The sequence below is a fragment of the Aquarana catesbeiana genome, linkage group LG13 (genome assembly GCF_042186555.1).
Source record: "Aquarana catesbeiana isolate 2022-GZ linkage group LG13, ASM4218655v1, whole genome shotgun sequence".
NCBI classification, from domain to species: Eukaryota; Metazoa; Chordata; class Amphibia; order Anura; family Ranidae; genus Aquarana; species Aquarana catesbeiana.
The window spans coordinates 181,163,212-181,235,300 of NC_133336.1; the positions used below are offsets into that span (position 1 = coordinate 181,163,212).

A 72,089-nucleotide genomic window follows, 5' to 3' on the forward strand; every position below is an offset into this window, starting at 1 on the left:
GGGAGATTTATTGAAATTGGTGCACACAGAATAATGGTTAGAATTGGTAACTATGCACAGCTGTACCAGATTCTGTGTCTGCCAGTTTTAGTAAATCCCCCCAATGTGTAAAGCGAAAATAAAGTTCCAAATAAAGCTATAGAAGAAGTATTTGAGTTCTAACTTCCCTTAAAAAGCTACAGTGAATGAGCCTAGTATTCACATTTACATGTACCTGACATTCCACAGCTTATCCAAGCCATTTCTTCAGTTCATGAAAATTGTTTTTTGGTATGGGGGCATGGTAAAAAATGTACATATGTAGGCGGTTGCAGTGTGGCATGGCTCTGCTTTGTTAAAGACCCACAGTGGAGCACAACTTATGTTCTTGCCCACATGCCCCCTGCATTGAGAAAATGCCCCTGTACAGAACCCTAAACCCAAAGTTGATCCAGAGGAAAGCAAAAAAAAAAACCACCTTAACCCTTACTTCTATCTGTACTGCTGTTAACAATATTTCTGCTCACTACCTGTCCTGGGGACAACCTTTTTACTAGGCAGCAAGTGAAGGAGTCTCTCCAAAGTGGCCTCCAACTGCAGTAAAACCTAACCTAGGTGCTAATCCTTCCCCACTCTAGATAAAACTAGAAAAAAATGTTGGCCATGGATACCCTTTAACAATGAACTTTTCATATTTGTTCTCTTTTGATCTGCTAAATATACCATTAAGTGTAATTTTATTGTTCTTGACTATCTCTTTGGACTAACAAATACCTCACTTGTGTTATGGGGACGAGGAGAATGGGAGATGTTCTGCATTCCTGCCCTAGGGTGATAATGCTACAGTATGGTGAGTGAGCGTAGTCACCCTAGGACAGGAAGTGTGTTACAACTTACCAGCAATGTCATCAGATTAAAATAAAGGAAAACAACCCTGAAAAAGAAAACAAATGCAGCCACCATATCTAAAGACTTGTAAACTGCAACAGAATACATTTAATTGTGTTTAAATATTCTTTAATTGCACACTTGAAAAAAACAAAAAAAATACACATATACATATAGGTATGCTGGAATACAAAGAAGAAAAAACTCTCACTGGTTCAGTAAAAGGGCCCAAATAATTTCTTCTACATACTGTGGTAGGTACAGTATATTATATAGAGCTCGCTTTAAAACACGAAAAGCATATCTGTGTTTTGAAACTTTGTAAATGAAAAAGTACTTAAATCTCTGCATAGAAAATATGTAGAGAATAAATTAATACTACTGAAAAAAATGGAACTGAATTGACTTATTTTACCCGATCTGTTCTCTGTTTCATGCAGGAACAGAATTATAATCTGAGTACTAGTTCAATGTTATTTAAAGGGTTAAGCTAACTGCCTGCAAACCACAGTCCCCTCCTGGGACCACACAAGACAGGACTATCATTTTAAGTAACTCTTAATACAGCGTGTGATGAAAACTGCCACTCACTGGTGACAGATACCAGAGAGACCGGAGACAGACAACATCACTCCGCTCTTCAGGTAAGGTGGCACTTATCTATATATTCCTAGATATAAAAGACTTTTCTTTTCATTTAATATTTGACATTACGGAATATCAGCTTAGGTGGTAATGGCAGGGACAACGGTCTTTTAAAAGTCTAAGGATATAGAATTTCTTAAATTATTTTATTTCATATATGTCTATATCATGAAGATGATGGTATATTAATTTTAAATTAATTTTCAAATAATATACCAAGGTATACCTAGACATATCAATAGGACCTTAGCTAGATGTATGGATGGATTTTGGCAAATATATATCGACAGATAAATAGAAAACACATAGATAGATAGATAGATAGATAGATAGATAGATAGATAGATAGATAGATCAGGGAAAGATACTTAAAGAAGCATTTATAAATAAGTGAATGTTATTTTAACCAAACATTCACTGGTGGCGAATCAATGACAGTCGTTTAAAACACATGCATCAGGAGAATTTACCTGCAGTGAATGTTCGGTAAATGTCAGTTTAATTGCATTATTGATATGCCCCTAAGTCTATGTAGATAGATAGATAAGATAGATAGATAGATAGATAGATAGATAGATAGATAGATAGATAGATAGATAGATAGATAGATAGATAGATAGATAGATAGATAGATAGATAGATAGATAGATAGAATAAGATAGGATAAGATAAGATTAGATAGATAGATAGATAGATAGATAGATAGATAGATAGATAGATAGATAGATAGATAGATAGATAGATAGAATAAGATAGGATAAGATAAGATAAGATAAGATTAGATAGATAGATAGATAGATAGATAGATAGATAGATAGATAGATAGATAGATAGATAGATAGATAGATGTTATAAGTTCTGCAGTAAATATACAAAGGTGCATAAGTTTTATTTTAAGTGTTCCATGCCTCGTAATTTTTGCACTGTATTTGTCCAGAAGTCTATCTACCAATCGACTAATGTATAACCAGCCTGGCAGATTTTTGCTGCTCGATCAGCGCAACCAGCTATAGCCTACAACGCTGATCAGTGTATTCGCAAGGCGGGGAAGTCTCCCCGCTGTCAGAACACAATGGCTCAGAAAGGAGAATTCCCCCCATCCACCTTGAATGTGTGGATAGGGAGTATTGAGTCGTTTTTTTTTTTTTCATTCAACCCGCTGGTTGAACGAAAAAAAAAAATTTACTTATTTATGGGCTGCCTAAATCTTATGGTGCCATGCATTGTGTGTTTGAGATCAATCCATGGATTTCCAATTATATTAATATCTGAGGGACTATAAAGGCCATTTCGAGACCTTAGTCCTTTTGTTTTAAAATGTGTACTGGATTATTGTCTTGTTGAAATATCCAACCTGTTTTCAGGTTATATATTACCTTACTCACAGTCTTCTAGGACTTCTTGATACTAAGTATTCTGTAATCTAGCTGTTTTCGATACCAAGATCTCAGCGCTGATTGTTCTGGCACCAAATAAGACTAATCATTTAAATTTAATTAAAGTGTAGTTTGAATAGAAAATACCCCTGTCTCACTATCAGGTTCTTGACTAATTGTCAAGATAGAGATTTTTTCCAAATTAAGATAAAGGACTTTATCACAAGCCAATGTGTTTTGGGTGTCAGAGCACACCCCCTTTTATCGGCGCTTGAAATGGAAGGTCCCTGACGAAAGGGGTACCGTCTGACCACCAAAATGCGTTGGCTTTGCGATACAGTCTTTTATCTTTCCTTACAATAAATCTATATCAGAACGATTAATGTTTAGTGTGGCACTTCAATTCTAGATTTACTCAATTACAAATCAAGCAGATAGTGAAAATCCTTTGGAATGGAGAAGCTGCCAACCCCAGGAATCCAGACATTCTAGTCAAATACCTTTATACCCCCTATCAGGGCCAGGACAAAGGGTGGGCAGGAGGGACGGCTGCCCTGGGCGCAATGGTTTATTGCAGGGATGTGGGTGTTCTGACCCTAACCCTAAGAGAAGGGGGGGAGCAGTTTAGCATCTTTCCCCTGGGTGCTGGATGGCCTTGTCCTGGCACTGCCCCCTATAGCAATAGGATAACTGTATAGTGCCAGTGCTACCCTTCCAAATTTCTTTCCTAGGGTTTTTTTTCTGTCTGTGTCCCAGTGGGAGATTTCCCTTTACTTCCTCTCCCCAGTAAAAAGGACAAAATAAGAGAAGATCTCTCCAAAGGGAGTGGATATCCCCCTCTTATTTGTCACTAAAACAGAAAGGATTTCTCAAAGCTCAGTTTCCTGTTACAACTCAAAATGTTTGGATTTCCGATCACTTTCTGTAACAAGGCCCTAAGGTCACCAAGACCAATAGCAAAAGTAAACATCCCCACTGGGGACAGATAAAGCAATAAAAACCTGACGTAGATTCAAACCCTTCCACATTCGATCTAAAATTAAAAATAATAATTTATATACACTTTAAAGAGTAATTCCACTTTTGTGGAAAAAATATAATATATACTATATATATATATATATATATATATATATATATATATATATATATATATATATATATATATATATATATCATATACAGTTACTACAGAAGCCATATTGTATTTTAATGTTGTTATAATGTTGTTATACTTTTCCTTTAAAATATGCAGATGCTGTAACGTTTTGTAAAACTCCGTGCAATATGGCAACCTGGAGGTTTCTCCAGGTTGCCTCCAAAAATTGAACTTTCTGCTTGCGTGATTGGCTCACTGATTTCTCAAAAGTCTCTGCTCAGTCAGATTTTAGGCACCTTCCGAAACTGAAATTTTATTTTTGGTGGGATACTCCCTAAGGACTTCTTTAGACATGCTTTGGCCTCTGAAAAGTGAATCGCGTTGGAGGCATAATTCTTCCCTGCCACCTGTTTTGATTTCTAAAAGCCTGCACTGCTGCACTGAATGTGGTTGCGGGGCAGGTGTGGAGCAACCCCATTCACTTGAACAGGTTGCACTCAACTAGCGGTACTGACCACCGAATGCGACATTGTGGATAATTGTTGCCATGCCGCAATGCCAAGTATCACAGCTGCGGCATGTGTGATCACACAGGGTAAAATCATCACAATATTTTACAAAAAAAAAAAAATAGATTTAAAAATATGATAAAATTAAGAAAATCTCTGACACAAATGGGTCTATTCATTCATGTTTTTTTTCTCAAGATTCACACAACTTTCATCCAAGTTCCACATATATATATATATATATATATATATATATATATATATATAGTGCCTTGAAAAAGTATTCACATCCCTCCAAATTTTCCACATTTTGTCATGTTTTATTGGGAGTTTATGTGATAGACCAACACAAAGTGACACATAATTGTGAAGTGGAAGGAAAATGATAAATGGTTTTCAAAATTTTTTACAAATAAGTATCAGAAAAGTGTGGCGTACATTTGTATTCAGCCCCTCTGAGTCAATACTTTGTAGAACCACCTTTCGCTGCGATTACAGCTGCAAGTCTTTTTGGGTATGTCTCTATCAGCTTTGCACATCTAGTGACCATTCTTTTGTGTAAAATAGCTCAAGCTCTGTCAGCTTGGTCTGTGAACAGCAATTTTCAAGTCTTGCCACAAATTCTCAACTGGATTTAGGTCTGGACTTTGACTGGGCCATTCTAACACATGAATATGCTTTGATCTAAACCATTTCATTGTAGCTCTGGTTGTATGTTTAGGGTTGTTGTCTTGCTGGAAGGTGAACCTCTGCCCCAGTCTCAAGTCTTTTGCAGACTCTCACAGGTTTTCTTCTAAAATTGCCCTGTATTTGGCTCCATACATCTTCCCATCAACTATGACCAGCTTTCCTGTCCCCGCTGAAGAAAAGCATCCCCACAACATGGTGAGGCCGCCACCATGTTTCACAGTGGGGATAGTGTGTTCAGGGTAATGTGCAGTGGTAGTTTTCCGCCACACATAGCGTTTTGCTTTTAGGCCAAAAAGTTCAATGTTGGTCTCATCTGAGCAGAGTACCTTCTTCCACGTGTTTGCTGTGTCCCCCTACATGGCTTCTCGCAAACTGCAAACAGGACATCCTTTGGCTTTCTTTCAACAATGGCTTTCCTCTTGCCACTCTTTTATAAAGGCCAGATTTGTGGAGTGCACGACTAATAGTTGTCCTGTGGTCAGATTCTCCCACCTGAGCTGTAGATCTCTGCAGCTCCTCCAGAGTTACCATGGGCCTCTTAGCTGCTTCTCTGATGAATGCTCTCCTTGCCCAGCCTGTCAGTTTAGGTGGACGGCCATGTCTTGGTAGGTTTGCAGTTGTGCCATACTCTTTCCATTTTCGGATGATGGCTTGAACAGTGCTCCATGATATGTTCAAAGTTTGGGATATGTTTTTATAACCTAACCCTGCTTTAAACCTCTCCACGACTTTGTCCCTGACCTGTCTGGTGTGTTTCTTGGCCTTCATGATGCTGTTTGTTCACTAAGGCTCTCTAACAAACCTCTGAGGGCTTCACAGAACAGCTGTATTTTTACTGAGATTACATTACACACAGGTGAACTCTGTTTACTAATTAGGTGACTTCTGAAGGCAATTGGTTCCTCTAGATTTTAGTTAGGGTATCAGAGTAAAGGGGGCTGAAAACAAATGCACGCCACACTTTTTAGATATTTTTTTGTAAAAAAAATTTGAAAACCTTTTTTCATTTTCCTTCCACTTTGTGTTGGTCTATCACATAAAATCCTAATAAAATACATTTACGTTTTTGGTTGTAACATGACAAAATGTGGACAGTTTCAAGGGGTATGAATACTTTTTCAAGGCACTGTATATTAGATTTACACAATTTTTAACCAATATTCACACTTTTTTTCATATTAGATTCAGTTTGAAAAATGTGTAAACATTTTTAAATCTTGGGTGAAAACGCTGATAAATTAACCCCAAAAATACCAATGCACAGTTAAAACATTTCTAGATGTTTTCAAATACACATTCATTAATAAATGTGGTATTCACTCTGCAGTCAGAAATAGTGTAAAAAAAAAAAAAAATATGTAAAATAATTTAGAAAAAGTAGTCAAAATTTGTTGCAGATATTAGTTGAAAGGTTCCTTTGCCTACCCAAGAGCTTGCAATTTACAGTAGGATTTACACAGCAGCCTGATAAAAGGTCTATATTTACTTTATTTTGTCATGTGTCCCCCCCCCCCCCACCACCACCACCGCTTCTCGGTCCTATTTCAAATGACCTGCGTTTTTCCCCTCTCGTTTAGGATTTCTTGTTTGACTGTAGTACAAAAGCCTTTTAAATCCCATTTCCCCTAGAGACACAAAGCAAGGAAATGCAGAGAGTCAGCGGTAGACTGCTGGGGAGTGCTGGGAGGGTGGAAATAGAGTCAAGAGAGAGCTATATTTTTAATTATTGGCGTTGATCATCTGCGGGAGAGCTGCCAGGAGCACAAAGACACGGATGCCTCGGTAGTTCCCAGAATAATGTAGGTGTTGAAAGTAAACACGGGTCAAGACTTAGGTTTATTTATATCGACATTACAGCATCGTCGGTCCGACGTAATGCAGCAAGAATAGATTTTCATTTTTATCTCAGGCTGTGACATCTCTGTTATCAGGGTCTGGGTCTTTTCCGAAAGTCATGAAATAAACACCGTCCGATCTAAAAATAGCAGAATGCTAATAATGACTAATAATACCTTGCACACATGGACCCATCGCCAAATGCATCATATAGCAAAGCAGCACCCGTTTAAATCCTAAATGTAAAAGCCATCTTACTTGGACGTCAGTTAAAAGGAGGAGGGCACGGGATAGTTTTTTTTTTCTCTACATTTTTTTTTTCTCTACATTTTTTTTTCTCTACATTCTTTAAATGTACCATAGGTACAGTTTTCCATCCAATTCAAGCAACTTTGAGTCATCTGCATGACTGTATAAAGTGCTTTAGAGAAATGACAGATGGGATCTGATTTCCAATGCCTCCTCTACTATTTGCACTGTTTTTAATTAACTAAGGCACTCTGTCTTCTGCATTGCACAACAGCATGTCCTTGTAAAGATAAACAATTAAATTGTGATAAACGATAATAACCTTTTTTTTATAATTTAAAACCGGGACAGTAGGTGCCAGCACTGAATCCTTTTTTACACTAGGGGGAAGCTTATTCCTGTCTTTTATTCTATTTTTCTATTATATCTCCAAAGCTAGCCATACATAATTGACAATTTTTTGTCAATTTGAATAAGTTTTAAGCCAACAGGAATCAAAAATTAGATCACAAGTAATCGTGAGATCGTATGCACTTGTTGAAGGCCATTTTTATTGCACCATAAGGCTCAAATGTCAGAAAGACATCGGTATTTTTCCTTGCATTTAGCAACATTCAGGGTCCATGGACTTTGGCTTAAAAAAAATGCTGCTCCTAGAGGCAGGGCCCGGACAAGGGGTGGGCAGGAGGGACGGCTGCCCTGGATGCAGTTGTTTATTGCAGGGACGTGGTCACCTGACCCTTAACCTAAGAGAAGGGGGGGCATCTTTGTCCTGGGTGCTGGATGGCCTTGTCTCAGCACCGCCTAGAGGAGTTCAGCATTTTGCATATAGAAGCAACTAATGCTATCCTATGTGTCCATGCACATTAGGTCATTTAGAGGCATATTTTAAGCTCAGCATTTAGAGGCAGAAAAAAGAACCTCTTCTGTTTTCTGTTTTTGAAAACAGTTTTCTGGCAAAAAAATGCTAAACGCTCCTAAACGCTAGTACAAAAACCTGCCTAAAACTAGCGCTTTTTTCTGCCAATTTTTTAAGCCATTGTGCATGGACTCTCATGGCAAATTTTAAGCTTTTGCCATTGTTAGGAAAGTATTCAGTGATTGTACTGAATGCTGCACCCACCCACCCAATTTCATTATTTCACTATTACAAAAACATCATGTTATAAAAATTTGTACAGTGTACCAAAATAAATATCCATACATCTGTGTACCCAACATTATTTAAAAATGTATCATAATTAGATCCTGTAAATTATATGCATAATAATCAGTGCAACTAAGTTTCAAAAAGTCAGTTGTCAAGTGTGCCCTCAAAGCTACCCGTAGATGGATCGAAATTCGTCAGGGACCTGCCAAACTTCTATCCATTTATGGCTGTTCCTGCTTAACAATCTAATAATCAACTTCTGTTGAACGGGACTGTTGGAAAACTTTAATTCGATCAGCGGCTGCAATATTGATCAGTGCATTTTGACAGCCGAGGAGTCCCCGCTGGCAGAATACAATAGCACAATGGGGAGGATTCCTCTATTGTGTGGATGGGGAAATCCATTTGTTCTTTTTGGGGTTTTTTTATTAGCCCTCTAACTGTTCAAAGAAAAATTAATCATCTATGACCAGCCTTTGTCTTCAATTTAAACATTGTTCTCAAAAGTGCTCCCACCTCTTCTTCCACCTCTGATCTAACAAGAACTCTTCTCTTTGCTGACCCTTCCCAAGAAAAAATAGACAAAGTATCCCAGCTATAAAACTTTAAAAACTCTACCCAAAATTGATATTCTTATATGTCTTTTTGAAATATCAGTAAGACCCTTCAATAGCCAAATTTCATCAAAGTGGTTTGCTGCTATAATCAGAGGAGGACAGGGAACCCTTGGTCTGTTGGAGAAGAACAACCGACTAGCACTTTTGTATGATGGGGACAGATTTCTGCTGAATTTGTCATTGGGAATTGGACTAAGCTTTAGCAAATAGATTGAGCATAATTCTAGAAATATAATTTAGTTCTTCCTTTGGGCAAGATCCCAGACCAGCAGTCTGCTGTCTGAAGGCCCTTGGGCTTCAACTCATAATCTAGAGCACTTGGCCCTCTTGCAGGTTATGTAGCTTGAAAAGAAGGCTAAGTACCTGGAGGAGCAAGCTGCGTTCCTTTGGGGAGAGGTCCCTGACCAGCAGTCTGTGAGCTTGGCTGGAAGCTTTTGGACTACAGATCTGTGCCTGGAGGGCTTAGTGCTCTTACAGGCTGTGTGCCTGGAGGAGCAGGCTAGTTACCTGGGGGTGCAGATTGTCTACCCGGTGAAATTTGGTTGTGTGCATGAGAAGCCATTATCTAAAAGCTGCAGTCAGAGGAATATAACCTGGAGTTTTGTTGAAAGTTAATTTAGTGGTAGCTATGTGCTCCTGAAGTTGAACCTGACCCAGAGACTGTCAGCAAGAGATGCTGTAGGAGCCTGTAATTTGGGTATTCCACTGTCTCATTTTCTTGCGAGTCCATCAATAAAACCCTTACAAAAACTTACAGACTGAACTGGTGCAAGAAGAAAGTAATTGAACAGCCTGGGCACAATGTGTTCTCAGAAGGGGGATCCCACATGCAAAGACCAAGGCCCTTCTAAGTGGAGGCACTATACAGAGAGAATTAAGGAAATTCTGCTATCTTACACTAATAGGGAGGCTCCGATAGTCTGCTTTACCCAGTGCTACAGAGAAAGTTGATGTAAACTGCCAGGGGATAGTCATCTCACATGACCCCCAAAACAGTGTTACATTTTTTTTGCCATGGTTTTATGGCATTTTGTATTTTAGTTCCACAATCCCCCCCAACATAGATTTTTTTTGGAACCTAATGTTTTTAAGGTACATCCATTTTCTTTTGTACCACAATGGCATAGGACTTTGAGCTAATGCTTTTACACCAATAAACAATTAATTGTTAAGGCATTAATTGTAAGGGATTACATATAGGTTACCATTACAGCTGGAGGTTGAAGGAAACCAGTTCTGGAGAAACATGGAGGCTACCATTGTTGAAATGGATCTTCTTTTGAAAATACTTTTTAATGGCTCTTATACTGGTCCACAAGCTTTAATACTTTTTACATAATACTTTTAGCACTACATAGAAGATGTCTGTATATCAGATCGGTCCTAATTAGTTCCCCAAATCCCAGGTGTTTTGGTATGCAAATATTACATAATTTTTCTCAGCAAGAGCCACGCTCAATCCCCAAGTTTCCTTAGCCTCATTATCGGCATTTGGCACATTACGTTTGCCATCATCACAGGCCAGAAGTGATCTTTAAGAGGTAAAATGGGGCAGAGCCAGGTAATTAGTTATTTTGTGTGAGATCCTACCTGAAAAATCCAATCAATTTATATCCAATCAAGTAGGCCATCTTACGAAATAGTTATCAGTAACTTTTACTGACCTGGGTCAGATCTATGGAAAATCTAAAAGTGAACACTACATGTCATTCTCCTTTTGGACCTGATTAGGAGATAATCCAATGTCTATGAGGCCCCAGGAGACATCTCTAGTCAAAGACTTATGGAGGTAGTGCCATACCAATAGATCTAGAAACACCCTCCCACCACAATATATACTATTTATTTTATTAGAATCAAATAATTACAAAAATCATAACACTTTAGGACCACTTTCACACTGAGGCAGTTTTCAGGTGTTTTAGCGCTAGAAATAGAGCCTGTAAAGCGCCTGAAACCTGCCTCCCATGCCGCCCGAGTGTGAAAGCCCGAGTGCTTTCCCACTGGGGCAGTGCGCTTGTGGGACATTAGAAAAAGTCCTGCAAAAGTCCTGCAAGCAGCATCTTTGGGGCAGTTTGGGAGCGCTGTATACAGTGCTCCCCAAACACCCTGCCCATTGAAATGAATGGGCAGTGCTTCCAAAGAGCCTGAAAAGCGATTCGCAAGTGCCGCAACACGGTATTTTTAACCCCTTCTTTGGGGTTAAAAGCGCCCCGCTAGCAGCCTAAAAGTGCCGCTTAAACAACACATGTGCAGTGTGAAAGGGGTCTTAAACATTTCAAATCAACCCCATCTGAATTCATAGGATGACCTCATGTCATATATAACTAAAACAACAGACACTCAAACAATGTGAATATCTGTGTTTAGGGAATTGGCAGTGGGAATTGGCACCTGAGGGTGCTTGAATCGTATCTGCATGTCCAAGCTCCCTCTATTGCCTATGACAGCCTTAAGAGTTGTGTGACCAGCTTTATGTCCTGGGTTGAACTTTGTTTTGGAATTTCAGATATGATTATGTGCACCCCAGACTTCGGTGGCAATTGTATATAGACAACAGCTTCATCCAATTTATCCCTGCTGAAATGTACAAAAAGGAATTGTACCAGTGGTACTGTTCCAGGAAACAATTATGCCATTTACCAGCTGCTGAAAATCATTGTACTGATTTCCATACAATAAATGAGCTTTATGATGAGAAAATCTCAGAGCAATATTCTGAGCTATTGGGGGGGATTTATAAATGGGGCCCAACCTGGCAATATTTGCAGTGTTTTATATAACATTTATATCTGAATATATTTTTCAACATGGCAGCAATTTCAATGTAAAGGTCCACGCTTCTCTATGTTTTATCCTATAAATATCTCTATACTAACAATGTTCACTGATCCTGTGTATTTATTGTCAGATGAGCATCCCAGAATCCTTTGTGCTCTGTCCATTTGTTCTTCCAGTGTACCATAATCTTCTTGGTATAATAGCATTAAACGGCTTTAAACAAACAAGGGTATTGACCTCAGGCCTGAGCTATATTAACCAGAGAAGACCCAATCGGCTGTGATGAGCCTGACAGCCCCCTGAGAGGGAATTAATGAGCTTGCTCTTGGAATTAGCAGGATGAACTCAAGCAGGTCTCAGGAATTACTCCTAACACTGGCTAGCCTGTTTGTTTGGAACTAAAAACCGTGAGATTCTCTCTCTTCCCAAGTCTTGAGGCTGTCCTTCGTCCAGTAATCTCCTTATTTTTGGTTTGTTTTGTCTAATAGCTCATTGAAATAAAATTGGAACAGCCAATAAAGTAAGGTGACCTGATCACTAATCTATTTCTAAGGCATTGATGTCAAATTTTACAATTTGATTCAGCCCTTGTTATTTACATACATGTAGTGCCAATGTGTAGGTATACGCTGTAGCTTGCGTACAGCAATAGCCTTCACAATAACCTTCTATAAATGTTACATATCTAATTTTCTGTTAAGTTTTGCAATCCTAATACATGTGAATGTTTTAAAAGATAATTCTTCTTTCGTTAAGCTGTTTTCTAAATGACCCCCCCCCTTCCCCAAAGGTCTTATACTCACCTGTCCACGATCCTAGCAGACCCAAGCTGTGTGCCATGAGCTAAAATCTCTGCCAGAAGGTCCTAAAGTCTTCCTGGGTTGTATGATAAGAGGGCAAATCTATTAGCATGAATGAGATGTTGTCTGTGCATGCTTGAAAGACCTCTGGGAGAGCCCTCTTAGAATTTCTAAAGCCGTCTTTCAGAGGCCATACAGCATGGATCTGCCAGGATCAAGAGCAGGTGAATATAAAAAAAAGTAGGTGTGAGGCAATTCATTACAAAATTTAAAATTACAAAAGATATTCTTTAAATTAAAACTCCATTCAAAAGTTTTCTTGGGGGTGGAATGGGAAAGGGTGAGAACTACTGAGAGATCCTATTGCACAGATTTTTACCACTTCCCTTCATAATGACTTGGTTCCTTTAAGGACAGGAAGGAATGGAAATCTTCAGTGCATTGGATAGCTTGACAAATATTTTTTGAAAGTAGTTTTTGTTTGCTTTTAACTTTTAATTTTGGAAAGAATGGACTCGACCAAATGAAAACCACATACACTGTTTGAAATGAGTGTGTTCCAGAGAAATATTCCCTCCTGTGACCTGTCCCTTTAATTTTTTTCATCATCAAGTTGCTTTGATCCCACTAATGATTAGAAAATCAAATGAACAGTCTTAAAATGAAAATATTCAAACAAAATTATACCCAGCTTCAATTTACCAGCAACAAACCTACAAAAAAGTAGCCCCTGATGACCCCCTAGTTATTGATAACTAACCCTATTCAACTCCTTTCTCCATGCTTAGTAGTCTTTTTTGTGCCATCATTTGTACACCCATTTTAACTTTTAATTTTTGAATTTGTAGCACAATATTGAAAAAATGTATTTGTTTTTGTATTTATTTACACCGAGAAAAATTATAAATGCAACACTTTTGTGTTTGCCCCTATTTATCATGAGCTGAACGCAAAGATCAACAACTTTTTCTATGTACACAAAAGGCCTATTTCTCTCAAACACTGTTCACAAATCTGTCTGAGGTTGGGTTCACACTATACTACACGACAGTAGTACGACTTTCATCCTACTTTGCTCTGCAACATCAGTCCTACATTGGTCCTACATTGATCCTACATTGGTCCTACATCCATCCAACTTTGATGAACAGGATACTAATTTGATCCGACTTTTCAGATAGTACACTTGTCCTTTGACCAATCAAAACTAACACACAATGGGAGGGGCTACAGCAGGGGGCAGGAAATAACACAATGTCAGATGCCAAAGTCAGATGGTTAGGACAAGGATCCGACTTTGATCCTACTTCAATGATAGTCAATGGGCTGAAGTAGATCAAAGTCGGACCAAAGTAGTACAGGGAGCATTTTCAAAGTCAGACCGACTTGTGCCGGACCAGTTAAGATGGCTCCCATAGGGAAACATTGATTTTCACACGTCATGCTCCCAATGTCGGACCATCTGTATTAGTGATCACTTCTCCTTTGCCAAGATAATCCATCCACCTCACAAGTGTGGCATATCAAGATGCAATGATTATTGCACAGGTGTGCCTTAGGCTGGCCACAATAAAAGGCCACTCTAGAATGTGCAGTTTTACTGTATTGGGGGGGTCGGGGGGGTCCGAAAACCAGTCAGTATCTGGTGTGACCACCATTTGCCTCACACAGTGCAGCACATCTACTTCTCATAGAGTTGATCAGGTTGTTGATTGTGGCCTGTGGAATGTTGGTCCATTACTCTTCAATGGCTGTGCGAAGTTGCTGGATAATGGCAGGAACTGGAACATGCTGTCGTATACGCCGACCCAGAGCATCCCAAACATGCTCAATGGGTGACATGCAAGTGAGTATGCTGGCCATGCAAGAACTGGGATGTTTTCAGCTTCCAGAAATTGTGTACAGATCCTTGCAACATGGGGTCGTGCATTATCATGTTGCAACATGAGGTGATGGTCGTGGATGAATGGCACAACAGTGGGCCTCAGGATCTCGTCACGGTATCTCTGTGCATTCAAAATGACATCAATAAAATGCACCTGTGTCCATTGTCCATAGCATATGCCTGCCCATACCATAACCCCACCTCCACCATGGGCCACTCGATCCACAACATTGACATCAAACAACTGCTCACTTACACAACGCCATACATGCTGTCTGCCATCTGCCCTGTACAGTGAAAACCAGGATTAATCCGTGAAGGGAACACCTCTCCAAAGTGCCAGACACCATCAAATGTGAGCATTTGCCCACTCAAGTTGGTTACGATGACGAACTGCAGTCAGGTCAAGACCTCGATGAGGAGGACGAGCATGCAGATGAGCATCCCTGAGACAGTTTCTGACAGTCTGTGCAGAAATTCTTTGGTTATGCAAACCAATTGTTGCAGCAGCTGTCCGGGTGGCTGGTCTTAGACGATCTTTGAAATAAAGATGCTGGATGTGGAGGTCCTGTGCTGCTGTGGTTACACATGGTCTGTTGTTGTGAGGCCGGTTGGATGTACTGGCAAATTCTCTGAAACGCCTTTGGAGACGGCTTATGGTAGAGAAATGAACATTCAATTCAAGGGCAACAGCAATGGTGGACATTCCTGCAGTCAGCATGCCAATTGCATGCTCCCTCAAAACTTGCGACAACTGTGGCATTGTGTTGTGTGATAAAACTGCACATTTTAGAGTGGCCCTTTATTATGGTCAGCCTAAGGCACACCTGTGCAATGATCATGCTGTCTAATCAGCATCTTGATATGCCACACATGTGAGGTGGATGGATTATCTTGGCAAAGGAGAAGTGCTCACTAACACAGATTTAGACAGATTTGTGAACAATATTTGAGAGAAATAGGCCTTTTGTGTACATAGAAATAGTCATAGATATTTGCATTCAGCTCATTATAAATAGAGGCAAACACAAAAGTGTTGCGTTTATAATTTTTTTCAGTGTATATATTTTACACTACCATGCATTTTGTCCTTTGTGTCACGATAAATATAACAAATTGCAAAAATAATTTGTACACAACACTACAGTAAGGCCAGCCATACATGGATCAAAATTCTACCGGTTGAGCAGGGACCAGACAAATATTGATCCAGGTATGGGCCATCAGTCTGTTGGGATTTTTTCCAAATGATGAATGCCACCAGCTATAGCCGGCAACACTGATCATTGAATTCTGCCAGCAGGGAAGGCTCCCTACCTGCAGAATGCAATAGTTCATCCGAAGTAATTCCCCATCCATCGAGGTGTGGATGGGGGAGTTGGTTCATTTTTTTTCGTTCAACCCCATGGTTGAACGAAAAAAAAAAAGAATCTTGTATGGCCTGCCAAACACTGGTTATTTTAAAATGAGTGTTCATTGGCTAAACTGGAAATGTTTTTTACTTCTTTACTGAATTCTAAATTCAATGTTAAAAAACGCAATATATCTATCACCTCAATCTCTTAATTGATGTAATTGCTGAGTAGGTCCATAGCTGAAATGTGCCATCAATCTAACTTCAGAGATAGCTGATAGGAGAAAGTGATAAGAGTGAGCAGAATGGTACAGTGAAGCTCCTTTAATGTCTAGTGACCTTTCTGGGGCAGTAAGGTGACCAAGCTGTATTGCTTAGCTGAAAATCCTGAAACCCTGTATATGTCCTTGAACAATGCCATTGCATGCTTACTGTTCCTTTAAATAGATATCATATTTGTTATCATAGAATTACATACAATGAGGAAAAAAAGTATTTGAACCCCTGCTGATTTTGTACGTTTGCCCACTGACAAAGAAATGAACAGTCTATAATTTTAATGGTATGTTTATTTTAACAGTGAGAGACAGAATAACAACAAAAATATCCAGAAAAACGCATTAAAAAAAATTATAAATTGATTTGCATTTTAATGAATGAAATAAGTATTTGATCTCCTATCAATCAGCAAGATTTCTGGCTGCCAGGTGTCTTCTATACAGGTAACGAGCTTGTTACCTGTATAAAAGACACCTGTCCACAGAAGCAATCAATCAAACAATCAGATTCCAATCTCTCCACCATGGCCAAGACCAAAGAGCTGTCCAAGGATGTCAGCGACAAGATTGTAGACCCACACAAGGCTACAAGACCATCACCAAGCAGCTTGGTGAGAGGATGACAACAGTTATTACGATTATTCTCAAATGGAAAAAACACAATATAACTGTCAATTTCCCTTGGTCTGGGGCTCCATGCAAGTTCTCACCTTGTGGAATTTCAATGATCAGGAGAATGGTGAGGAATTAGCCCAGAGCTACACAGGAGAATCTTCTCAATAATCTCAAGGCAGCTGGGACCATAGTCACCAAGAAAACAATTGGTAATACACCACAGCGTGAAAGACTGAAATCCTGCAGCACCCACAAGGTCCCCCTGCTCAAGAAATCACATCTACAGGCCCGTCTGAAGTTTGCTAATAATCATCTGAATGATTCAGAGGAGAACTAGGTGAAAGTGCTGTGGTTAGATGAGACCAAACATCGAGCTCTTTGGCATCAACTCAACTTGTTTGGAGAAGGAGGAATGCTGCCTATGACCCCAAGAACACCATCCCCACCGTCAAACATGTAGGTGTAAACATTATGCACTGGGGTTATTTTTCTGCTAAGGGGACAGGGCAACTTCACCGCATCAAAGGGACGATGGACGAGGCCATGCACAATGAAATCTTGGGTGAGAACCTCCTTCCCTCAGCCAGGGCATTGAAAATGGGTCGTGGATGGGTATTCCAGCATGACAATGACCCAAAACACATGGCCAAGGGAACAAAGGAGTGGCTCAAGAAGAAGCACATTAAGGTCCTGGAATGGCCTAGTCAGTCTCCAGACCTTAATCCCATAGATAATATGAAGAGGGAGTTGAAGGCTCGAGTTACCAAATGTCAGCCTTGAAACCTTAATGACTTGGTGAGGATCTGCAAAGAGGAGTGGGACAAAATCCCTCCTGAGATGTGTGCAAACCTGGTGGCCAACTAGAAACATCTGACCTCTTTTCGTTTTTTTATTGCGGTTTAACATTGTAAATTACAACAGTAGCATTGCATAGGATCTTAGGCAACAGTAGTATAGCTTATTTACAAATAGAACACCTTTGTGTGTTTCTTTCATTCAGAGGGTACGCGCATCCTACTACACAATGTGGATGCCACATACCCTTGCATAGGATAGTCACAGGTTAGCTGTAAAATGTTATCAAATATATATTATCGCCTGTGTTATACAGGCTACTATTAAAGTAACAGTGAGAAAGCATAATGTTAAAAGAAAAACAAATAGAAAATTAAACAAATAAGATTGTACCAGAACATGAGGATTGCTCATTAAGTAAATGTTTATAAGAATTTTATTAATAGAGTTAATCACTATCAGGGAATCTTGACGTCCATGGTGACCAAGAAACGTCTGACCTCTGTGATTGCCAACAAGCGTTTTGCCACCAAGTACTAAAAATAATGTTTTGCGAAGGCGTCAAATACTTATTTCACTCATTAAATTGCAAAACAATTTATAACTCATTAAATCGCAAATCAATTTATAACTGAAATGCGGTTTTCTGGATTTTTTTGTTGTTATTTTGTCTCTCACTGTTAAAATAAACCTACCATTAAAATTATAGAATGAACATTTCTTTGTCAGTGAGCAAAAGTACAAAATCAGCAGGGGATTAAATTCTTTTTTGCCTCACTGTATTACCTTCTATCAGTTGTACTATTACTCTATAATTATATAATACTCTGCAGCATATTATTTGGTTTTTAGGGTTTGTACTATATACACTCTTCCTTCATTGCAGGCAAAAAATGAAATCCAAGCAGAAGCAACATGCCATCATTCTTGACAAAGGAGGCGTTCAGACTGTCCAACATTCACAGAAGACTACAGAATATTTACGGAGAAGATACCATTAACAGGACTCACCAATGACAAGACATTGGTCTTGTCAATGGTGTCACCTCCGTAAACATTTAATGGTCTTCTGTGGATGTCAGACAGCCTGCACCCCTCCTTCATCTAGAACTCAATGACAGCACGTTGCTTCTGCTTGGAATCCATTATTTACCTGCAATGAAAAAGAAGAAAGAAAAGAGTTACTATAGAGGAAGTATATCTGTACTAATGTGTAATTTGGACAACCTATTTAAGTTTAGGTAAAAATACAAAGGTTATGCACACTTTTGCACTACTTTTGGTACATGCCTTATATTTCGTTGTTAGGTAACTAATTGTCAGCTCCTTGATTTTCCCTTTTCCTTTGCCTAATATTCTATAAAAAATATTACTCCACCTAATTCTAGCCATTTTGTGTTTTTTTTATGTACAGTTGGTGTTTTTTACATCTGTCTGTAACACCACTGGAGAGATTTTCCCTCACGTCCTGTCCCTGTGACACCTATATAAGAAATGTTAGGTGCAGTTGTCACCAGGAGAAGAAGTCGCAGGCAGCAATTAAAACATTTTTAGAAGTTTCAGCTCTTCCCCAAACTACTAAAAATGTGTTTTTGCTTTTTTTTGTTTGCATGTACATTGAAGATATTGCACATAACATTTTATCCTTATAGTAAGTTAGGAAAAAGCTCTTCAACATGGACACAGAGCCAAAAAAAAGGGGGAACTATTCAAAACAATATCGAAATTCTAGAGTGGAGTTTGGCTTTAAGCCTTGTTGCTAATTCTTTGTACTCTGTGCTTGGTACATTGTTATCCACAGATTAACCTTTGTCAACTCCTGCTCTAACAGAAAAAGCTTGGTGATAAGCAATGTAAAAAACTTCAGATATTCTCCCATAAGCACCTGGGACCTCAGGTCCTCAGGTAACTAATTAAAGGTTTACTCCATGAAAACAAATAATTTGGTTATGAGTGGACTATTGTTGAATTAATTACTTTAACATATCACTCAAAGCAGTAAATATTTCCATTTATCGGAATATTGTATTAGTCCTCCTCCCATGTTCCCTAAATTATAAAAAAGAAAAAAAATAGTTGTTGGACCTACATAATGGTTGCCACATTTGGATGGAGCTGGGAACTCAGGTGCTAAAACATGGGCAGACTGACCTGTCTCTGGACTGACCAAGTCTTTCATTTTTTGATGACACTGGTCCTCAAAGGTAAAAAAAAAAAATTATTGTGTTGCCCACTGGTTCTCAAAGATAAAAAAGATTTAAAAAATTGTGTTGCCCATAGAAACCCATAGTATTTCAGTGTTACCTTTTTTCTTACAAGAAAATAAATAATCTAAATGCTATAGGAAGTACAGATCTTTCTCTTCTCTACTTTTTTTTTTACTTCTTCCTGTTATGGTTCATAAATACGAACAAAGTTGTTGGGCAAAGTTTAACTAACCTTTAGCATTTGGTAAGACACTTGAACCTTTTCGTATAGTATAAACTATGCCAAATTGATTGAACCAGGTCATGGAACTCCTGGTAATCCCATACCCAATAATCAAATTATATATTTAAATGTTTTTGAAGAAAATGGGATTAAACTAATGATATAGTTTCTTTGGCCTGTGAAAATCCAAGGGAGGGGTATAAAATCCTTTTAGAACCAACTGCAGTAGGATAAATCTATGTTTAAGCCTTGGTGTAACTTACTACTTATTTCAGGGGAGTTAAGAAGATAAGGGTGAAAAGATCCCCCCTCTCCTTGATATCCTTTATATCTGACACACTTCATGGACATTCATCTTCTATCCTCTAGCCAGATTCTTTGTCAAGAATTTTTCTCTATGAATATATGTAAGTGTGGATCTTCATGCTATACTTATTATTATTTTTATTATATTTGTAATGTATTTGTCTACATTTTGTAATTATCGGTCACTTTATTCCTAATTATTCTGCTTTATTTTTAAAATAGCTGATTTATATCATTTAAACTATTTCAGTTCATCATAACTTTTGGCTATAAATGTATTTATTTTTTATGTCTCATGCTTTGTAAAAAAAAAAAAAAACGATATAAAACCATAATATAAATAAGTCTGAATCAAGATTTAATTTCCTTACTTTGAAAAAATGTTTTAAACAACATGCATATAATAGTTAAAACATTTTTGTTTTTAAAAAAAATATCAATCTATGCTAATTATCTATTGAAAATTAATGCAATTATCCTAAATTACACTTTTTTCTTAAAATCATGGTCCTGATTTTAATTAGACTATATTTTGATTTTGTATGCTGTATATTAATATTATGTAAATCCTTTGCAATATCTTAACAGTTTACTGATTGGGAAGATTAAAATCTATCTAGATATAATCAAGTAAATCAGAGTAAATAATTACAGTAAAAGGAATGTAGCTAAACATTTGAAGAATTTTTTTATTTTAGCAATCTGAAACACATTGCTTATGTGTCTGTTTTCTTCCATACATTGCCTTAAATTCTTTTTGGGGAGTTTGAAGAACAACCTGAAAACACTGAAACATGCATAAAATATATTTGAAAGATAATAATATTTTGTATTTACGAATGCATTTTAATACCTCACTATTGGGTTTGCTTGCCTTTGCTAGAATATTTTGTTTATACAAAACATTTACAATATTTCGCTGATTGATGTTGGGATTTTTTATTTTTTCATTGTTGTTCGACTAAATTCTTGTCAAATACAATAATTTAAATCCAAGGCTTTTTATGTAGAAAATATTAATACATATACAAAACTTTTTGAGCACAATTTAAAACTTTAAAATGCGTGTTGATATTTGTTTTTTGCATATATTAAATGTCATACTGTATTGTACAATAGGTTTTTGAAGTCAGAGCAATGCAGGTTTTTATGTTTAAAAGGATAACTTAATTTACTGAAATTCATTATTGCAGGAATTATAATGCACTGTGGTTGTGCACCCAGCTCATATTGGTTACCAGGTAAGGCATTGAGAAATTGCTCGTATTATTATTACAATTTTATTCTTCTCAAAATTGCTTTCAATAACATTAGGTATATTTCAAATATTTTTTTCATCGGCTACAATCTGATATACTGTAAGGCTGATGTATTAAAAGTTGAATTATGAAAAGTGTGTCATCAATAGTAACTAAACAGATTACAGCCCAACTGCCATTTTTCTAGTACAGTTTGAAAAATACAAGAATGAATTTAACTTGCTTTTACTGAAAGAATATTTGATTTACTATAGGAGTGGAGGCTCTTCACTTGGGAAAGTGAAAGTTCACTAAACTTGGTAAATAAAGCAAAGCTGTGATTATTTGAAATGCCCAGCGGGAGGTTTTTTAAGGGATTTGAGGTTGTGCACTTAGCTAGAAGTAGTTAGTCGCATTCAAATACTTTCTATGGTGATTGGATTAAGGTGACTATGAGGGAGATTTACTAAAACTGGAGCATGCAAGACCTGGTGCAGCTCTGCATTGAAACCAATCAGCTTCCAGGTTTAATTGTCAAAGCTTAACTGAACAAGCTGAAATTAGAAGCTGATTGGTTACTATGCACAGCTGCACCACATTCAGTGTGCACCAGTTTTAGTAAATCTACCCCTGAGTGTGGCTATCAGTGCTGGGGTATATGCCTGACAATAACTAGAACAGAAGAAGCAGATATGCAGCAAAATATTGTTAACATTACAGAACAGATTACAGACCAACTGCCATTTACTAGTACAGCTTGAAAAATACAAGCACGGGGGGCAGGAGGCGGAGCCTAGCGGAGCAGACATGCATTGTTAGAGCTCCACACCGCTGAGGAGAGAAGAGAAGGACAAAGCGGAGCCTGCAGGCTCAAAAGGTATCCATTTGAACCTTTTTGCCCCTGGGAACAAACTGTGAAAGTTTGGGCAGGAAATATGGTACTGGGAGGAAACCGTGGCAGAAATAAAAATCACCTCACAAAGAGCTCACAGGCACTCACTGCAGCTGAAGCAGCTCCAGTCACCTCACAATATACAGCATCAGGGCGCTCTCACAGACAGAAAATGTCACAGCAAGACTCTCCATTTGAGTCAGATACAGAACAAATCCTCTCACAAACTTCTCCACAAACCTCCTCAGCATCCCCAGTAATATTATTACAATTTGAAAAGATGCTTCATAAGGCTTTAAAACAAACCTCAGACCAAATAACAAAAAGCCTAACCAAAGAAATAAGAGAGCTGGGAAACCGCACCGCAGCCCTAGAAATAAAAATGGATGAAATTGAAATTACAACCCAAGAAAATATAACAGAATTGGAACAATTAAAAAAAGAGAATTTAATACTTCAAACTAAGCTCGAAGATTACGAAAATAGAGCCAGATGTTCAAACTTGCGCATAAGGGGAATACCTGAAACTGTGATAGACCTGCAATCTACTATTACTGCTCTATTACAAGAACTAAAGCCAGATATCCCTATTGAACGTTTAGAACTGGACAGAGTACACAGAGCCCTCACAGCCAAAAAGAAAGATGGACCCCCACGTGATATAATCACAAAATTTCATTATTACAGAACGAAAGAACAAATACTAATTGCTGCAAGAGAAAAAAAGGAACTTAATTTTCAAGGACACAATTATCAAATTTTTGCTGACCTATCCCAACTTACTATTACTAAAAGACGATCCATGAAACCCCAACTAATGGAACTGCAACGCCACAACATTATGTATCAATGGGGCTTCCCCTTTTCAGTCAGATTTAACTACCAAGGTACAATTTACAGAAGCAGATCAGCAGATGAACTACAACAAACCCTTTTAAAATTAAATCTGACAGAACCCACAAGCAGCAACACTCCCACACGCAGAAGAATGGCATCATCTTCACCTTCAGGCAGCACCCAGAAAATTTCAGAACAAAATGGGAATCATCATTCTCACAAAAGAGGCCGTTATGCCACATCATCCATGGACCAAGAAGATTCAATAGACTGACATCCTAATTCCTGATATCTCTTCATTTATTATACTAAGAGATGGTTCTCTATAAAAAACCTATATTTATAACTGAATGTAACTGCATTCTGATAGTCACACACTGTGTGGGATCATGTTACATTCCAGTTATATTTCTTATTACTTCTGATTCATATAGGCTTAGAATATATAAGTGAAATAAGGAAATTCTTGTTCAGTTATATATTATCAGGTAATAACAATAGATTTATTACTTTTTAGGACAAATATGTTCAATAATCCAGAAGTAATGGAAGCTTTTTCTTTCTTTTCTTAAAACAAATATATTATTACCTAACTAGTTCCTAGAATTATGTTTTTGTTTATTCTAATCTGAAGCAATACAACCTCAATTTTATGAGTTAACATATCTAAACAGTTGCATATGAATAAAATATGTAATTGTTTACTCTAAAAGGGTTAAAATCCCAAAATAATTCAAACTATCTTCATCAATACCAAAGTTATTAACAGTACCTTTCTAACTGAATTATTTAACCTAGGGCAAGACTAACCATATACAACCACCCTGGAATAAATAATTTCAACAAAAACTATATTCTGCACTCCAATTAATGAAACATCATTTTGATGTCTTTTGACATAGCACTTCTCTCCTGTAAGCGGAAGATCCGTGTACCCCCATTAGCCCTCCTCATTCTCCCAACCATATTATGTGGGAGTGTGACGAAGGCACTTATTCCCCTGAGAGAGATATTTATTCTCTTTCACGGGTAAATTGTGATTACTTGCAAAAAATAATTTATACAATGTATCATCTAATCTCATATGTTTTTTGTTTACTCTTTACTCCAGAATTCACTGGTTTCTTTTCTATCTATTCATCTCTTCAGTCCACACAGGTTGATCTGCGCAGTCAGCTCTGCATAACAAAAAGTAAGTCAAAACTATTTGATCTATTGCCATGGCACCACTGAATATACTTTCCCTGAATGTTCAGGGAATAAATGTCCCTCAAAAAAGGACCAAAGCCTTCCGTACTTTCCATAACAAGAAGGCTCACATAGTATGCCTCCAAGAAACACACTTCACCAAAGATTCTACTCCAAAATATATTTCTCCTTTTTATCAACAAATTTACACGGCTTCTGCCTGTACCAAGCAAAGGGGAACTCTAATTGCATTTCACCGATCCACACCATTCACCTTATCATCAGAAATTAAAGACCCAGAAGGTAGATACCTGATACTCATGGGTTATATAATGGATACAGCAATCACGGTGATTTCCTACTACGCTCCTAACAAACAACCTACACCATTCCTCTCACATATATTACAAGTGATTAATACACACAAAATAGGAACAGTGATAATGTGTGGGGATTCAAACCAGGTCCTCCTCCCATTTCTAGATAAATCACCTTTTACACCATCCAAAATAACCTCTAGATTACCTTTTTCTCAACTTCTTTCCAAATACAATCTGGTAGATTGGTGGAGAAAAAGTAACCCAATGAAAAAGAAATTCACTTATTTCTCGCACCCTCATCAAACCTTCACCAGAATAGATCATATTTTTCTAACAATAGGAATGATACCAGAAATTATTGCATCAGATATAATTCCGATTCCGTGGTCTGACCATAATGCAGTATACACTACTATAGCCTCAGCCATACCAAAAGCGCATGACCCAACGTGGTACTTACCGGACATAATGCTCAAACACCCACTACATCAGATGGCCATTGAACAAGCTTTAAAGGAATACATATCAATTAATAATACAACAGACATCTCCCCAATAACACTGTGGGAAGCTCATAAGCCTGTCTTGCGTGGTACAATACAAAGACAAATGGCACTATTTAAACGGGAACGCAAAAATCTAGCAAAAAAACTAGAACTCAATTTTAATGCAGCCTACATATCATTTCAAGATAATCCATCTCAGAGTACAAAATCTCATCTGGAAAAATCTAGATTGGAATACGATCTATTTCTCACTGAGTCAGTTGATAAATCCCTCAAACGCTCCAAACACAATTTCTACATGAATACAAAAAAACCAGGTACATATTTGGCTCGGGCATTAAATTCAACTAACAAATCTTTCAAACCAATACGTTTGAAATTATCAAAAAATGTTTACACTTGTAATCCAGTTAAAATAGTCCATAAATTTCATTCACATCTCGCAACTTTATATAAGACAAACAATGAATTTAATCCTACAGAGGCTGAATCCTTCTTCTCAAAAATAACCTTACCTGAGTTATCTCAGAATCAAAAAAGCAGTTTGGATGAGCCTATAACTATAGATGAAGTTGCTAACGCCATAAAAGACCTAAAACTTAACAAAAGACCAGGCCCAGACGGCTACTCGGCTTTATACTATAAAACATTCTCAGAAATACTCTCTCCCATTCTCACTGAAATGTTTAACAAACTTCTAGATGGACATTCTTTTCAGCAAGAAACACTAATGGCAATTGTTTGTATGATCCCAAAACCCCTTTCTGATGACACTTCCTGTGTGAATTATCGGCCTATCTCTCTGTTAAACCTCGATATTAAATTATTAGCAAAAATAATAGCAAAACGCCTTAATAGCATTATAGGAAAATTAATACATAGAGATCAAGTAGGCTTCATGCCAAATAGACAGGCAGGCGATAATATACGCAGGGCAGTGTTATTGGCACATATTGCTAAAAACCGGAAAATCCCTTTATGTTTTCTATCTCTCGATATTAAGAGGGCATTTGACACAGTATCCTGGCAATATATGCAATATTCATTACAAAAATAGGGTTTTGGACCCCACTTTTTAACATGGATCAAAGCATTATATAATAAACCCAAAGCCTATATAAAATATGCTGGATACAAATCTGAAGCCTTTAATATCGAAAGAGGTACCCGACAGGGTTGCCCATTATCTCCCTTATTATTTGCCCTTATACTCGAACCCATGGCCCAATACATCAGAACAAACCAAACTATAACTGGCATTGAAGAAGGAGGTATTACACACAAATTATGTATATTTGCAGACGATATATTACTTTTTCTATCATCACCACAGGTCTCTGGTCCTAACTTAATACCAGCTCTTGATGGATTTGCAGCCCTATCCGGCCTTATGATTAATCCTAAGAAATGCCTAATGCTTAATATTTCACTCACAAACATGGAATTGATCCCGGCTAGGGCTGCACTCCCATTCACATGGGCAGAAAAATCAATCCCATATCTTGGAATTCATTTAACAGCATCTCATTCTGACTTATTCTCAACCAATTATCCTCCTGCACTAAGACAGATCACAAATCTAATAAAACAATGGTCGCAACTTCCTTTATCCTGGATAGGGAAGATTAATGCAATCAAAATGACTATTCTACCCAAATTGCTTTATCTATTCAGAGTCCTCCCTATTCCAATTCCTTCCTATTTTTTGAGAATAGTACAAAAAAGAGCAACTTCGTTTATATGGGGCTCTTCTAAACCACGTATACCTATACACACACTACATCTTCCCAAAAATAAAGGAGGCCTGGGATACCCTAATTTTACTAACTACTACAGAGCAGCACATTTGGCCAGTCTGTCCAAATACCATGCAAAACAGGAAATCCCATTATGGGTATTTATAGAGGCTTCAGAAAATGACCCTCTATTAATATCAAATTTACTATGGCTTGATCCTAAAGAGCGCTTTAAAATTCATAATCCCATAACTAAACACTTCTTATCTCTCTGGGATAAACTAAAAACCAAATATCAATTACAATCTCCACACAATCCTCTCCTTTCTTTTATCAGAAATCCGGCCTTTTATCCGGCATGGATCTACCCAAATTCTTTTAAAGCTTGGACAACATCAGGCATTCAGACACTAAATGACTTCATAGCATCTAAATCATTCCTTTCATTCCCATCGCTTAGAGAAAAATATGATCTACCAAACTCTGAGATATTTAGATATCTCTAAATCAAAAATTTCTATACACCATTCCTAAAGGGGGATACACCATTATCCCAATTATCCATTTTTGAATCAATCTGTACAAAAGATCCATTTGCTAAAGGTACAATTTCATCACTTTATAATCAATTATATGGAGTAGCAAATCTTAATAGACCCTCTTACGTTCAGAGGTGGGGGGAGGACCTGGGACGAATTTTAGAAGACACGGACTGGTCTAACATATGGCTCACATCTAAGTCATCTTCACCCAACATCTTAGCACTGGAGACAAATTATAAAGTCCTAACTCACTGGTACCTTGTACCCGCTAGAGTGGCAAAATATTCACCTAATACCTCAGCTCTTTGTTTTCGAGGATGCCCAGAAATAGGCACATATTTACACATATGGTGGACATGCCCAGTAATCCAAACCTTCTGGAAGGAAGTCTTTGTGATTGCATCTAAAATATTTAAAAAAATAATACAACCAGATCCATATTTAACTCTACTTAATCTAAAACCGGAATGGTTAACACTCTCTCAATTCAAACTTATGATCCAACTAATAACGGCTGCAAAACAAACAGTGGCCAAGGCATGGGAATCTCCTACATTGGTACTAGCAGAAACAATTCACAGAATGAATAATACAATGTCCCATGCTAAGATGGTAGCCATCGATCAAAATCAAATTCCAAAATTTGAAAAACTTTGGCATCCTTGGATAAAACAACAGTTCCTGTCAAACTTCAATGACTCTGTCCTGTTGCCATGGTAACAGATTAAATGACTTACAGAGACACCCATTCTAAGGCTTCAAAGAGAACTAAAAAGAATAATAAACTGACGGGCGGGACAACCTTGTGGACCATACCTCTACCTTTCAACCCTTTTTCTTCTTTTTCTTTCCTTTTCTCCACCTTACGATTAAAGCTCATTATCAGAATTTATTTGACCTATATACACTCTACTTGTAAACAATATGTATAGTAGGTATAAATCGTTTAAATACCTACAAAAGTAACTAAGGAAATGATATATATCTTTAATTTAGGTTTACGTAAACCCAATGTTTAATATTTGAAATTTCATTATATTTACCTATAGAAACCCTACTGTAAAACAATGAGCTTACTTTATAGATCCTTGTAAACTTACTTTATGTATCTTTATAACATTGTATACTCAATAAACTTCTTTTGACAAGGAAAAATACAAGCACAAATTGAACTTGTTTTTACTGACAATGGGGTTGATTTACTGTAGGAGTCTGGACTCTATACTTGGGAAAGTGAAAGTTCAGTCAACTTAGTAAGTAAAATAAAGCTGTGATTATTTACAATACCCAGTAGTACACAGCGGGGATAATTTTCTAAGGGAATTGTTGTGCACTTAGCTTAGCTAGTAGTAGTTAGTCATATTCAGACACTTTCTATGGTAAATGAAGTTGCTTGGATATGCAGCGAAAAGTCTTCAACATTACAGAACAGATTGAAACCCAACTGCCATTTTTCTAGCACAGTAAGAAGTAAGAATTGAACTTGTTTTTCTGACATTGGGGTTGAATTACCATAGGAGCAGAGACTCTTAAGTTGGGAAAGTGAAAGTTTATTTAGCTTAGTAAATAAAGTAAAGCTGTTCTTCTTTTGAATATCAAGTAGAATTACACAGGGATGGTTTTACTAAGGGTACTGAGGATGTTTACTTAGCTTAGCTTATAGTACTTAACCGCTTGCCGACCAGCCGCCGTCATTATAATTCGCAGGTTGGCTCTCCTAGGCGAATCGTCTTGGGTGTACGTTGGCCGCTTTAAGAGCGATGGCCACTGAATGGTTTTTTTTCTACATCAGTGGCTTTTTTTTTCCCGTGAGGAACCGTTTTTTTTTTGTGGGGGTTCATCTTGGAGTATTTTCATGTTTTTCATTTATATATATCATATTTTTGTGTACAGTACAGGTTGGTTGACTAGTGATGTTCTTATGCCATTGTACCTATGGTAAATCAATCAATTAGAATAATTTCTTGGAATGTTAGGATATGAACAATGCTTTAAAAAGTCAATCTATATTTGACTATATTGCTTCTTTTCATCCTGCCCTTGTCTGTCTGCAGGAGACACAAGCCACATCCAACATGACCAGGTTTCTGAAGCGCTGATCAGTTAGAGAGGCTTATCACTCGTTATATACCTCTCACTCAAGGGGGGTTACAATCCTGGTCTATGCTGGTGTGGTATTCTCCTGCAGTAGGACTATGGTGGATGATAATGGCAAATATATTTTTTTACAATGCATACTGGATGATCTTGAGTTGATTCTTGCCGCTATATATATACCTCCCCCATATAATTCAGAAATAATTTGTCAGCTTATTTCCTTTGCAGGGGTCTCTCCTCAGATACCATTATTGGTACTTGGGGATTTCAATAGTGTTGTCGATATGAGGTGGGACAGATGCCCAGCTCCAAGGTCAAAGACCAATGGGCGCCTCTCCCCCTTTGGACGACTATGTCGGGAGGTAGGACTGTATGATATGTGGAGGAAGCTACACCCTGAAGTAAATGCCTATACATGCTATTCTAAAACACATAACACACTGTCAAGAATAGATTTGGCTCTGTGCTCGGCTGATTTTATACCATATGTGTCGGATGTGAGTATCGAACCTCGAGGTATCTCAGACCACTCTCCTCTGTTAGTTACTTTAACATCAGGGTGTCAGGCGTCTAATATGTCTTGGCGGCTGAATCCCTTTTGGTTGGAATTATTTCCTAAGGAGGATGTCATTCCTAACCGTATCCTTGATTTTTGGTCCCTCAACTTTGGCTCCACTTCCGTTCAAGTTGTATGGGATGCGCTAAAGGCCTATCTTCGGGCATTATTAATCCAGAATATAAGCATTATCAAAAGTGCTTCCCATAGAGAGCTCGAGCTGGCGAAGGCTGACATCTCTGCGGCGGAAGCCATATATATTCAAAATCCTTCTCCGGATATCCAACAGGAATGGCTTTCATCTCAAAATAGGCTAAATGAACTATTGGAATCTAGGGCCAGGAATAAACTTTTTTTTCAGAAGAGACTTAGCTGGGCTGAGGGAGAAGCGAACGGTAGATTATTGGCTCAGATAGTAAGGTCCCAATCTAACCCTACACATGTTTCAGCTTAATGAATGTAGAGGGGGAGGTTTGTAACCAGACTAGTTCAATTATATTTATCTTTAAGTCCTATTATCAAGATCTATATACTTCCAGGGCAGATTTTACCCTTGCAGAGTTATCTAGTTACATGCCCAGTATTGATCACCCGGCTATTTCAATAGAAGAGATAGAAATTCTCAATGCCCCACTCACTTTAATGGAAGTAGAAAATGCAGTGGCTAGTTTTCCTAATGCCAAGGCCCCACGGATGGCCTCCCTATTGAGACCTATAAAAAATATAATAAAGAATTGCTTCCCGCTCTTCTTAGCACACTAAATGAGGCTTTTCATACGGGCCAGCTCCCAGACTCTATGGGACAATCGTAATAGTAGTCATACCCAAAAAGGATAAAAATTTGCTACACCCTGAATCTTATAGATCAATTTCTCTATTATCTACAGACATTAAAATCTTGCGAAGATACTTGCAACTAGACTAAATAAGGTTATTAATAGTATTATTCATCCAGATCAGGTAGGATTTATGTCCAACAAATCAACTGCATTTAATATCAGAGGTGCATATTTAAATATGCAGGTTCCGGCCCCGGGCCGTTCAAACCGTGCTTTCTTAGCACTAAACGCAATCAAGGCCTTTGATTGTGTCGAATGGCCATATTTGTGGGCCATTCTTGATAAATTCGGGCTTGGCTCTGGTTTTTGTAAGTGGGTCCGGTTGTTATACACTGCTCTGGGGGCATCAGTTAGGATGAATGGCTTTCAATCTCCTAGTTTCAAACTTTTCCAGGGCACTAGGCAGGGGTGTCCGCTGTCTGGCCATACAGCCTTTGGCATGTCTTATACCCGCCTCTCCTGATGTTACTGGTCTGATTAGGGGAGACATGGAGGAAAAGATATCACTATATGCGGATGATCTTCTCTTTTTCATGTCTAATGTCTGTTCATCCCTGCCAGTAGTAATGGAACACGTTAAGGAGTTTGAAAGGTTTTCCGGTCTAGGTATAAACTGGGAGAAATCCATGTTGATGCCTTTAGACCCCCTTCTGGATTCACTACCACATATACTTTCTCATTTTAAGGTTGTATCATCTATAAAATACTTGGGTATAACTATGTCGGACTCCCCACAGTCATATATTGTAGATAATATATTTTCATTACTTATTAGATTTCAAAATCAGAGTAAAACCTGAACTAAGCTCCCTTTATCGCTAATAGGTCGTATCAATTTAATAAAAATTATATGGATGCCTCAGCTTCTCTATTTTTTACATAATGCCCCGATTTGGATACCTATCCAGATCTTTATTAAGATAAACACTATATTTAGGCGATTAATATGGCGGAACAAAACCCCTCGTATCAAACTGGAGACTTTACAGCATCCCACAAATGCCGGCAGCCTGGCAGTTCCTAATCCAAGGCTATATTTTCTCATCTCCCAATTACAGATTTTGCCAGATGGGAGTCTGAACAGATATCTTTTCCTGCTCGACGATTATTTTCTTTTGCATTTAAGGGTCGGTCTCCACTCTTTGTCCTTGATGGTGCAAGAGGGGGTGTCTCACTTGCTGATATGCCTACTTGTATGTTAATCTGTAAAGTATGGGATACAGTTACGAAAATGTTGGGTGTCTCATATCCCACTAGATACACTCCCATATGGGAAAATGATAGACTTTCTCAAATTTTGTCTCTTAGAGGCTTTCAGAGATGGGCAAAACTAGGAATAACCACTTTAGCTCATTTATATCAGAATGGTGTACTTAAATCCTTTGAAGATCCAAGGGGAGAGTTCTCTGTAGAATCCAACTGGTTTTACCAATTCCTTCAATTAAGACATGCTCTACATGCCCAGTTTTCTTCTGCTAAGAGTTTTTTCCCCTCTATTCCTGTCTTAGATAAAATAGTACGGGCAGGGTCAAAAAAGGGTCTTACCTCAGTTACTTATAGGGTACTGTCAGATGGGTTTCTATTGAACTTCCCCATCCGTTCTCGGGTTGGGTGGGAGAAAGATATTGGTCCCATCTCTGAGGAGATTTGGGACGACGTCCTCCGGTCCCCATCCAGGGTGTCTCTTTCTCCATCACACAGACTGACCCAGATTTTTATTCTCCATAGGGTCTATAGAACTCCGCAGTTTCTCTGTGCAATTGGACTGAAATCTGAACCAGCCTGTGCTAGATGCGATAACACAGGTACATTAATACGTCTTTTGTGGCGATGTCCAAAACTTCAAAGATACTGGTTGGAGGTGATTGGTACCTTCAGGGCCGGTTCACACGGGGGCGACTTGTCAGGCGACCTAGCCGCCTGACAAGTCGCCTCCCGTTCTGTACAATGGAACCGTTCTAATTTAGAAACCGTTCCGACTTAGAAGAAAGGTTCCTGTACTACTTTGGGGGCGACTTGCATAGACTTCTATACAGAAGTCGTCTTGCAAGTCGCCCCGGCAGTCGGGTGCAGGTCGCCTCGGTGAGGCGACCTGCAAGTCGTGCCGCGTCTAGTGTGAACCGGCACTAAATAGGGTATTGGATATTAATATCCCGGTTGAACTGCTTATATGTATATTGGGTTACTGTGACACCTCTATCTACACCTCTCCTAGTGGTAATACAGATTGCTCTTAAGTAGACCTCTCCACATCCACCGACTGTGTCCAATTGGATTGTAGATCTCAATAGGATCATTCTTTTTGAAAAGCATAAATATTCCCTAAGGAACTCTCTGAATAAGTTTGATGTTATCTGGTCTAGATGGCTTCAATCTATGACTTGGGTATCTTGTCAACCAATGTGTACTGTGTACTTTGTAATGCTGGATATTTTAATTCCTTTTTTTTTGTGTGTCATATGAACTCCTCAAGGGAAAGGGTTTGGGTTTGTTTTTTTTTCTGGGGGGTTTTGGTTTGGTGTGATTTATATTTTTGTGGTTTTGTCTGTATTGTGTCAATGTCGTTTTCATATAAAATAATAAAAAGGATTTGATTAAAAAAAGAGCGATAGGGGTGCACGGCATGATGCCAGAGCCGATGTGCGTGGCCGGCGGCCACAATGTACACTGGCCACCCACGATCACTCCTAAGAGAGCCAAAACGAGGATCTGTCAATGTAAACAAACAGATCCCCATTCTGACAGGGGAGTAGAGAGAGATCTGCTGTTCCTAGTAATCAGGAACAGCGATCTCTCTCCTCTTCCAGTTAGTACACACCCCCCACAGTTAGGAACACCTCCCAGGAAAAACGTAGCCCCTTGATCGCCCCCTAGTGTTAACCCCTTCCCTGCCAGTGACATTTATACAATAATCAGTGGCTATTTTTAGCTCTGATCGCTGTATAATATAATGTCACTGGTCCCAAAAAAGTGTCAAAAGTGTCCGATCTGTCCTCTGCAATGTCCTACTAAAAATTGCAAAACGTCGCCATTACTAGTAAAAAAACAATTACATATTAAAAATGCCATAAATATATCCCCTAATGCAGGCATGTCCAAAGTCCGGCCCGTGGGCCAATCGCGGCCCGCGTTCCGGTTTCCCCAACGATTCCCCGAGCGCCGGGGGGCCACAAAAAATAGATATGCTGGCTGCCTTGGAGGGGCGGGACGAGTGCCGTGCATACAGGAGGGGAGTATTTCCGGTTTACACGGCGTCCTGTGTAAAAGGAAGTCCCGTGTCCTGCGCTGCCATTGGACAATTGTTTTGTCCATCATAGGAGGAGGGACTTTCAATTAAAGAGGCCGCCGATAAAAACAAGAGTTTCTCCTGTATGTCTGTTGGCGCTCGTCCCGCTCCCTCCCTGACTCCTCCAAGGCTGCAGATGGACATGAATCAGGCTGCACTGACGACAATGGTGAGTCTGCATTCATGTCAATGTGGGTGCTGCATTCAATGGCTATAGCCGCTAGCAGTAATCATTTTGTTCTGCTGGGTGGGAACACAGTCTATATTCCCATCACACACGTTCCTGGAATGAGCTCTTATGCCCTGTACACACAGGCGGACTTTTCGGCAATAAAGGTCCGACAGTCTTTCCGACGGACTTTCAACGGACTTTTGACGGACTTCCAATGGACTTTCGAACGAACGGACTTGCCTAAACATGATCACACCAAAGTCCAACGGATTCATACGTAATGACGTACGACCAGACTAAAATAAGGAAATTCATAGCCAGTAGCCAATAGTTGCCCTAGCGTCGGTTTTCGTCCGTCGGACTAGCATACAGACGAGCGGATTTTTCAATAGGAACTGGGTCCGGCGGAGTTCCGACGTAAAGATTTGAAACATGTTCCAACTATAAAGTCCGTCAAATTTTCAACAGAAACAGTCCGCTGAAGGTCCGATGAAGCCCGCACACGGTCAGATTGCCCGCCGGATTCGGTCTGTCAGACCAGTCCGGTTGAAAAGTCCGCTCATGTGTACAGAGCATAAAAGTACTGGTTGCTGTGCGACCAGCAGCTGGATACTGGAACATGCACGATAATGTGAATATTCGCCAGCACATCAAGGATCTCCATTTTCGTCCAAAAGGTTTTTATTTAAAGAAAGATCACAGAACAGTGTAGTGCAATGTTTCCGAGTCGTGCAGGACCCCTCTGTCAGGCAGGACCCCTCTGTCTGGCATCCCATTGCTGGTGCCAGTGGAAGGAATAGTGTCCTATCTTTGGTATTAGGGGGAGGAAAAGTGCCACATCATTGGTGCCAGTGGGAGGCATTGTGTCATGGTTTGGAGACCACTGCCCTAGACCTAAATGAGCAGTTAACCCTTGCAGTGCAAGCTTGGCCCCAAAGTTGGGCTTTAAGAAAGCCATTAGATTAGGATTTCATAAAGGTAAGCAAATAATGTGTGTATGAATAACCTCCTATCTATGACATATGGGGAAGATAAAGAGTCGACTACTGAAATTTCAGCCTGCAGGCTCAAATGTTGGAGGAATGAATACAATCCTTCTTTTGAATGTGTGTGAAAGAGTTTTGTTATCTCCAATTTAGTCGGATTGTTTCCAGTGGGCCAGAAAATTTCATAGTTAGAGGGAACAGTAAAGCAAATTTTTGTTCAGCACTTCAAAGACGACGGAAGCAGAGTCCGCATATGTAATAGGCAAATTTGGCTGTCTCTACTGTATGTACATACTTATTTAGAAACTATACAATTAAACAGTAAACTTTAATACATTATCGAGCACTGATAATATTGTTTACATAAAGTTGATCATGCACATTCATATTTAAAAAGACATTTGATAAACTACAGTTTCCTTTAAGTGTATAAATCCTCAGCTTTTTTTATGCCTAATACATTGATACAATAAAATAACAAAACGATTTGCTAAAATGTTTTCCCAACACTTGCCCTTTACAACTTTCAATGCTGCTGGCTCCTGATGTCATAGTGCTGCTTCCCTGAAATTCCGGTGTTCATGGGAAAGAGTTACCAGTGCACAGTGCAGTCTCCAGCCAGTCTGTTAGTGTGGATAAGGGTGAAAGAGGGAAGAGCAGGGGAGTGCCTTAAAGCGGGGGTCCACCTATCTATCCTTTTTTTTTTTTTTTTGAGTTAATTCACAAACTTTTCTTCTCAGCATTACATACTCACATATTGTGTGTAATATGTCCGCCTGTGTCAGATTTCGTCGGAAAGAATAACTTATATTATTCACTGCAGGCGGTTTCCATCTTCATTGTGGGCATTTGAAGCCCACAAGCATTTATTTCCTGGATGTGGTGAATGCTGTGCTCTCAGCATTCACCGCTCGTTCCCGCACATGCTCAGTGGCATCCTGGGAAGCCTGAGACTAGCTCCCAGGAGTCTGGGAGAGGCTAGAAACACGCCTACTCCCACGGGAGGAGAACCAGGAAGTGCAAAGAAGAATAGAAAAATAAAAGGTAATTACGGCGATTTAAATTTTTTTAAACGGCATGTCAGCATCTAGGCAAGGAAGAGAATACATACAGATATTGTTCAAAATTTGGGTGGAACTCCGCTTTAACATCTTAGGGTATGGGAATGTACAGTGCAATCCGGAAAGTATTCACAGTGAAAGTATTCACTTTTTCCACATTGTGTTATGTTACAGCCTTATTCCAAAATGCATTGAATTATTTTTTTTCCTCAAAAATCTACAAACAATACCCCATAATGACAACGTGAAAGAAGTTTGTTTTTCAATCCTTGCAAATTTATAAAAAATAAAAATTGAAAAAAATCCCATGTACATAAGTATTCACAGCCTTTGCTCAATACTTTGTTGAAGCACCTTTGGCACCAATTACAGCCTCAAGTCTTTTTGAGTATGAGGCTACAAGCTTGGCACACCTATCTTTGGGCAGTTTCTCCCATTCTTCTTTGCAGGACCTCTCAAGCTCCATTAGGTTGGATGGGGAGCATCGGTGCACAGCCATATTCAGATTTCTCCAGAGATGTTCAAGTCGGGTTCAAGTCTGTGCTCTGGCTGGACCACCCAAGGACATTCACAGAGTTGTCTCGTAGCCATTCCTTTGTTATCTTGGCTGTGTGCTTAGGGTCATTGTCCTGTTAGAAGATGAACCTTTGTCCAAGTCTGAGGTCCAGAGCGCTCTGGAGCCAGTTTTTTAATCAAGGATGTCTCTGTACATTGCCACATTCATCTTTCCCTCAATCCTGACTAGTCTCCCAGTTCCTGCCACTGAAAAACATCCCCATAGCATGATGCTGGCACCATCATGCTTTACTATAGGGATAGTATTGGCCAGGTGATGAGTGGTGCCTGGTTTCCTCCAGACATGACGTTTGCCATTCAGGCCAAGAGTTCACTCTTTGTTTCATCAGATGAGAGAATTTTGTTTCTCTCGGTCTGAGAGTCCTCCAGGTGCCTTTTGGCAAACTCCAGTTGGGCTGTCATGTGCCTTTTACAGATGAGTGGCTTCCATTCTACCATACAGGCCTGATTTGTGGAGTGCAAAGAAGGTTATCCTTCTGGAAGGTTCTCCTCTCTCCACAGAGAAATGATGGAGCTATGTCAGAGTGACCATTGGGGTTCTTGGTCACCTCCCTGACTAAGACCCTTCTCCCCCGATCGCTCAGTTTGGCTGGGCAGCCCACTCTAGGAAGAGTCCTGGTGATTCTAAACTTCTCTACGGATGATGGAGGCCACTGTGCTCATTGGGACAGAAATTTTTCTGTACCCTTCCCCAGATCTTTGCCTCACTTCAATCCTGTCTCGAAGGTCTACAGACAATACCTTGTACTTTATGGCTTGGTTTGTGCTCTGACATGCACTGTTAACTGTGGGACCTTATATAGACAGGTGTGTCTTTGCAAATCATGTCCAATCAACTGAATTTACCACAGGTGGACTTCAATCAAGTTGTAGAAACATCTCAAGGATGATCAGTGGAAACAAGATGCACCTGAGCTCAATTTTGAGTGTCATGGCAAAGGCTGTGAATGCAGTATTTATTGGCGTCTAACACGCACTTTTTTCCCCTGAAAACAGAGGGTAAATCGTGCCTGCGTGTTATACGCCAATATTTTTTTTTTACCAATGGGGGGGCGGGGATCAGGTGGTCCACCTCTTTCTTTGGGAAGGTGTCAGGCCGGCCGCCCTGCCCTACCTGGCCCTGGGACAGCGCTGCCATTCTTCAAAAAGTTCAGGAAACAACACTGCTAGCCCTCTCCCACACACCGCCCCTTCCCCGCATCACCCCCAATGCAAATAGGAGCCTGTACCTTAAGCATCGCCGCTCATTCTGGCCACTCTCCTCCTCCCACTCCGCCTCCTCCTTGATTGTAGCTTCTGATTTGAGGCGGCTTCTGTGTGCCTCAATTGAGCTCTTTCATGGACCCAGTCATGTGACTATCCTCTGTTCATTGATGGTCACATGACTTCTCTCCTCCCGCTCCGCCTCCTCCTTGATTGTAGCTTTTGATTGGAGGAGGAGAGCGATCATGTGACCATCAATGAAACAGCAGAGGAGAGTCACATGATCAGATCCATGAGAGAGCGGCATCAATTGAGGCACACAGAAGCCCCCATCCACAATCAGCATGACACAGGAGGAGCAGCGCACGAGAAAGGGCTGTCAGCCACACCTTCTCAACCCCTAAAGGTATGATGGCAGTGCTGTCCCAGGAGGCTTTATAATGAAAGGAGTCCTTGTACTGTGAAGGGATGCTGTGCATGGGGGCTGTGTGCTGTGCAGGGGGTCGGTGTGTTGTGCAGGGGGTCGGTGTGCTGTGCAGGGGGCTGTGGAAAGTTTTTTTCCTGAAACTTCCCTCTTAAAATCAGGGTGCGTGTGATACGCCGGTGCGTGTTATGCACCGATAAATACGGTACTTATGTACATGGGATTTTTTTGTTTTTTTATTTTTAATAAATTTGCAAAGATTTCAAACAAACTTCTTTCATATTGTCATTATGGGGTATTGTTTGTAGAATTTTGAGGAATTTTGAAGAAAAAAAAAGGTCTAGGGCTGCAAGGGAATGGAGCCACCCTGAGTCAGGAAACCTGGGGCAGCGATCATGAACCCAGCTTAAACAGGAACATAGACAAGCAATTAAAAGATAAAGCAGCTGCATACTGCAGACGTGATTAAATCAGCTGCTAAAAGTGCTTAAAAATTGAGAGTTTAATATCACTTTTAATTATGACCCATTTTTCATTATGTTTGCTAGTTACAAGTCTGTGAACGCTCATAGACCTGTACTAAATCTATGGATGGTCATGCTAGTTACCCACTTTTCATGGTGACTCAAAAGCTTTGATAGTTTTGGAGTCAATGAGGTTGATCTACTAGTAGCACCCTCCTAGGTAGGTGCTAGAAGAGAGTATAGTTTTTGGTCTTTCTGCTTACCAGGAAAATGGCCAGGTAAAACTTAGAGTGCTCTCTGCCTACCAGGGAGCAGAATCTATTGGTTAGGTCTGCTCATTGTGCTCACATGCAGCTCAGCTTGTTTGACTCTCCCTCCCTGGTCCAATAGGGAGGCATATTGAACAGTGGGAGGGGACCTGACAAGTGAGTGCACAGGCATTGTTACAGCCCTGGCAATTGGCAGAGGAAAAGTGCTGCATTGCATGTTGGGATACTGTATATAAAGCCAGAGTACATGTGCTCAGAGTTAGTTGAGCTGGGGAACAGAGTCCAGGAGGGAGGGGACGGCTGCCCTCTCCTCCGCGGAGGTGGTTGCGTGGCCTTGGGTGGTCGACCCAGGGGCCTAGAGAGAGAGAGAGAGAGAGAAGCTGAACCCAGAGGTCCTGCAGGGCTGAATGGAAGGGAGACACCAGGAAGGATGTGATTCTGCCTACTGTGAGTACAGATCTGTGTCTTTGTGGCCTGTCGAGTGAGGGCCGCCCCCTTCAGCTAGAAGAGTCAGTGGAAGGGTGTCAGTAAAGGGGATGCTAGAGAGTGTCCTGAAGATAATGTAGTGCATCAAGTCTGCTGCGAGTGAGAGCAAGAAGACTTAATTCCTCCATACATGTGGCTGTATGGGTAGGCAGTGTGACTTCTTCTACTAATAACCCGGTGAGGTCAAGTGAGACTTGTCCTTATCCTTTGTGAATAGTTCCAGTTGGAGTATCCCACTCATTCCTTCTCCCATCCAAGTTCTAAAATAAAACACAAATACCCAAATAGCCTGGACTGGTCATTGAGTAACGAGTAAGCGGGAGAAGGGTGGGCCAAGTAGGAACACCTAGCAACCAAGTGGGAACCCTCAGCAACCAAGTGGGAATCCTCAGCAACAAAGTGGAGACTATTAGCAACCAGCTGTAGGTAAACAGAACGAGGCCTAAGAAGTCAACACTCAGCAAGCCCTACGGGGACAGTGCTACATACTAAAGGAGATTAGTTGTATTTTAAAGTGATATTAGACCCACAACAGTAAAATCAGTCTGTATATGCAGTAAAGCATGTTTGTTATACTCACCATGGAACCTAAGGGGTTAATCCTGCCCATTGTGTAAAAAGGCTGTTTGATCCTGTTTTCTCTGATCCTTCCCTTCGCCCACAGTCCCCAATATGTCTCCTGATAACACAGAGCTATTGGAGTAACTCTGTACATGCTCAGTTTGGTGTGTATTGCTAGAGAGCATTTTTTACCCTTGGGAGGGTGCATGTGATCGGCACAGGGCCAATCAGCACTGTCCAGACAGAGGGTCAGGGGTCCTGCAGCCTCATAGGACAGACAGAAGAAAGAAAAATCATTCTGCAAGCTTAAACCAGACGCTGATAGAAGTCACAAGACTGCTATATACTGCTGATCAGAAAAGGTATTTAGCAGTTTATATTTACTAAAATAATTGCATTTCCATGTTCTGTGTACTGTGGGAGACCAGATATGGTGAATGCAGACTCCTGGGTTTAGGAACATTTTAACTTTGCAAGGGAATTTTCACTTGTCTTAATGACTGGCATCCATCCTTCAATCATGTGCAAGCAAAAATAGTGGAGTTTTTTTGTTTGTTTTTTAATTCGTTGCCTGTGATTGGTTTTTCACAGCAAAGAAATTTTCACCACATTCAGTTAGTAAAAACTCCCTTCCATCATAAAGATTGATTTTGCAAGGAGAACAGTAAATCAACCCCAGTATCTTGAAACAAGTACAGTATGCGAGTAAAGTGTCCTGACTTTATTTTTTTTATTACATTTTTTAAATTGGTTTCCTTGTCATAGTACAAAAACAATAAAATGATAACAGATATGGAAACAATTAACATATTGACAATAGTAAAAGGCATTACATACCCAAGTATAAAACAAACAAAGATAAATTTCTCATCAATATGACAGAAGATAAGAAATATCCCTATAAAATGCATGGACACTACTATTATCGAAGAGACCAATGCAGACATATAAAAGTTATCAAAAATATATTAACAACTTTTATGCCTGCATGCTTTTTCTAGGCAAGTGACTGGGAATTTGAGGATCTGCAAGAGTAGAATGCATACTTCTCTTTGTACAAGTTTCTATTCATTAAAAACGCTTTCAATCATCAGGTCTGGCCTTCCCTGACTGGGCATACAAGGCAGAATCGAGCCCAGGCTCCCGTCAGATCCAGCTGTGGCACTTCATCTTGGAGCTGCTGCAGAAGGAAGAGTTCCGCCATGTCATCGCCTGGCAGCAGGGGGAGTATGGCGAGTTTGTCATCAAGGACCCTGATGAAGTGGCCAGGCTGTGGGGCCGGCGGAAATGTAAACCCCAGATGAACTATGACAAACTGAGCCGGGCACTCAGGTGAGAAGATATCCCTTAATAACATGCAAATTCAAGCCATAAAAGCACCATCAGTGTAGACAGGAAAGCTCTGGTTTGGTAGAATGACTTATAACATATTTGAATTAACTTCTTGCCAACCGCAATTTAAAACAATCAAAGAAAGTGGGAATTTTAAGATGCCAATGAAGAAAACACAAATCTTACCAAATGGAATTTTTATTTAACAAAACCCAAAACAAAAGAATGTGTTAGTTTAGAAAACAGTAGTTAGTCAATAAGAGCAGATTCAAGGTCCCATTAGTGAGTTTTGCTCTAATTGGTGGTTTTGACATGTTTCGCCCATAGCTTCATCAGGAAACATCAATGTTTAAAGACACCCATCCTCATAAACTCACAGGCTCACATACAACGCCCCGGACTGACCCCCCCCCCCCCCCAGGGAGATAGACCTTCAGCAGACACCCTAATCCAGCCAAGGAGAAGGAGCACAAAATGCAGGAGGAGGCAGGGAATAATAGAAGTAGTTTATAATAATAATAAAAACAATTATATATTATATCATAGGTGTTTGTAGAACACCTATGTTATAGGTCATAAGAGGGAGGTCCTACTATACAGAAAACAGAGGCACCCTACCAGTCCAAATTTTATTAAATAAACGATAAAAAATAAATACAACGCGTTTCAGGGGTTAAGAAAACTTCATCAGGGCTTGTGTGTTGTTTAATCATATATATGGCTGAACTCTGAACATTTTACAACTGAAGTTATATAATTTGGAATTACTACTGCCACTGACTGTTTGTGCAGTGTAGAGCTCGAAAAGTACTATGACAGTGTACTCGCCACATCATCACCATATAGAACATAGACAACAACATACTGTTACATAGTTGCATAGCTAGTCAGGTTGAAAAAAGACACAAGTCCATCTAGTTCAACCAATTTAAAAAAAAAAAAAAATCATACAATCCCATATACAATGTTAGTAGTGCGAGGAAGGGTTAGAACTTCCAACAATGTTTTATTGCTCCTGTTCCTTTCTATTCTGGTGACAACCCCATTCATTTGTTTATACGTGTGTCACCTGAATAGGGAGTGTGAGAAAATCTCCCCAATGGTGTCACAGCAGAAATAAAAGGCTAACAAAATTTGACCATATTCCCACTCTATCAAGAAAAAAGTTATTTTTTCAATAAAGGGTTCGAGAGGCTTTAATAAAGGGTGCACCAATATGGTCATTTTAATTTCCCATGATTGGAGGTGACTGGTTCAGCAGAGCTGCGTAATGTCCTAATAATAAATCAAGTTGTGAATGTGGAGCTAAAAAAATTAGGTCTGGTTGCAGTCAATCATTAAAAAAAAAAAATATATATATATATATATATTGCACAACTATAATCTGTTCTCTGGAGGTTTAAAAAGTATGACAAGCACTCCAAAGTAGGTGCTATGCAATAAATGTACATATATACTGTATTATATCCTAAAACATTTTTGTTTTTTTGTTTTTCATCATTAAATGTTATGCTTTCAGATATTACTACAATAAGAGAATACTGCACAAGACAAAAGGGAAAAGATTCACATACAAGTTTAACTTCAGCAAACTTATCTTTGTGAACTACCCATTATGGGACATGAGGTGCCACTCACAGTCCCTTCTTCTGGGGAACAATATGGGTCATACAGCTGTACTGCCATCTGGTGTTCAAAGAGAGGTAATGCAAAGACATTGCTCCAGTTCCTATTTAATACATTTGTACATATTTCAAGCTAGAAGAGAAACTACAATGACAATGATGACAATGTTAATAATAATAATAGTAACATATGATAATAATAATAATAATAATTATTATTATTATTATTATTACATAAACATTTCAGTTTGCCACTTTTTGTTTAATAAACTGGTGCTTATATACACTCATTCACTTAGGCAGTGCATGAACCAATGCTCATCTAAAATGAGTTGTAACCCACAGTAATAGTCAGAAATACGTTTTCACTAATCAGATTACAATGATGTGTAAAATGTAATGTAAACATAAAAATTACATTTGTGGTCAGTAGAAAAAAATGCTCCTTACATTGGTGGTCAGGAGAAAGAATGCTTCGTACATTGGTGGTCAGTGAGAAAAATGCGTCTTACATTGGTGGTCAATGAGAAGAATGATCCTTACATTAGTGGCCAGTGGGAACAATGCTCCTTACATTGGTGGTCAGTGGGAAGAATGATCCTTATATTGGTGGCTGGTGAGAGAATGCTCCTTACATTAGTGGCCAGTGGGAATAATGCTCCTTACATTGGTGGTCAGTAGGAAGAATGCTCCTTATATTGGTGGTCGGTAAGAGAATGCTCCTTACATTGGTGGTCAGTGGGAAGAATGCTCCTTATATTGGTGGCCGGTGAGAGAATGCTCCTTACATTGGTGGTCAGTGGGAGATTGCCTCTTACAATGGTGGTCAGTGGGAAGAATGCCCCTTACGTTGGTGGACAGTGGGAGATTGCCTCTTACAATGGTGGTCAGTGGGAAGAATGCTCCTTACATTGGTGGTCAGTGGAAAGAAGACCCCTTACATGGGTGTTCAGTGGGAATAATGTCCTCTACATTGGTGGTCAGTGGGAAGAATGCTGCTTACATTGGTGGTCTGTGGGAATAATGTCCTTTACATTGGTGGTCAGTGGAAAGAATGCCCCACTTACAGTGGTGCTCAAAATGTCACCCTTGTAGACAGCTAAAAAAAAAATTGTTGTTATATAGCTGACTCTGCCAAGTGGCATTGGTCCCAAATCTATGAAGGCCCCATCAAAAGTTATGTCAACTAACCACAGCTCAAGGAGCTCTTAGCACCCTCTGAAGGGACCCTTGTTCAGAATGGCTGGTCTATCTTTTTATGTATAAAGCTTTTTTTACAATGATCCCATTACCCTCACTACAGGTGTTACAGAACACTCTCCTAGCGCATAAGCTCTTCGCAGACCAACTTACCTGCCGCAGAGTTCCCCAGAATCCGATGGAGTATGATAACAGCGCAGGGAAGAAAACGCTGGGAGCTGCAAGTAAGTCACATAGTAATCGGTTATTCTAAGCCTTCCAACAGCCATCGTCCCTCCAGCAGTGCCCAGCTGTCAGGACATGGATTTCTGGTACCCGGACCTTGGCACTCTATGAGGCTCCCAGCACTTAGGGGAGGAAAGAATGGTTCTCTAGTCCAAGGCAACACCATAGGCCAACTCCACACAATGTTTAACTCTAGATCAGTGGTTCTCAACCTCTCTAGTGCAGTGACCCCTTGATAAAATTTCCCAAGTTGTGGGGACCCCTGACAGTAAAATTATTTTCGTAGCATGGGTTATCAGCATCCAAGGCAAGACAAATAATTTGCGCCCCCAACCCACAGATATTTAGCGCTCCCTGAGTCCCTTCCACTTGTACAGTATTAAAACCCCTTATGGTACATTTTAGGATGTACCACTCTTTCTCTTTGTTCTCATTTCTTTTCCTTTTATCTCTCTCTCTATCCTAATTTATTGTTTTTTTCCCCATCCCTCTCTCTAGCCGTCTTCCTTGTTCTCTTATTCTTCCTCTCCCTTTTTCTTTGTTCCTCCCACTTTCCTCTCCCTTCTATGTATTCTCTATTTTTATTCCTTCTCTTACTCCTTGGTGGGGGGAACGGGATGAGTGGCAGTGCTGGCGGGTAGTTGGGATGAGTGGCAATGCTGGGGGGAGTTCTGATTAGCCAACTTAGGTGCTCTTGTTTAAGGTCATCTGCTGATCTGAGAACTGTAGTGGGGACTTTTAATGGCAACTATAATCACAGGTAGTGTTACTCACTGTGTCTCCGAGTTTGGGTCTCCTTCAACCCCTCCCATTTCACATTCCTCACCAGTCAGCTGACCTCTAGTTTATGCCCCTAAGCCATGCCGTGAACTGAATGGGCAGCTACGAAGAGGCTGAGTGGGCGGCCGCGGGCTCCAGGAACAGCCCAGCTGGGTGGCCGCAAAAAGGCTGGGAGAGTGGTGCGGGCTTCAGGAACAGCCCATGGCAAATCATCATTCGACCCCCCGAGGGGGTCCCGACCCCCAGGTTGAGAACCACTGCTCTAGATGAACACAGGATCCCCTTTGCATGGCAATCCTAAAGTGCCAAGGTCTTAGTGCCAGATCTGCCCTGCAAATTTTCTTTTAATAAAAATGCTCAAGGCATGTATATTTTTACAATTATAGTTGTATGAGCACATCTGTCAACTGACTTTGTTTAGCCATAAGTTTATGACCCATCTCCATAATATCAATATCTGTTTACTATTAGCTTTTCACGCCTTATTGGTGTGTTTCCATTCTATGTACATTTGAAAAAAAAATAGAGGATATGTAAACCCTAACAATGAACTTCTTTTATGTTCTACCGTTTGGCCTGTTAGATATACCATTGGAAGTGTTTTGTTATAATTGTTTGATAAGAGCAGACAATGACCGTTGATCCCGCCAGAAAGCTTGTGAGCTTCCATATAACCCACATGCTTAGATACAAGTATTTTTCCCCCACTATTTTTCTTTTACACTGTTTTTTCAAAATAATAAACTCAAAAGAAATAGTAAGCGGTAGGGAAAAGGAGAATGTTTATGCAGCTAGCAAGTAAGGTAAGGCGGTCTCCCATCCAATTACTGACCAGACCCAACCCTGCTTAGCTTCTAAAATCAAACAAGTACGATATTTAGTTGGTTAGTAAGGTAAGTATGTATGCCCCAAAAGGTTCTTTTTATAAGGTGTAAAAAGAAAAATAAGGTGTAAAAAGAAAAGTGCCTAAGAAAAGCACTTAAGTGATCAAGAATGGATATAACAATCTTATAATGTGTAGCACCCTCTAGTGTGCTAGCGTAGGTAATGTTAGGATTTTTGTTAGTATTGTTAAAATGTTTTGGCTTGGCTTGCAGCCAAGCCAGTGTTTGCATCTGGGTCAGGGTGAGTGATCCAGGGAGGCTGGTATGACTCAACAGGCAGTATCTCTGGTACCTCTCCCCTACTTCTGGAACTTTCTGGAAACTTCCAGAAGAATTGGAGGGAGGTTAGGAGAAGCTGCCTGGAGTATTCATGAGGGCCCTGACCAATCCCCAACAGATGGGTTGGCAGGGGGCAGGGCCCCTCAAATACTCAGGGTCAGCCCAGAAAGGCAGGAGAATTCAGGTGGTAGCTGGAGATGGAGTGCTAGGAGACTGTTGGTGGGCCCTTGAGAGTAACCCCCTAGTCTGGGGGGGTGACCTTGTGCCTGGGAGCTCAGGTGCAGGAGGAATCCTCTGATATCCCAAGGTGGAATCGTGTCCAGTGGCATGGGAGCAGGTGTGAGGACAGCAGGAGCCAGTGAGCACGTCCAGGAGATCTCCAGTGAGAAGACAGCCAGGTGGGCTGGTGAGTGAGACAGTCGGGGAGGACTGAGAGGCAGCCAGAGAGGACTGGGTAAGAGCAGTCTGAGGTGGATGTAGAGTCAGTCTGGGAGGACTGTGTAAGTTTAGCCAGGAGGGCTAGTGAAAGGGGCAGCTGCAGCCAGTTGGGCTGGCATGCCTGAAGAGATGGTGCTGAAGTCAGTAGCCATAGAAGGACAGCTGGGAATTAGGATTTGTTACACAACCAAGGGGCCCACAGTCCCTGCCTGTAATGGGCATTCACTTTATCTAACTGGGCATTTTTGTCAAATCACCTAACATGGTGCCAGCTGGTCCTGGGATTTTTGAGCTGCAAGCAAGTGATGTGCTAGAGGAAGCTGAGGCGTGTGTAAATAGACTGTACAGAAGAAGTTGTCCCTGAAGTCAAGTGGGCATCCCATATTAACCCTATTCCCCTCAATAAAACACACAAAAAACAAAGCACTGGACTGTTTCCTGACAACAGTGTAATTGTGAAGATGCAGTGTGCCTGGCTGTGCAGGGCGGGAGATCCCTTTCTACTTGCGGCTTCTTAGGGGGTGCTCTACAAATGCTCTACAAATGTGAAACCAAAGTGTAAACAATATACTATAGCAAATACAACCAAACAAAAGCATGACTTTAATAAAAAGTCCCACAAGCATATGACTCTTCTTAGTGATAAATAAATAACTCCAACGGTTATCCCTGTATAGTGTTCATCCAACAATTGAATATATCACCACATGTTGTTCCAAACTACCACCTTTGCACACTTACCAGCTATTAAGCTGCATCAGAAAGGCAACAGACAGCGTTTTTAGAAAAGACAAGGCATCACAGTATGGGAATCCACTTGCATTGTAATCCTCCAGTCGCACAGGGGACCGCCAGCACCGCCAATATATCAAGCCCTAGGAGGAACATTCACCACACCGGAGCCACAGAAAAGGTATATAGGGGGTTGTTTACTAAAGGAAAATCCACTTTGCACATAAAGTGCACTTGGAAGTAATGTCGCTGTAGATCCGAGGGGGACATGCAAGGAAAATAAAAAACAGCATTTTAGAAGAAGGCAGAAGGTTTTTAGCTTGCACATGATTGGATGATAAAATCAGCAGAGCTTCAACTAATTTCAGATCTACCCCTTAGATTTAGACCCCTTTCACACTGGGGCGGTTTGCAGGCGGTATTGCGCTAAAAATACCGCCTGCAAACCGCCCCTAAACAGCCTCCGCTGTTTGTTCAGTGTGAAAGCCCGAGGGCTTTCACACTGAAGCGGTGCGCTGGCAGGACGGTGAAAAAAGTCATGCAAACCGCTTCTTTGGAGCGGTGAAGGAGCGGTGTATTCACCGCTCCTAAACCGCTCCTGCCCATTGAAATCAATAGGACAGCACGGCTATACCGCGGCAATACCGCGGCTATAGCCGCGCTGTACGAGGGATTTTAACCCTTTTTCGGCCGCCAGCGGGGGTTAAAACCGCACCGCTAGCTGCCGAATACAGCTGCAAGAACGACGGTACAGCAGCGCTAAAAATAGCGCTGTTGTACCGCCGACGCCCCCACCGTCCCAGTGTGAAAGGGGCCTTAGAGCGACTGCACTTCCAAGTGCATTTTCAGTACACTGTCAAGTGCACTTGCAGTGCAAAGTGGATTTGCCTTTCGTAAATAACCCCCATAGTGTAGTCGTTTATTTGTAAATTCAGTTTCTATCCATCCATTAAAGGAGTTGTAAAGGCAGAAGGTTTTTTATCTTAATGCATTCTATGCATTAAGATAAAAAACCTTCTGTGTGTAGCTTCCCCAGCACCCCCTTATTACTTACCTGAGCCCCATCTCTCTCCAGCAATGTCAACGAGTGTCTTAGCCGTCCGGGACTCTCCTCCTGATTGGCTGAGAGACAGCAGTAGCGCCATTGGCTCCCTCGGCTGTCAATCAAAGTCAGTTAGTCAATTAGGGGATAGAAGAGGCTGAATGGACACACGGAGCTGTGACTCAGCTTGGGTGCCCCCATAGCAAGCTGCTGGTTGTGGGGGCACCCAACAGGAGGGAGGGGTCAGGAGCAGCGAAGAGGGACCTGAGAAGAGGAGGATCCAGGCTGCTCTGTGCAAATCCACTGCAACAGAGCAGGTAAGAATAACATGTTTGTTATTTATTTTTTATTTTTTAAACAAGACTTTACAATCACTTTAAATCCATACATCAAAGTTTACAGGTATAGCAGAGTGTAAATCTACCATGTGGGGACAATCACTTACTAAGGTGGCCATCGGTCCCAGATGTGGCGGCGCGGCGTCAGCACTTAGCTCTGCCCAACGCGTTGTGTGCGCATGCAGGTCTTCTGGGGATACTAGCTAGCTATTTATTTATCACTAAGAAGAGTCACATGCTTGTGGGACTTTTTATGCACTTCTTAAAGTCACCCTTTTGTTGTATTGTTTTTGTTATAAATATATTGTTTATACTTTGTTTTGTCATTCCAGAGATTGTTATATCTATTCTTGATCACCTAGGTGTTGCACTTTTGTTTTTACATCTTTTCAAAATAATAACTGAAATAATTTAGAGTTTGGATGAAAGGATTTATGGCAATATAACAGTTTTTGGTAGCTAAATTACATTTTTGCTTCTGGGTATACAGTAGGTATCCTTTAAATCACATATGTCAAACACAAGGATAAATCAGGCTTTGTCATGTGGCCCTCGCACCCATGTTTTGCGACAAAAACATGGTGGAACTCCATTCCACCACCTCTGGCTCTCACCCTCCGTTACTGCTCCCCGCTGTCATTTGTAAATACAGAAGCCTTCGTTGTATACAAGGGACAGCTTTGCTCTCAGCGGCTGTCATATATAAGAGATCCCTGCACGCACGCGGAGCTACGCCGGGAACAGGTCTCCAGAATCTGAGAGAGAGAACGATCTCCCTGCAAGGCGAGGCACAGCTGCCTACACAGTGAGGTACTAGAGCTGCCAACACAGGGAGGTACTAGAGCCAGGCCAGGTAGGAGAGAGTAGGGATGCAAGGAAGCTTTGGGGGGGGGGGTTGCTCACTGTGCACAGCACACCCCTAAACCCTGCACGCTAAACTGCGCACCCCTGAACTTTACACTCTGTATGTAGCATACTCCTAACCTCTGCACTCTGTACGTAGCGTACCACTGAACCCTGCACCCCGTACATAGCGTACTCTAAATTCTGCACTCTGTACGTAGCATACCACTGAATCCTGCACCCTGTATGTAACACACCCCTGAACTCTGTACTCTGTATGTAGAGCACTCCTGAAATCTGCACTCTGTACAAAATGCACTCCTGAACCCTGCACTCCATATGTAGTGCAATTGAGATACAATGGGGCCTTTAAGAGCAACCATACTCTAGATGTGGCCTGCAATGAAATTTCATTTGACACCCCTGCTTTAAATCAAGCCTATCTATGCAGGAAAAAGCCAAGGATGTGCTTTACTGCTCACCTTTCCTTTGCCCCAACTGCTCTGTTCACTCTTTAGGAGCGAAAAAATACCCGATGCTTCTGCCTCACTCCTCTTCCATTACATACTTACATAGTTAGATAGTAGGTGAGGTTTAAAAAAGGCACAAGTCCATCAAGTCCAACCTATGTGTGTGATTATATGTCAGTATTACATTGCATATACCTGAATGTTGCGGTCGTTCAGGTGCTTATCTAATAGTTTCTTGAAACTATCGATGCCCCCCCCCCCCGCTGAGACCACTGACTGTGGAAGGGAATTCCACATCCTTGCCGCTCTAATGCCCCGTACACACGGTCGGATTTTCCGAAGGAAAATGTGTGATAGGACCTTGTTGTCGGAAATTCCTACCGTGTGTAGGCTCCATCACACATTTTCCATCGGATTTTCCGACACACAAAGTTTGAGAGCAGGATATAAAATTTTCCGACAACAAAATCCGTTGTCGGAAATTCAGATCGTGTGTACACAAATCCGACGAACAAAGTGCCACGCATGCTCAGAATAAATAAAGAGATGAAAGCTATTGGCCACTGCCCAGTTTATAGTCCCGACATACGTGTTTTACGTCAGCGCGTTCAGAACGATCGGATTTTCCGACAACTTTGTGTGACCGTGTGTATGCAAGACAAGTTTGAGCCAACATCCGTCTGAAAAAAACCTAGGATTTTGTTGTCGGAATGTCTGAACAAAGTCCGACCGTGTGTACGGGGCATTACAGTAAAGAACCCTCTACATAGTTTAAGGTTAAACTTCTTTTCTTCTAATTTTAATGAGTGGCCACAAGTCTTATTAAACTCTCTTCTGCAAAAAAAGTTTTATCCCTATTGTGGGGTCACCAGTACGGTATTTGTATATTGAAATCATATCCCCTCTCAAGCGTCTTTTCTCCAGAGAGAATAATTTCAGTGCTCACAACCTTTCCTCATAACTAATATCCTCCAGACCCTTTATTAGCTTTGTTGCCCTTCTTTGTACTCGCTCCATTTTCAGTACATCCTTCCTGAGGACTGGTGCCCAGAAATGGACAGCATACTCTAGGTGCGGCTGCACCAGAGTCTTGTAGAGCGGGAGAATTATCGTTTTTTCTCTGGAATTAATCCCCTTTTTAATGCATACCAATATTCTGTTTGCTTTGTTAGCAACAGCTTGGCATTGCATGCCATTGCTGAGCCTATCATCTACTAGGACCCCAGGTCCTTTTCCATCCTAGATTCCCCTGAGGTTCTCCCCCCAGTGTATAGATTGCATTCATATTTTTGCCACCCAAATGCATTATTTTACATTTTTCTACAGTGAACCTCATTTGCCATGTAGTTGCCCATCCCATTAATTTGTTCAGATCTTTTTGCAAGGTTTCCACATCCTGCGGAGAAGTTATTGCCCTGCTTAGCTTAGTGATGTCTGCAAATACAGAGATTGAACTGTTTACCCCATCCTCCAGGTCGTTTATGAACAAATTAAACAGGATTGGTCCTAGCACAGAACCCTGGGGGACCCCACTACCCACCCCTGACCATTCTGAGTACTCCCCATTTATCACCACCCTCTGAACGCACCCTTGTAGCCAGTTTTCAATCCATGTACTCACCCTATGGTCCATGCCAATGGACCTTATTTTGTACAGTAAACGTTTATGTGGAAATGTGTCAAATGCTTTTGCAAAATCCAGATACACCACATCTACGGGCCTTCCTTTATCTAGATGGCAACTCACCTCCTCATAGAAGGTTAATAGATTGGTTTGAAAAGAACGATTCTTCATGAATCCATGCTGATTACTGCTAATGATACCGTTCTCATTACTAAAATCTTGTATATAGTCCCTTATCATCCCCTCCAAGAGTTTACATGCTATTGATGTTAGGCTAACTGGTCTGTAATTATAGTAGTAAAGGTCTTGCGAGCTACCAAATCAAAGATCCCCTATCTTATAATAGTATGATGACAGCTGCTAGCACTAATCATGTCCCATACTAATGTGTGAGAATCACGGATAAATAAATTAATATTATAATTTATTTAACTGGTCTGTAATTCCCAGGGATGTATTTTGGGCCCTTTTTAAATATTGGTGCTACATTGGCTTTTCTCCAATCAGCTGGTACCATTCCAGTCAATAGTAGTACCATGTGAAAGTGCTGGTGATTGATAGCGTGGTGTTGAATGAGGAAAATATATGTAATGCTTGAGAGGACTGTCAGGAACAGCAGACCTAATAGAGGAAATGAAGGTCAGAGAGTGTGGACATGCTACATTTTTGGATGGGGATATGCTGCAGAAGACAATTTGAGACTGGGAACATGTTACATGAGGCTAGTATAGATTAATGCTATTACCTTAATCAATGTTCCCACTACAGCCCTGGCCCTAGGGCCACAAGTTGGGCACAAGGGCTGTAGAGCATCTACCTTGCTTCTGTGGCTGAACAGAGAGTGAGGGAGAGAAGTCAAGGTGAGTATGTGCTGCTGGAGAGGGAGGCATTAACGTGAGGATGTTGGTTTACCCTGCATGGGACAGGTCTGAGCTAAAAAATGTTAAAATGTCACATGATAATATTGATTGAGGAGCCACGTTATCATCTTTATAACACACCAGTGAACCAGTGGTCAGGCCATGAATATTCAAGTATTTACATATTCCTGACAAGCAATAAATAATCTTTATAACCCTACTCCAGGAAATCGCACACTGCAAGGCTTAACTGGTCATTTACTCTAGGGAAGAGTAAAAGCACTTTTACTTACCCGGTCCTCCACTCCTCCAGCAGACAAAGCTCCCCCAAGCTCCAGAGGTGGACTGTTCCAAGACATCATTACATGCAATGCGCCCTGCATTGGTCTAGATGACATTATGACCTTATAACACTGGAGCATAGGGGAGAGGATGCAGTGGGGACCAGTCAAGCAAAGCAGAGGATAGGGTTTTCTATGTCCCTTGTCCTAAATGAGCAGTTTATCTTTGCAGTCCGGGTAAAGCCACACTGCAAGGTAGAATTGTACAACAGTTGGGCTTCACAACAAATTCTTACTGACCTCCTTAGCGTCAGACACTGTGTAGCAATTCATCTTCTTCATCAAGGGGTTGTAAAGTCTCAAGGTTTTTCACCTTGATGCATGGTATGCATCAAGGTGAAAAACCTTTTGTGCTGCAGCAGCCCCCCAGAGCCCCCCTTTTACTTACCTGAACCCGTTCGTCCCAGCATCGAGGACGGGTCCAGCAGCTTCAGCCGCTGTCTCGGATCCTTATTGGGTAGAGTGACTCAGTGACTCTCCAATTCAGCTCTTCTGCTCCCACCTCCCAGAAATGATTCGGCAGCCTTCTAGTCTTCTAATCTCTAATGTAACACAGATCAGGGGTTCTGGGAAGGATGATCAGGGTGAGCTGAGCTGCCTGAATAAATTAATTTAATGACTTTAGTGCTTCTTCTATGAACATTGAGAAGGTATTTACTCCACAGGACCTGCAGCTATACAGGCCAATGAGAACTTGTATTAAAGCTCATTTTAAACCTGGTAAGCATGAATAAGTAAATGGGTGTCCATTGCCTGGCAAAAGGTTCACTTGAAACGTCAGCTGAGGTACGTTTTTAGTTATATACATTATAGACCTCTACTGAGAAAACTTTTTTTTTCTGTTCTTGTTTTTCCAGGATGCAATTTGGTTCCTACTCCATGTTTCTCAGGCTCCTGCTGCTACTTTGGCCTGCGCAGTGGGCGTTTCCATTCACCTGGCACATCCACAGAGCTTCACAATTCTGGGGTAGCCCTCCACCCTGGGCGACCTCTCTACTCTTCTACTCCAGCCACCCTACCAGGCTCAGTTGAGTGGCCACTGTGTGCCAGCCACACGTTCCACCACAGTTTAACGTTGATGTCCTTGGAGGAAAGATTTCAGAGCCTTGGCCATAGGGGGATACATGACAGGTTAATGGAAGGCAATCACTCAAACTCACTTTTAGGGCAACAGACCATGCCACCCATGGAGAACCAGCCTATCATATCACCTGTTTTGGAGGCCCAACAGGTGAAAAGCAACTACCAGCCAACTTCAACTGTGAAACCTGACCCAGAGAGCCAGTATAAGCCTTTAGAAGAGGACAGCAAGCTGAAAAACTTTAAAGAAACCATAAAGGTTTCTTTAAGTCCATCTGAAACGCACATTGTGCAAAGTAAGCTGCGCCCAGTGGAAGCGGGCCAACCATTTACCACCAAGAACTGGCTGCTGAAACCTGCCTAGGAGTATTTGGTATAAAAGATCTACAGACATTAATCTCTATGTAAAATGTATGTGTATACTCTTTAAGCCTCAGAATCATAGCTTGAGACATCAATAATCAGAAAGCTAAAGAAACTCATCAGTAGGGTTAAAATTCTCAAGTTAAGACAACACAGCGGGGTTGGTTTGTGGACGAAGTAGAGGCAGTTCACTTAGCAAAGTGCATGATAAACTATATGACCAAATGTTTGTAGACAACTGATCACCACACCTTTCAGAACTTGTACGATATCCCATTTCAAAACCACAGGCATTAATATAGTTTGCTCCCTCTTTTTTGGTATTACAACCTTTGTTGGTATTACAGCCTCTACTCATTTAGGAAGGCTTTCCACACAATTTTGGAGTGTGTCTTATGCCGCGTACACACGATCGGACTTTACGGCATACTTGGTCCAGCGTACCGGATTTCGTCGGACAATTCGATCGTGTGTGGGCTCCAGCGGACTTTGTTTTCTCAAAAGTTTGACGGACTTAGATTTGAAACATGTTTCAAATCTATCCGATGGACTCGAGTCCAGTCAAAACTACTTGAGCCAACACTACTACGTCATCACGTACGAATCCGTCGGACTTTGGTTGATCGTGTGTAGGCAAGTCCGTTCATTCGGAAAGTCCGTCGTAAAGTCCGTCGAAAAGTCCGCCGGGCAAAGTATGCCGTAAAGTCCGGTCGTGTGTACGCGGCATTAGGGAATTTGTGCCCCCTAAAGAACAATTGTGAAGTCAGGTTCTGATGTTGGATGAGAAGCCCTAGTTGGATGAGAAGCAACTGGCGTTCCCCATTCATCCCAAAGATTTTCAGTAGGGTTGAGGTCAAGGCACTGTGCCTGCCACTCTATTTCCTCCACGCAAAACTCATTAAACTGTGTTTAAATGGATCTGACTTTGTGCACAGGGTACAGTCATGCTGAAAAAGTTGACTGAACTAAACATAGCTTTATTTTTTTTGTTTCCTTATTTGCTCCGTAAACAATGACTGTGCTAGGTGAACAGCCTCTACTCCTTGAGTGATTCAATCCCAATCTCTTTCTTTCTGATTCCATCTAAGCTGTCTCTGAAAATATGTGCTTGTTGTCTGTTGACAATTCACTTGGGTGAAGTCTTCTTTAACTTTCTTTTTGGCAACTGGCTGTCACATTTCCCTGTCCCAGTTGCCCGACACCTGAATCAGTCAACTAATCATTAAGGATTGAATTTATGTAAATTGTTAAAACATTACTTTTTCCTATTTTAAAAGGCAGCAACAGTTAAAGAGCCCCAGGCTGATGTATTACAAAAAGGGTTTGTCCAGTTCTGTAAGTCTCTATATTATAAGACTGCACCAATGTGATGGTTGTATATAAATGTAAATTGCATATTTATTTAAAAAAAGGTCAATAAAGATGTGACAACCCGATTTTTTGTGTGTTTAAAGTTCAAAAAGAGACACATACGCTTTGACCATTCAGTAACAACATCAGTGTAAAAGCTGCCTTCTGCCTACCCCCCAGCCTACTAATAATTCTGTCTCCGGTGATTACAGTGACCATGTGCCCTTCTTGCCCTAACCCACTGATAATCACCTCTCCAGGGATCCCACGGCACTCATTTCTTTGTTGCAGTGGTCACCAAAATACCTAATGTCAGCAGGTGTCAGAGCCTAGAGCAGTCATTCTCAACCAGAGTTCTGTGAAACCAGGGGCGGACTGGGCCATGGGACAAGGGGGCAATTGCTCCCTGGGCCACTCTGATGCCCTGTAAAAAAGCCACACCACTTCTGGCGCAGACATGCCTAAAAGTTTTCTGGTGAAGAGGAGTAAGAAGTCTCCACTGGTGTCCTACTGAGTGCGGGATGAGGACGAGAAAAGAGCGCAGGATAGTGCACGCACATGTCAGAGCAGAGGCCAGCTCCGTGCCCCACTGGAGGATCTCCTCCACCTGGCCAGCCCCAACTGAGCCACCCCAGCTCCCCCCTGCAGCCCCCTGCCGGCCAGGTCAGGAACCCAGAGTCATTGTAGCAGGCGCTGCCCTGCCCATTGAGCCAAGAGTACCTGGAGCAGAGTTTCAGCCTGGGATGGGGTTGGAAGGAGGCAGGGAAGAGGGAGAGTGAGAGGGGGGCTGAGTCACTGCAACATAGGCCTCTGGGTTGTACTTGACCCTGGGCCAAAAGTTGCCAGTTAGCCCTAGGCTAACTCTAGGGTCCCTCCAAAAGTTGCTAGGGATTCCTTGATCTGTGGCTGATTGACCTCCAATTCAACAGTGCTTGCATAGTTTCTGAGCCAACACTACTTGGCAGAGCCAGCTGCATGACATCAATGATTGCTTTGGATGTAAAACTGGTATTCTGACCACCAATTTAAGGGGCATTGTTCCTACTGGCCACAATGTAGGGAAAATTCTTCCTACTGACCACCAATGTAAGGAACATTCTTCCTACTCGCCACCCTTGTAAGGAACATTCTTCCTACTCGCCACCAATGTAAGGATTGTTCTTCCTACTCGCCACCAATGTATTTTTCCCCATTGATCTAAATCAATTGGTTTTAGTAGGAGTTCCTGAAGACCTGATGATTATTTCTAAGGTTCCGCATGGGTAAAAAAGTTGAGAAAGGCCTAGAGTAAGCTGTGATCATCATATGACAGTACTCAGGCCTAGGGACTGGCCACTAGACCCAAGTGTTGCCACATGGGAGGTGGTCACATATCTAGAAGCACCTGGTATTTGTTTAGCAGTCGAAGTAGACAAAGGCGCAATGGAGTTTTGCTGAATAGGTGAGTATCAGTAGATTGGACCAATGATTGGATAATTGGCCTGAATAGGCCAATTGACAATCATCGTGAATGGGCAAATTGACAGGACCTCTTCTAATAAGAACCATTATTCCGGCCATATACAAGTATCATCATTATATAATGGTTAATGAAGTTAAAAACTTCAATTTTGACTGTAGTGACAAGAAAATTTGAAGGCACAGGATGGAAAATTCTTCTTGAATGAAAAAAAGTTCTAACAGTAAATGTGGTTTTCATTTGGAAAAAAAATCATATATATTGTAATAAAACCTGTTTATTGCATCTGGGATTCTATTCAAATAGAAGGTCTGGAAGAAATTTTAAGGTCTTTTGAACAAAATTAGTTGACTCGCTCCTGGCAAGATCGAATGTTCTGATGAACATTTTTCTACAAACTTTTGAATGAAAATCTAACCACGCATGGCCACCTTAGACTCTAACTATAATCATCATAATCTGACATAATGCTTATTATTTTCAGCAATGAGAGCTATAATTAACAATCACCTGGCTAAAAATAACAATCTGTATGGTACATAACATATGCATTATGGCTTGTTCAAGAAACCGGAGGTGTTGAAATCACTAAATATAACAGAACTGCCGAATTGGAGAAAGACATTAAGCCATTCTAGTAAGCTTGCAAACACATTCCTCCTTTAACAGAGGCGAGGTCAAGAGAGTAATCCCCTCACAGGACGTTGTATTCTGGCAGTGGCACTCACCTGCAGCTGCTGATCAACAAAGTTTTTCCAACTGGCACACCAGTCATATAACACTGTACTGCTCTGGTGACAGTATAAAAAAAATCAATATATAAAAATCAAATTTGATAAATTTTTTAATTTTCCCAAAAATTGTGACAAAAACTCACCATGGCTCTTATCCAATATCTTGGACTGTCTACTTTCCAAAAAGTCCTGGCATTTTAGGGGCTGAAGAAATAAGTACATCATAATTGATCAATTTTCTAATATATACAGTGGGGAAAATTATTATTTGATCCCCTGCAGATTTTGTAAGTTTGCCCACTTACAAAGAAATGAAGGACTTATAATTGTTATCATAGGTGTATTTTAAATGATAGAGACAGAATATCAAGAAAAAATCCAGAAAAAAACTTATGATACAAATGTTATAAATTGAGTTGCAGTTCAGTGAGTAAAATAAGTATTTGATCCCCTACCAACCAACAATAATTCTGGCTCCCACAGACAATTTAAGAAGGTAATGTTTACAACGACTCGTTATGTGTATAAAAGACACTTGTCCACAGAATCTCTTTCTTCCATTCAAATCTCACCATCATGGGCAAGAACAAAGAGCTGTCAAAGCTGTCAAAGAACATCGGTGACAAGATTGTAGACCTGCACAAGACTGGAATGGGCTACAAGACAGGGGCGGATCCAGAGTCTAGTCTCGGGAGGGGCACTGCCAGAAAATATATTTTTTTTGGGGTACATCTATCGGGGAAATGGCTGGTGTTGACGCTTCAATCATCACGGCACCATGGTTGTTATGGTGTCAGGATGATTGAAGCGCATTATTACTATTATTACATTGTTATAATAAATTAAATAGTTTAACTCACCATAATGCAGAATCAGTGGGAGCCCCGAGTGTGTCACTTGCCACGTCACCTGTCACCAGATGCAGATTGTCACTTGCCATGTCGCCTGCCACATGTTGCGGATTGTCTCTTGCCACGTCGCCTGTCACCAGATGAAGATTGTCACTTGCCACCTGCTAAGGTGGTCTCTTGTGTCCCAGAGACAGGCAGCAGAGAGATGTTGTAATCCCCATTAGTATAGAATCCCCCCTCAGTGCAGAGCCCCCATTAGTATAGAATCCCCCCTCAGTGCAGAGCCCCCATTAGCATAGAATCCCCCCTCAGTACAGAGCCCCCATTAGCATAGAATCCCCCTCAGTGCAGAGCCCCCCATTAGTATAGAACCGCCCCTCAGTGCAGAACCCCCATTAATATAGAATCCCCCCTCAGTGCAGAGCCCCCCGTTAGTATAGAATCCCCCCTCAGTGCAGAGCCCCCATTAGTATAGAATCCCCCTCAGTGCTGAACCCCCATTAATATAGAATCCCCCTCAGTGTAGAGCCCCCCATTGGTATAGAATCCCCCTCAGTGCAGACCCCCCATTAGTATAGAATCCCCCTCAGTGTAGAGCCCCCCATTGGTATAGAATCCCCCTCAGTGCAGAGCCCCCCATTGGTATAGAATCCTCCTCAGTGCAGAGCCCCCATTAGCATAGAATCCCCCCTCAGTGCAGAGCCCCCCATTGGTATAGAATCCCCCTGGCCTGCACATGTCAACCCACATATACATAAATTTTACAGACCTCAGAACAGCGCGGACGTGTGTGTCCCTCGGGCTCCTCCTCCTCCTGTGTGGATGTAAACAGAGAGGAGGGGGAGGCGGCTTCAGCCCGCTACGCTGAGGGATACAGCGCAAGACCTGAGGAGCAGATCAGGTCAGCGGGCAGTGTTAGCGGTGCGTGCCGCTACCTACGGGTGTCACCCCTCTGGCGGGTGTCACCCGGGTGCGGACCGCACCCCCCCCGCGCCCACCTAACAACACCACTGCCGCTGGCTCTCTCACTTATGGAGCCACCCGCCGGCTCACTCACCCGCATTTCTCACCCCCCCCCGGATCCGCCCCTGCTACAAGACCATCAGCAAGAAGCTTAGTGAGAAGGAGACAATTGTTGGAGTGATTATTCGCAAATGGAAGAAATACAAAATAACCATCAATCGCCCTCGGTCTGGAGCTCAATGCAAGATTTTGCCTCATGGGGTAAGGATGATCATGAGAAAGGAGAGAGATCAGCCCAGAACTACACGGGAGGAGCATGTGAATGATCTCAAGGCAGTTGGGACTACAGTCACCAAAAAAAATTGGTAAAACAATATGCTGCCATGGATTGAAATCCTGCAGCGCCCGCAAGGTCCTCCTCCTCAAGAGGGCACATGTACAGGCCTGTCTAAAGTTTGCACATGAACATCTAATGCCTCGTTTCCACTGAGCGGATCGGTTCGGTTTGGTACGGTAAGCTATTTTGGGTGTTTCCATTATGAAAGCGGCCCATATAGCCAAACCGTACCGCTCCATTCAGGGTCCTGCTTCAGATGTGGGGCCATAGAAAATGGAACGGTTCGGTTAGGGCGGAGCTACGATACATTCCACTGATTGGCTGGCAGAAAACCCTCTGCAGTGCTATGCTGAGCCATTTTTTGTAAACCCTGTATGGCCCCTTGTGGTCCCACTTGCAGTGGAAACGCTCACCAGAATAGACCGGACCATTCTAAGCCATTCAAACTGTACTGACCCGAACCAATCCGCTCAGTGGAAACGAGGCATAAATGATTCAGAGAAGGATTGGGAGAAAGTACTGTGGTCAGATGAGACCAAAATTTAGCTCTTTGGCATTAACTCAAATCACAGTGTTTGGAGGAAGAAAAATGCTGACTATGACCCTACGAACACCATCCCTACAGTCAAGCACGGAGGCGGAAACAATATGTTTTGGAGCTGTTTCTCTGCTAAAGGTACAGGCCGACTTTGCCGCATTAAGGGATCATTGGACAAGGCCATGTATTGTAAAATCTTGTATGAAAACCTTCTTCCCTCAGCCAGAACACTGAAGATGGGTTGTGGATGGATCTCCCTGCATGCCCATGACCCAAAACATACCGCCAAGGTAACAAAGAAGTGGCTCAAGAAGAAGCACATTAAAGTCATGGAGTGGCCTAGCCAGTCTCTAGACCTTAATCCTATGGAAAGTTTATAGAGGGGGCTGAAACTTCAAATTGCCAAGCGACAGCCAAGAAACCTGCAGGATTTAGAGAAGATCTGTAAAGAAGAGTGAACCAAAATCCCTCCTGAGATGTGTGCAAACCTGGTAACCAACTACAAGGAAAGTCTTACCCTCTGTCCTTGCCAACAAGGGTTTCTCCACCAAGTACTAAGTCATGTTTTGCTTGGGGATCAAATAGTTATTTTACTCACTGAACTGTAACTCAATTTATAACATTTGTATCATGTGTTTTTTTCTGGATTTTTGGTTGATATTCTGTCTTTATCATTTAAAATACACCTATGATAAAAATTAATGCGGCAAAGTCTCCGGCCTTGTCCAGTCTAATCTGGACCTCCAAAGCCAAAGATAGCTGACATTCTTCAATATGTAGTGGGTTGTGAGGCATAGTGGGTGCAAAGATGGTAAAAGTCATTGGGCGCCAGACACTTCTTGAATGTAAAAGAGGTTTTATTTCTTTTGACAGTCCTTTTTGTATTTTTGGGGGAAAGAGGGTTAGGGCCAGGACACCCTTAAGTAGTTATAGATCCAATTGTCAGACTCCGAGACTTCAATAGGAGGACAGCTGTGCAGGGAAAGGCCCCAGCAAGGTGCCACTTCTGCACATGCAGGAATGCTGTCTCCTCCTATGGTAACAGTCTTTACAGTTCCTAACTCAAACGTAACAGTCCTTTCAGCTCCACTACAACTGTCTCTTGTAGTTCTTCAACACTGAGCTCCCGGTCTCTCACTAGACCCTCTGATTCACTGACCCTGAATCTCTTGAGCTCCTCCAAGGTTGCAGTGGTATCTCCCTCAAGTGTTACCCCTGCTTCTCTGCTGGGTCGCTAGCTTGGCACTCCAGATACTTCTCAAGCTTCACCCCTACTAACCGGCGAGGTCCCTGGCTTGATTCACAAGGCTGCTCTCCCAGCAGGCCAAGGGATTCAAGAAAACCCCTGCCCATTGGCTGAGATACCCCATATACTCATAACCTGACCTTGGTTTGCCCTTCTCATATCTAGTACCACCAAGCACCCGACCACCTAGTGGTAGAAGAGAAAAGTGCAACAAGGCCAAACTTAGGGAGAAATCAATAGATTTCTATCAATCGACCAAGATAAATGCTCTTGGCAAGTAAATTTGTGAGGAGCTCCCTGACTAAACCCCAAGGTGCTACATCAAAGACCTTTCATTTGTTTGTAAGTTGGCTAGGCTCTGGTGGGGGGCAGGTCCGTTTGGCTGGCGGGGGGGGGTGGTTCAACCAGCTTCATTGGGGAGACGGGCCTGCCGACCGGCCGGGTCAATTCGGGCAGGGGGCGGGTCCACTCGCTCGGCTACAGAAGGTAGTAAAAGATCTTTCCTTGAGAAAACTGATCACACACACAAGAAGGAGGAAAATAATGAGAGGTATGTGATTCTTCATAGAAAACATAATCAGCTTCTTGTGTTTCATTCTGTATATCTGTTCCTATATCAGTGAGTATTATGATTGTCATAGAAAATAGAAGTAATGTATGACACTTTGTAGAAAAAAAAATGTTAGTGATTAGCTGACCCCTCTACCTGGGATCCACCAGCTCCCCAATGGAGTGCAACCACACCATAAACACAAGTCCAGAAAAGGATGGATCAGAACTTCACTTTTAATTCACACATTTAAAAACATATCGGTAAAAGTATAAAAAAAAAAAAAACACAATCCACATTAGGTTGGGTTTCTACCTATCGAGGTCTGATTGAAGTGTGGGTAATTTAAAAAGAACTACACAACACCTATCAAGGCATTACTGCTTGGGATGTACAAAGAGGAGAACCAATAGCAATCAACCACAAATTTCCAAAATAAAAAAAAATCATCATTGTCACTACAAGGTATAAAGCCTCCAGCCTTTAAGCAGTTAAAAATTGTCTTTTCTGGACGTGCAAAATGTAATTTAAAAGACATACTTCTTTACAGTTCCAATGAAAAATAGCGTTAACCTGCTCGAAAATAAGTATTACCAGGGCCTTCTGCCAAAATAGATAGCTTCTGCCTTGCCCACAGTGTTCACAGCAGGCGGATGTCCTAATGCCAAAAAGAAGGACACCTTGACCTATCTGTGAAAGATGCTTCTATCTAGGTCTGCTGCCAAAATGAAAGATATGATGCCTTGCAGAAAAATAAAGGCATGCTCAGGTGGGGGAACGGGGGACGGGTTGGATCCACTCCGGTCCGCTCAGCTCGGTTGGGCGAGCCGCTGGCCCCAATGCACAATGCATGTCCACATAAAGGTGCCTTGTAAGGAGGGGGAGTGGGAGGAGAAGAGGATCTTGCCAGCCCCACGGCAGAAGCGCCTTCTTATCCATGTAGGCTGCTGGCAAGGGAGGGTAAGTTGTAGCTGCACTTTTGCAGCAGCCCCACTCTTTCAGAGAATTTGTGTGGAAGAGAGCTGTGTACTGGAATGGGGGAAGGAGGATGAGCTCTGTACTGGGGGAGAACTTGGGAGTACACAACACATCCCTCAGCCCTGCACCCAGTACATAGTGTACCTCTCAACCCTGCACTCGATACATAGCGCACCTCTCAACCCAGTGGTGTATTTTGGTTTTGTGCTGCCCTAGACAAGACTAAAATTGGGGGCCCACCCATCTAAAATTGTCCCACCCCACTTGCGGTATACTGTTCTTGTCTCAGGGTCTGATGAGGAAGCTGGTGGACTACAAGTCCCAGCATGAACCCCTACTCTTTGTATGGGTCTCTGGCTCTGCTGTCTCATGACACAGCACAAACAGTTCCAGCCTCACCTCAGCGTTTTTCAGAGTTCCCTTCCCTCAGCACGAGGCGATCACAGAGATGGAGGAGGTGGGTGGAAAGCACTAGGCGCGGTCTCAGAGCGGTGGAGGAGGAGGGAGTTAAATCTTCCTCGGCTTTGTATGGTGGGTGGGGCCTCAGCCTCCCTCTGCATTAGGGCTGGGTAGTGATGTGATGTGACTGGTTGCTAGACGCCAGGCGGTGCAGCCTTAGCAACCAGTGGGCAGTAGAGCCAAAGGTGGAGCCTGCTACGGGTCTTGGCGGTCAAGTCTGCCCCGGTACTCTGAAAGCCTCCTCTCTAGTGTCCCTTTTGCCTGGGGGGGTATCAACACATCAGTGCACCCCAAGGCATTAATGATGTGTACAGTGCCTATAGTAGCCAATCATATTTTATCATTATTTTATTTATCACAGTCAGACCAATTAAATATGCTTTATGTTAATGTTGTTAAAGTTGTTGTTGTTAATATTTTTTTTTGTAACTTAATTCTGCATAAAACATTTAACAGCGCCATTTCATGAGATAATTTACGAGGGTGTGTTTAGGGGCGGAATTAGGGGTTGGGCAGGGTAGGGGTTGGTTGGGGCAACTGGTGGCATGCAACGCTTAGTGGTTGTGAAGTCAGAATTTTTTTTATCTTCATGCATTTTATGCATGAAGATAAAAAAAACCTTGTGTGCAGCAGCCTTCCTCAGCCTCCCTAATAGTTATGTAGCACCTTCCTAGGTAGGTGCTAGAAGAGAGTATAGTTTGGGAATTTTCTGCTTACCAGGAAGATTGTTAGGCAAATTTAGAGTGCCCTCTGACTACCAGGGAGCAGGATCTGTTAGTGAGGTCTGCTCATTGTGCTCCGGTGCAGCTCAGCTTGTCTGAATGTTTCACACTGGTCCAATAGGGATGCATATTGGACAGTGGGAGGAAACCCGGCAAGTGAGGGCACAGGCATTGTTACAGCCCTGGCTATTGGCAGAGGGAAGGGCCTCATGGCATGCTGGGTGACTGTATAAATGTCAAGGGCACATGTGCTTGGGGTCTTCAGCTGGACAGTGTGGTCCCGGAGGGAGAGGGTGGCTGCCCCTCCTCTTTTGAAGCTGTCGTGCGGCCTTGGGTAGTCGACCTGAGGGATGGAGAGTCAGAGAAGCTGAACCCAGAGGTCCTGCAGAGCTGATTGGAAGGGAGACACCAGGAAGGATCTGATTTTGCCTACTGTGAGTACAGATCTGTGTCATGGGGCCTGTCCTGCGAGGGCAACCCCCATCAGCTAGAAGAGTCAGTGGACGGGTGTCAGTCAAGGAGATGCTAGAAAGTATCCTGAAGATAAAGTAGTTGCATCAAGTCTGCGGCTAGAGAGAGCAAGAAGACTTCATTCTTCCATACATGTGGCAGTATGGTAAAATCAGTGTGTCTGCTTCAACAAGTAATCTGGTGAGGCCAAGTGAGAGTTGTCCTCATCTACTGTGAATAGTTCAAATTGGAGTATCCCACTATTCCCTTCTCCCATCCAAGTTCTGCAATAAATATAAAAAACCAAACACCCTGGACTGATTATTGAGTAAAGAGCAAACGGGAGTAAGGGGGGATATGTGAAAACTCCTAGCAACTGCCTGCAGGTAATCAGAGGGAGAACTAAGAAGTCAACACACAGCAAGCCCTATAGGGACATTTACCTGAGCCCCATCTCAATCAAGCAATGTTGCAGGAGTGTCTCGGCTGCCCGGGACTCTCCCTCATTGGCTAAGACGGCAGCACTGCGCCATTGGCTCTCGCTGCTGTCAATCAAAGTCAGTGAGCCAATGAGGAGAGAGGGGGTGGGGCAAATCGCTGCCTATATGTCTGTGTGGACACACAGTGCATGCGGCTCGGCTCTGGTGCCCCCATAGCAAGCTGTTTGGTGTGGGGGCACTCAGCAGGAGGGAGGGGCCAGGAGTGCTGAAGAGGGAACCAAGAACAGGAGGATCTGGACTGCTTTGTGCAAAACCACTGCACAGAGCAGGTAAGTATGACATGTTTGTTACTTTGAAATTAAAAAAAAAAAAACAGACTTTAGTATCACTGTTAGGCCTGGCTAATAGAATACATTTTGGTCTGAATTTATGAAGAAAGATTACTTACTTGCAAAACTTTATAATAGAAACGGGAAAAAACCTTTTTTAAAAAAAAACATTTTTGGTCTTTTTTTATATAGCAAAAAAATAAACCCAGTGGTGTTTTTCCACTTGCCGACCGCTCATATACATCAGCAAAGTGGTTAATTCCCATGAATCGACATACTCGTATGTCGGCTCCTTTAAGAGCCATAGAAGGTGCACGGGTGTGCCATCTGCACGGCGAGAGAACCCAATGCACGTGGCCGGCGGGTGCGATTTCCGCCGGCCACCCGCGATCACGGGCATGAGAGCCAAAATGGGGATATGCACACACAAAAACTCATTCCGACAGGAGAGAAGAGACAGATCTGCTGTTCATAGTAATTAGGAACAGCGATATGTCTCCTCCTCCAGTCAGTCCCCTCCCCCCACAGTTAGAAACAGTCACATTTAACCCCTTGATCGCCCCCTAGTGTTAACACCTTTCCTGACAGTGACATTTACACAGTATCCAGTGGCTATTTTTAGCTCTGATTGCTGTGTAAATGTCAATGGTCCCAAAAAAGTGTCAAAAGTGTCCGATCTGTCCGCCGCAATGTTGCAGTCCCGCTAAAAATGGCAGATCACCGCCATTACTAGTAAAATAAATAAATAAATGAATAAAAATGCCATAAAAATGCCATATATCTATCCCCTATTTTGTAGACGCTATAACTTTTGCGCAAACCAATCAATATACGCTTATTGCGATTTTTTTTACCAAAAATATGTAGAAGAATACATATCGGCCTAAACTGATGAAGACATTTTTTGGGGATATTTATTATAGCAAAAAGTAAAAAAATATTGTTTTTTTTTTTCAAACTTGTCAGTCTTTTTTTGTTTACAGCGCAAAAAATAAAAACCGCAGAGGTGATCAAATACCACCAAAAGAAAGCTTTATTTGTGGGAAAAAAGGACGTCAATTTTGTTTGGGTGCAATGTCGCACGACCGCGCAATTGTCAATTAAACGATGCTGTGCCGAATTGCAAAAAAATGGCCTGGTCGTTAAGGGGGAAATCTTCCGGGGCTGAAGTGGTTAAATTCCACCAAAAGAAAGCTCTATCTGTCTCAAAGAAATTATAAAAATTGCATATGGGTACAGTGTTGCATGACTGAGTAATTGTCATTCAAAGTGTGAAAGCGCTGAAATCTGAAAATTATCCTGGGCAGGAAGGGGGTGAAAGTGTCCGGTATTGAAGTGGTTAAATAAGAAGTTCCTATTACAGAGGGTTTTATAGGGATCTGTTATGAATTTGGTCATTTTGGACACCAGTACTGCTCAGCTGAGTTCTTTTTTTAATGTAAAATTCTTTTGAATTTATTTTAGTTATTGTGGAGACAAGCCCCTTCATTTGACAACGTGTTTAATTTTGCCTAACCACTTAAACTACTGCCATCTAATTATCTCAGTCCTAGACGAGAAGTAATTATACGGCTATGATTTAATTGTAATAATCTGGATAACACGTTTCAGGGATCTCGGCAAAACAGCACTTGGAGGAGTGGAATGAGCGCAGGGGGTGACAAGAACTATTATGGGATGCCATGGAGGAGCCAATCGCAGAGCTTTCGAATATAAATCACAGATGAAGCTGATTTACAAATGGAGTTGAGAATATCCACCGATCCGCCATAACATTATGACCACAGGTAAAGTGGATAACATTGATTATCTCCTTACAATGGTGGGTGGGATATATTAAGCAGCAAAGTGAACATGTTGTCCCTGAAGTTGATATTTTGAAAGCAGGAAAAAAATGGGCAAGCGCAAGGATTTGAGAGAATTTGAGAAGGTCCAGACTGTAATGGCTAGATGACCGGGTCTCCAAAACTGCAGCTTCAGGGATGTCCCTGGTCTGCAGAAGACAGGACCGACCAAAAGTGGTCCACGGGAGGAAAACCGGCAAATCAGCAACAAGGTCATGTGTGGTCAAGGTTCATTGGTGCACCGGGAAGGAGTCCCTCCTTACATCAAGGTCCCCATTAGAGTCCCTCCTTACATCAAAGTCCCCATTAGAGTCCCTCCTTACATCAAGGTCCCCATTAGAGTCTCTCCTTACATCAAAGTCCCCATTAGAGTCTCTCCTTACATCAAAGTCCCCATTAGAGTCTCTCCTTACATCAAAGTCCTCATTAGAGTCTCTCCTCACATCAGGGTCCACATCAGTGCCCCTGTTACACCACAGTCCACATCAGAGTCCCTTCTTACATTAGAATCCACATCAAAGCCTCCCTTAAATTATAGTTCACATCATAGTCCCTATTTTGAAGGGGGGTGGGGGTGATTCTTTTCTAAACCCACTGTAGGCAGCTTCACACTGAAATCTGCAGGCTTAAAGAGCCGGTGCTGAAACTCTAAATTCCGCTAAAATCAGGGTCCTCATCGGTGCACCCCTTACACCAGAGTCTACATCAGAGTCCTTCCTTACATCAGAGTCCTTATCAGAGCCCCCCTTATATTAAAGTCCACTTCAGAGTCCCACCTTACATCAGTGTCCCCATCAGAGTCTCTCCTTACATTAGGGGGTATCAGTCCCCATTAGAGTCCCTCCTTACATCAGGGTTCACATCAGTGCCCCTGTTACAACACAGTCCACATCAGAGTCCCTCCTTACATCAGAATTCATATCAAAGCCCCCGTTAAATAAGAGTTCACATCAGAGTCCCTTCTTACTTCAGGCTCCCCATCAGAGTCCCTTCGTACATCAGAGTTCACATTAGTGCCCCTGTTGTTACACCACCAGAGGCGTCGCTAGGACATGGCTATTGGGGCTATAGCCCCGAATCTGGGGCCCATAGCCCCGAGTCTCTTGCCGCAAGGTCCCTGTCTAACCAGTGGGCTGCAGCTGTAGCTGCAGCGGGCAGGCTGACTGCATGAGAGAGGCAGAGGAGAGGAGAGAAGCGAGCGGGCAGACAAGCAGAGATGACATCATCTCTCTCCAACCGCTCCACATTAGCACTCTTCACAGCCTGGCCTCTTCAATGTGGGAGCGAGGTGCAGAGAGATGACATCATCTCTCACTGCCCGCCACACATCAGTGCTCTTCCGCCCTCACAGCGCGGTGGAGTGGAGGTCACGTACTTCCTGTCATCGGTGGAGCTCCACTGTGCAGCCAGACCCCCTTGCTTCAATGTCGGAGGTGTGGCAGAGAGCAGCGAGATGACATCATCTCTTACTGCCCGCCCCACATCACTGCTCTCCTGCCCTCACTAAATGGACCAGTGCTGCCAGCCTGCCACCAATGCAGCGACAATGCACATTTGGTGGCACTGGCTGGCATGGCAAGTTACAATCCACATCGGTTGGCAAGTGACAATCCACATCTGGTGCCAGGTGACGTGGCAAGTGACAACCCACATCTAGTGGCAGGTGACGTGGCAAGTGACAATCTGCAAATTGGTGGCAGGAGACATGGCAAGTGACAATCTGCAAATGGTGGCAGGTGACGTGGCAAGTGACAATCCACATCTGGTGGCAGGTGACATGGCAAGTGACAATCCACATCTAGTGGCAGGTGACAGTGGCAAGTAACAAGCTGCATCTGGTGACAGGCGATGGTGGCAAGTGACACACTGCATCTAGTGACAGGCGGCGGTGGCAAGTGACACCCTGCATCTGGTGGCAGGAGATGTGGCAAGTGACACACCCAGGGCTCCCACTGATTCTGCATTATGGTGAGTTGAATCAGTTGCTTACCACCGGTGTGCCCATCCCCGCCCACCCACCCCCTCATCCCCCACCCCCTCATCCCCCACCCCCGTGGGCCTGCAAAAAGTCTGGTGACCGCTGCTATGGGCTCTAGCCCCAGATCTTTTGCAGACCTAGCAATGCCCCTGTACACCACAGTCAACATCAGAGTCCCTCCTTCCATCAGAATCCATATCAAAGCCCTTCTTAAATTAGAGTCCCCACTAGAGTCCCTCCTTACATCAAGGTCCACATTAGAGTCTCTTCTTACATCAGAGTGCCCATCAGAGTCTCTTCTTACATCAGGGTCCTCATCAGAATCTCTTTTTACATCAGAATCCCTTCTCAGATCAGGGTCCTCATCAGAGTCTCTTCTTTTATCAGGATCCCCATCAGAGTCCACATCATAGTCCACATCAGAGTTCACATCAGTGCCCCTGTTACACCACAGTCCACATCAGAGTCCCTCCTTACATCAGAATCCACATCAAAGCCCCCCTTAAACTAAAGTTCACATCAAAGTCCCTTCTTACATCAGGGTCCCCATCAGAGTCCCTTCTTACCTCAGGGTCCCTATCAGAGTCCCTTCTTACCTCAGGGTCCCCGTCAGAGTCCCTTCTTACATCAGGGTCCTCATCAGAGTCTCTCCTTACATCAGGGTCCCTATCAGAGTTTCTTTTTACATCAGGGTCCCCATCAGAGTCCACATTCGAGTCCCTCCTTACAATAGAAACCACATAAAAAACGCCCTTAAATTAGAGTTCATATCAGAGTCCCTTCTTTCATCAGGGTTCTCATCAGAGTCTCTTCTTACATTAGGGCCCCCATCAGAATCCCATCTTACATCAGGATCCCCATCAGAGTCTCTTATTACATAAGGGTCCCCATCAGAGTCTCTTCTTACATCAGGATCCTCATCAGAGTCCCTTCTTACATCAGGATCCTCATCAGAGTCCCTTCTTACATCAGGATCCTCATCAGAGTCCTTTCTCACATGAGGGTCCTCATCAGAGTCTCTTCTTTTATCAGGGTCCTCATCAGAGTCTCTTATTTTATCAGAGTCCTCATCAAAGTTCACATCAAAATCCCCCTTACACCTGCTCCGGGTCAGATAAAATCTTGTAGTCAGCTGCAGTTTAGAGACCCTTACTCTACAGATTAACAATTATAAGATCAGAAAATGCACCTACATGTTTCTTCATAAAGCAACTATAAAGGATAGCTAACATGGAATAGAGCCCCCCCCCCCCCCAAAAAAAAAGAAAATTACATCAGGCTCCTCATCAGAATCTCTTCTTACATCAAGGCCCCCTTCAGAGCCTTTTCTTACATCAGGGTCCCCATCAGAGTTTCTTCTTACATCAGGGTCTTCATCAGAGTCCCTTCTTACATCTGGGTCCCCATCAGAGTCTCTTCTTACATCAGGATCCTCATCAGAGTTTCTTCTTACATCTGGTCTTCATCAGAGTCCCTTCTTACATCAGGGTCCCCATCAGAGTATCTTCTTACATCAGGATCCCCTTCAGAGTTCAGATCAAAGTCCCTCCTTACATCGGAATCCGCATCAAAGCCCCTCTTAATTAGAGTTTACATCAGAGTCCCTTCTTAGAGTTTCTTCTTTTATCAGGGTCCCCGACAGAGTCCCTTCTTACATCAGAGTTCACATCAAAACCCCCCTTACACCCACTCCGGCTTGGATAAAATCTTGTGGGCTGCAGTTTAGAGTCCCTTGCTCTACAGATAACAATTATAGAATCAGAAAATGCACCCACACACTTCTTCATAAAGCAACTATAAAGGATAGCTAACAGGGAATAGTGTCCCCCCCCCAAAAAAAAAATAAAAATAAAATTGAGATTTTGTTTCTAGGGAGTGACTACT

At 41.7% G+C, this 72,089-nt stretch overlaps 1 protein-coding gene across 1 annotated transcript; it reads left to right on the forward strand.

Moving 5' to 3' along the window:
• Positions 1–1,416: 1,416 nt before the first annotated feature.
• LOC141117822 (ETS translocation variant 3-like protein) lies at positions 1,417–56,304 on the forward strand. Its single transcript, XM_073610857.1, has 6 exons — positions 1,417–1,511; positions 21,476–21,523; positions 41,616–41,853; positions 43,373–43,556; positions 44,782–44,902; positions 54,392–56,304. Exons 2-6 carry the CDS (start codon positions 21,484–21,486, stop codon positions 54,976–54,978), a joined length of 1,170 nt encoding a protein of 389 aa, XP_073466958.1. The 5' UTR covers positions 1,417–1,511; positions 21,476–21,483; the 3' UTR covers positions 54,979–56,304.
• Positions 56,305–72,089: the final 15,785 nt, after the last annotated feature.

Bases quoted from the DNA above. Each gene is read 5' to 3' on its own strand.
- LOC141117822 (XM_073610857.1), top strand. From the start codon at position 21,484: ATGCACTGTGGTTGTGCACCCAGCTCATATTGGTTACCAG. The intron at 21,524-41,615 runs GTAAGGCATTGA...TTCAATCATCAG, and splicing joins CAGCTCATATTGGTTACCAG to GTCTGGCCTTCCCTGACTGG. The intron at 44,903-54,391 runs GTAAGTCACATA...TTGTTTTTCCAG, and splicing joins GAAAACGCTGGGAGCTGCAA to GATGCAATTTGGTTCCTACT.